Below are 60,325 nucleotides of genomic sequence, written 5' to 3'. Positions count from 1 at the left end.
AACAAAATAATTTACATTAATTTGTATTGTTTTCATTGTGTTGTCCCTTCATTTATTAATCAATTTTTAGTTATGAAGAAACTATTTTCTTTAAATTACGGGCTTATCTTGCAGATCACAATTGTTCATACGGTTTGCTTCAGCTATTGAATGAGTTGATCTTTTGATTGGATTTGAAATGTAAAAAAATAGTGGAAAATTCACGTATGAAAAAATAAAAGAAAAACAAATTCGTTTACATTCGTTTGATATGATAATGTATGAGGTAATATTACGAACATGGGAAAGATTGTTATGGTTTCATTTAATTTAAAAAATTAACCGCTTTTGGGAGGTGCCATAACGAGACAACACGTGCTTTGCACATTACACTACCATTTTTGTGAAAGCATATTGTATATTTCTATCGTGAAACTAATTTAACTGGGTAATACAAACGAATAGCTAATGTCGGCGTTGGACAGTGAGTAGTCGAAGAACTTTTACTGCAGACCTGGAATTTGTAATTAAAATATTTGAAGATCAAAATCAACTGAGATTATATTGTGGTCTGGGTTATGCATATTATTATTCACAAGAAATAGCTAGAGAGTGTTAATTTTTTAAAATGATTTTTAGAATCATAGATAAGTTATTTGTCGATTGTTTTCTCTATTTCCCAATTTTGTTTTGGTAAAAAAATATGCGTTTCCGAACTTAATGTACTGCAATGCAATTTTGTGTTGAAAGTGTGATAAATTCGAACCGTCAAAGAATGATAAAACATTGCTTGAATATATTAGTTGTTATAAAATAAATTTCATGAAACTCAAAATCTTGAACTTAAGTAAACTTTTAAACAATAATAAAAAAAAAATACTGTAGAACGTAAATTGCGAAATTTTATCTTATTTAGCAGGCATTCCGTATAATGTTCTAATTTGCAAAAGTCATATAGCTTTGTAAAGGATTACCGTGCCATTACATCCTAATCGGAAATCAATATATTCGCAATATGTCTTCAAATAAATAAACGCTATGCCGCATGAACTCATCCTCCATTTGATACTTTTATATAGCAACATAATCAATCGGTCGTTTTGTCCATTGACGAGATTTGATTTCCCCAGCGAAACGTTAAATGCCCACAAATAAAACAGGAAATGCGTTCGCGTTTTACAGTGGCCATTAAAAGAAATCTTCCGAGTGCTACAAACCTTCAAGAAAACCAAGTGACCAGTGCGTGACCCATTGGTGCTGTCTTCAGACCACCCCTATACGTCCGGTGCATAAAAATTGCACCACAGCGGCCACACATTTGTTTGCACGCTGGATTTGCGGGTGGAGGTATTAATCATAAAAATGGGTTGCATGACGCTACGCTTGCCCGTGACAATGAAACTGTGGCCCATGTGTCGCACTAATTTCAAATTAACGCTGTCGACTTGTTGCCTGTCACGAAGCTGCGATAAGATACGCTAAATGCTTGAAGCATTCGGACTCGCCCGGATAGTGTAGGAGGAGATGTACACATGTACCTTTGGACAGGAATTGCTGAGAAAGCGGGTGAAAAATGAATGTTAATTGCGTACGATGCTAACACGTCATACGCTTGATCGTGCGACCCGTAGCGAGAGCTTCGTAGTGTTCGAGGGTGATCGTGCACGGGACACTTTTCGACAACGAGCGAAACAACCAAAACATTCTTTTTATGCTTTACAATTCATGCAAAGCATACCACAAAGAAAGGGAATAAAAAGTCAGCATTAATGTTTCCATCGAGCAGCGCTCGTCACCAACGCACGGCGAACACGAGCGCTCGAACGTCGGCAACTGAACTCGGGCTCCAGAGCATGCGGATGGTTCACACGTCGACACACGGCGGTCGGCGAAGTGGTCCCGTGCTCGAACACCGCCGGATCCAGCGTTGGCGGAGCGACGGAAGGGACGACAAGGCTATGCTTATGCTGCGCTGTGCGTTTGGTGCTGCCTCGAGTGATTGGTGGGGCGGTACGGCACAGTACTTCTGGTCGGCCACTCATCGTCACTGCGAAGCGTAGCGTGGAAGGCTGAGCATCGTATAAAAGCGTTTGCATTTCCGTGCGGTACTTCAGTTGTCGAAGAAGCCCCAGCGCACGCAGCGTACGGACAGAACGGTGTGCCCGATTAACAGGTGGTTGTTCAGAAGCAGTTCAGAGCCAGTGAGTGTGTGGTTTTGTTGGAGTTGATTTTGCGCGGGGGGAAAAAGGCGCAGCAGCAAAATCGTTCTCAAGTCTTGGCGAGAAAAGTGGAGACAGTTAGTTTTGCTAATTTCCAATCGATACAACGCTGGTTGTGGTTAAGGTAAAACGGGAACCCGAAACTTAGGACAAAACACGATCGGTTGTTGGATCATTTGCAACAAAGGTAAGTGTAGGCAAGGCTTAAGTTTATTATGAAAATAAAGCTTAGTAAAAAAAAAAGGATCATAATCATGTTCAACTGAAGAAAAAGGGACAAGCAATCATAACAAAACGCCAAGTGGAACAGTTTTCAGTTGAAACAGAGCAAATAGCTCGGCAATTACGCTACGTTGCGTGCAGATATGGTTGTGTTTTCTGCGGTCGAATCGAACAAGGATGGTTATAAATATATACAAAAAGGTGCCCGGAATGCTACCGCTACCGTACCTAATGTGTGAACACTGTACTGGCGAGTGGTTAGCGTAAGGAAAATAGCAAAAAAAAACCCCGTTCTAAATGACATTTTTACTTACCACACTGCGGGAAGATTGTGGGAAAACAATGTTTAAATTATAAAATAATATAGCTAGGTCACAATTTTTTCTTTCGTTGGGCTTTTCTAGTTAGATTATAAAAAAGTTTCTGCTAGCAGTTGTTTAATTACTTCGAAAAAAAAAACTTTGCTTTAAGCTGTGTTTTATGTATAAATTTTACACAAAAAAAGTAACAAACGAACGCATAATGTAACGGGCTGTGCAGCATATTGATTATATGAAATGCTTTGAAGTGTAAAACCTTCGGGATGTGCATGTGTAGATGCATCTCACCTACCACCATCACACACCACACGGCCCTTTCCCACGGTACACAACCTACCGTTGGAATTAATAGTATTAAAATTGTTACTGCAACCTCGGCCTCCCATCGATTATGGTGCGGCTGGTGCTGCTGCTGCTGCTGCTTGCTTGTGCTTGGTGTGCCGTTTTTAAAAATGGCCACTAAACGCTTTAAAAGCTTTCAACCTACCCTAGAACTGGGCCGCCAACTAGATCACCCCCCCACTAATGCATCACCGGTGCATCAAAGCATTGATGCACAATTAAAGGCTATCGAAAGACTTTTGATGTGATGATCCAAAAAATTGGATCCTCCCACCGCACCAGAGCATTCTGATGGACTGAGAGAGATTTCAATAGGAGTTCCATTAAGGTTTGGGTTTTAGCGGGTAGTTGGCTTTTTGTAATACATAAATTCAGTCTCACTTTACTCGAAAAACAGGTGCGCTTCGAGGTAAATTGATTTCGTTAGAGTCCTTCCTTTTGGTTCCCTCCACTGTGGGGGACAATAACAACTAATCATCCGCGAGAAGTAGTCACTGACTCACGGCAGATAAAGGAAAGTGTCGCTGTGTCATACTTCACACGATTTCACGGCCATTTACATTGCCAACGGAACGGTGAACACTGGCTGATGTGCGGTGTATTACGTGTCCTGCCATCGGAAGGAATTGAAATTTTCGTGGTTTAGGGAAGGTTTGAAGTGGTTTGGCGCTTGAAACAGCTCCAATAAAACGATTATCATAAATTCTGCCAACGTGGCTGAGAGTTGTGATAGGATTTTCCGAAATCAAAACATGTTTTTTTGTTTGTTGAATGCCAAGTCCTGCTTTGTAATTTAAAAAAAGGTTTTCAAACGATTCTAAATTTCAAACGTATGCCCACACGCGTTCTGTGAGGTGTGCTTCACTCACGCCAACACATAGTTCCCATAGCATCGTGGCTTCCAGCTTTCCTGTTTACGACTCTCATAAGATTTCCATCGTAAATGATACAACAAACCAAAGCAGCAGCATAGAAAACCGGGGGGGAAAAAACACCTCACTAAGCTTCGATTCTACAGCACTTTCTCGGTTATGCATATGTCGTGGACGCTAACTGACGGTACGGGGCCCTGTCTCAACTCGCATGGCCATGACCAAAGAGAAGCTGTACCGAGGGTTGTTTTTCTTTATCTCCGCGGGCACGTATTTGAGTTTATTAGGGGGAAAAAAAGGGTGAGCTTCTTGCTAAAGTTATGCGGCAGGCGCATTTAAGCCTTCCCTGCGGTGATATGACCAAGGAAATTAAATTTTCCTCACACTACGGTAGGCAGTTTGGGCAATGGTTTGATTGAGAAGTGTGGACCTACATGTTTTGAGTTAGGCACTAGAAACATTGGTTGAGCTGTTTGCTGTTTGCCGTAAGGATCTTAAAGTAGCGAACAATCACTTTTTTATTATCAAACTATCCTTGACAAGAGACAAATTTCAAAAATAGGAAATTATTGTTAAAATAACACATTGAAAATGGTGAAAAGTGCGATGGAATAATAATTTTTTTTTACTAAAAATCACATATTGTTTATAACCCGAATATTGTACCATTTATTAAACCTTTCGCATTTGTCAGTGTAACCTTCCTAAGTAACATTATCTTAAATGATCGTTTAAATGTTATTGAATGCAGCTACGGTTTTTTAAATGTATAATTAAAAAGTATTAAAGCATGTTTTTTTGAATCTAAGAACAGTTTAGCAAGTAAGAAAAACAGAAAATAACGATCCAAAGATAAACATCGTCAGCCACGTGTCAACCACCAGGCGTCTCCATCGAGAGTGAATTTCGTTCCATATACTGAACGTATCATAGAAATTATGAAAGCTGTTAAGAACTCTGTACCGCACCGATAGGAGGAAGAAAAAAAACCTTGAAACCACATTCATATGAATCCTTAAGAAAAGCCATTTAACAGCAAAATAAGATACAATTTTTCCTACCGGAATTTCCTTCCGGTAGCGTTTGCTAACGACATGAAGTACGTAGAAGTCGCGAATTGCTAACGGGAAAGCCACCCAGCTCCGGCGGTCACACCCGATTTCATACGCGATACGGTAGGAGTGGTGACCGGCACTGTACATTATGTTATAGCGCACCCGACACTATCGCGTGCTGTAAGCATAAAAATTCAAATGACTCAAGCGAGAGTTGGTAATTTCCCACCTGTTGCTGATCGTGCCGCTATATAGCTGCTGTACAGGCTGCCGTAACGCAGTGCGTGTGCCGGATTGCATGCATGGAACAATTGTAACAGGAACAGTGTAACGAAATACCGAGCGGCTGGTTGTGGGAATTTCCCAGCGCTGCTTATATTACCGCTTAATGCGTACCGGTCATCGCCATAAGCATTGCCGCTGCTGAGTGTGGTGTTTATTGTACGCCCCGAAAGTGATTCTACGTAAAGATGGAAAAGTGCATCATCAGCACACGCTCGGGGCTAACGCTGACGAGTGCTTAGGCCTTGGACAGGCGGATGACACTTTGAACATCATTTTTGGGCGAATGTCAAATCACGCATCATCGCACACCTGGGGTAGCGTGAAGCACATTTCTCAAAGCCGTCCGGCAGCACCATAGGAACCCGGTACCGATGGAAATGCTATTTGTACAGCCACATTGCCATAGCCACAATTTACAACCTCCCACAGACTAACGCGGATAGCCTCCCTGCGGGCATCCTCACGGTGACACTATTTACTTACCTTTAAGCCCTACCTACGGATAACTTCACTCATCTTTGAGCTTGATGCAGGGATGATTCGCTTGCTGGGCCTTTTCACTGAACCACAATTTACGCTCGCCTTCCGGAGACTTTGTTTGCGCTCTTCAAACGCACGCGAACACTAAGCAACGAACCCTCTCCACTAGGAGGACCAAAGCAACAAAAAAAAAAGACTCATGGCATGCTACCGTATCGTATTTGATTTATTGTTGAGTGGTGCGCGGTTTGGGTTCGGTTTTGCCGGAAGCGATTCCGATCGGGCCCAGCACGACGTTAGCGGGAATGGTGCAGCCGTTGTGAGTGATTGATTTGAGTTTTACCACGAAGGAGATTTTGCACCACAGCAAATGAATGCGACGAATGAAACAGGGCGATCTTTTGCTGGTGGCCTACGGCACAGTGTGACGATGGTGAGGATAATGTGATAAAAAATTAATCACCTTGACCATGCGGGTGTTATCGGGTGTGAGATGCGATGTAGGAAAAGTGCAAAATCAGTATAAATTATGATGCAATAAGTACACGGCAATTCGTTGATCGGCTGTTAATAAATATTATTTAAATAAATCCTTCAAGAGAACAATATTTCGTTGTAAAATATAGCAAGTATAGACGTAATTGTTAATAGGAAGTTAAATAATTATACAAATAAATACATTTCTAATTAACCACTAGCAAAACTATCGAAATAATGCTTGTTTTAAGTTGACAAAGTTTTCATTGATTAACAAATTTTCAGGAGATTCATAAAAATAAAATTTTGTGGAAACAAATTGAAATTACAGTAGAACGTCGATTATTCGGGCAACTGCGGACAGGTTAATTGATTTCCACGGATAACAGACGCTTCAGCTTTGTACTTGCAATAATTGAAGATGAAGATGACGGTTTAACGATAAAAGTAATCATATGTTTTAAATATTACAAGTTATTGTTTATTAACAATATGGAACTTTTTACCAGCAAGTTTAATTGAATGATTACAACAAATTCACGGTTACAAATTCAAGTCTATTCTACTAACTGTCATTTTTAGCACACGGATAATCCGCCCGCCAGTTAACAAGGTCCCGGATAATCGATGTTTCATCACTTGACAGCCTATTTTGCATTTCATTTATATACAACCGTGTATGCTATATTTAGAATGTTTGCTTTGTTTTTATTACAATAAATCTCATTTTAAAGGTTGCGATGAAAAATAAGCTTACCTTATATGCCAATAAATGTCAATCAAAGCCCTTGAATAACTTCTTCCAATGAATTCCCCACGATGAGTTGAGATGAAACATGAGCACTTGTGCGCTTGTTGATTAGCTTTTATTAGAAAATTATCACCCGAAATGTCAATAAGCGTCAACTTAGCACCCGAACTAGATGGAAAAGCAAACTCCGTGACGATTCTTCCGTTTGAAAACCGATACAAAAAGCCTCTCGAAACCGTGAGACGGTTGCCGATCGCTCATCAAAGGCGGCTTCCGTCGCACACGACGCTGTCATCCGAGGCGAACACGAGGAAGAAAGAAACCGTGCTGTTGTTTTCCATTTTGTCTCGCCTGCATCGGATGAAACTAACGCACGATCGCCTCTTGGGTGGGTGAGTGAAAAATTATTACATCCGCCCATTTGACGTTTCCGTTCGGTGAGCGACCGGGACACAATCAACATGCAACAGGTGACACAGACGCGTCGCTACCGAGAGCGATTTATGGTTTGTTGTATGAATTTTTCATTTGCATCGGAGGACATAAATCATGCCACCGTCCTGGAGGGGTCGGTCGGTGCTGTGGAGGGTGAAGTTATCAAAAGCCCCTTCATGGGCTGTTTGAAATGGTGAAGCTCCTCAAATGCGCCCAGCACCATAATAATAGCTCCAAAATGCTCTAGAGATCTAGTTCCAATGTTGGTTTTTTCCCCATCAAAAGCAAGGGATCAATCCACTTTCGCGAACTAATTATTAGTTTAGCGAACAGCGCTGTTTCGTTGTCTCGCGGCGGTCTCCGAGCGTTAAATAATGTCCAGTTAATAACGGACATGCACATTCCACTGCTGGCGAAGCGACCGAGGAGGTGCACTAGCGAAACAGGGCTTCACAGTGGCCTTGTCCGTGACCAAGCCACAAATTATATTATCCACCGGGAGAGTACATTAGCCACGCCAGAGGATGTAGCTTCTCGTACGCTGGTCACCTTAGAATGTGCATCCATGCTGCTAGAAGGTAGTACACGTGACGCTCAAAGACAAAAACTATTTATGGCATTTATGGTACGGTTGGCCCATAGCTGGAGAAGAACGAAATTGGCATCTCCCATAAGGTGTAGACGGCAGGTTCAATATTCATGCGTCTAATTTCTTAGCTTCCTGTCAATTGTAATGGAGCGGAGCGGTAGCAAACCTGTTGAAAGGATAACATTTTTATTACATCCGGACAGTCCATTAGGAGAGCTCGAATAGTGATTTAAGTGATACTGTTGGAGAAATAATAATAATTTTTAACAAATTTAATAACTTTTAATACAGAGTAAAGGAAATTCAAGCATGTACGTTACGAAACATTTCATTCGTGCAACAAACCCAGATTGGGTAATTAAAGTGGTGGAGTAATATGATGAGATGGCGGTTCGGTTGTTGTTGCAGAACTATAATTAAGTTCACTCTCAACGCAGCCATTCGGTCAGTCGGTCAAGGAAGCGGATGAAACCGTATCAATAAACCTGAACCATTTCCGATTGTGCGGAAAAGTCACCCTTGGAACGATGCCTTTGGGAAATATTACCAAGTAAATGGTAATGGTTAGTATCAGTGCGTTTTTTCTTCTTTTACTTAATTGGACATTATGTATAAGGCAGCAAAATCTAGCTCCAACCAACTTACACCTAGGAAGGAAGCTTTCGGAAAGCGTCATCGTTGTGTTGAATTTGGGTTTGTACGTTAATTTACTCATGTTTTTTTTTGTTGAATTTTGATTAGTTTTACTTCAAACATAACAAAATACAGTGTTTTGATAAAGGAAAGTCATAAGTATAAATGTGCAGTTTAAAAATTTGCATTTTAATCAACCAATCTTACAACTTTGAGGGGTTTTAACGCATTTAATACGTTCTGGGTCGCATCCCGAATTTGGTCAAAATTATTCTACTAGGTGTCATTTTTGAGCTCACGGATTATCCGCCCGCCGTTTAATCAGACCCCGGATAATCGACGTTCTACTATACAGTGGAGAGCCTATTATCCGTGCTCATCGGGACTCGACGATCGCCGGATAATCCGATAACATATATAGCAATCATATCTCCTTTTTGTGTTAACAAATAGTGCATAATGTATCAGGGGTAAGGCTTTTTTAGTTCAAAATTTATTTTTCCTGAGTGTTTTATTGTTGCAAAAGAAACTGTAGTTGGTGCATTTTTTTTTTAATGTTTGCTCTTTTTGTCTATCAAAAGTGGATCTCTCATTTCTCCTGTTAACAATGTTGCATGGAATACGTCAAATTTCCTTTAGAACTGTTATTTCCGAGCTGCACGGATAATCAGACGCTCGGATAATCGGTGCACTATTGTATATATAAATTTTCATATAAATAACAAGACATCTTATATTATTTATAAAACTTGTATCATAAATTATAAATTGTATTATTATAACTGAAATGTTTATAGCTCGCCGTTAACAATGTCAAGCGGTTTTGTAATTATTTTCAAGAATAAATTCAATCGAGTAGCATTCGTTGTTTTATACTCATATCATATAAACAAAGTTTTCAAAACTATTAGGGGTTAATGTTTAAGGTACATCGAGGTGGCTCGGTTTTGTATTTGGCAGCAATGCCGGACACGACAGAAAGGGTTACAAAATCCCAGGCAGACGGGTTTCCCCGTAGAAAGAGCTGACTTTTATCCAGCTACGTTTGTAAAGTCCAGCTCAGTGCAATGAAGTCTAGTAAGTCTGACTTACAGACACGAACTGAGTAAGTCGGTATGCCAAGAACAAGGCTATAGACAACCTTAGGCTAGATATAAGTCCATTACAAGAGTTTTTCCCCTCAGTTGTGCCTTGCCAAAGGAGTGCTATTGAGGCATTTTTATTCTGTCATCATACAGCTTAATTACCCCTGAAGATGTATATCTTCTTCACAGACAAAAATGTTTTCAAGGTGTAGTAAATTTGACTGAGTAAAATTTTACTTCCTTGAGCATAAAGGACTACATCAACAACACCGTTAATATCCCCCTTTCATACGAATTAAAGCTAATGGAATAGAATGTGTTCGCATGCTTAAATGCTTCCGCTCCGCCCAAGTGTTTATTATTCTTGTTGGATGAAACTTAACGCCACACACACGGACGCCACATCGTTGGAATGGCCAAGCGATGGCACATTTAAAGTTGATTTAGCAGCACTTGAAACTGGCCAAGTGTGTGCCCGTGTGAGTCGAGGGGTTTGATCGTTCGTGCCGTGTGAATTTCGTCCCGTTCCGCGGTAGGAAAGAAGCGACAAACGGGTTGGGAAACTAATGGTACGGGTAAAGCAACAACTTCCAACGCGGCAGTGGAGGTGTACTCAGCACAAAACCACGATTAGATCGCTTAAAGGCATTTGTCACTTCGTGTCTTTCCAATTCCGTTCTCGGCACTGCAGTTCGATGTTTGTTTGACTTTTTCCTTCTCAGAACACTGTTGGCTTGTTTCGCCGAGCACGAGCACCAATGGAAAGATGTGAGATAAAACCAATTATTGGACACTAAACGTTTGTTTTAAAAGCGGATTAATGTATGACATTATAACATATAAGCCTTTGCGCTTAATTGGATTGGTGAAAGCTTCTCCCGAATGGCTGGCGCTGGAGTTCTAAGATTGAGCATAATACACGGCTAATGTGCTTAATCATTTGCAAACGCTCACCGGGCACGGAAGCACGACAACTGCTGTGGGTTGAATGTTTTCCCTTTACCAAGAATCACACATTTCTTCAACACATCCGACCAATAAACCGACCGGTTTTAAGATGCACGCACCAACGTTTTGCCAGTCTGCTCACGTCACAGCACACGGTTGTTGAGTACCAATTCCACTAATTAATGGTAAAAGCCGTGCAAAAAAGGAGGGAACCGGGAGCGTAGGTGCATTTTTGTGTTTTTTTAACTCTGGTTTTTCACCCCCCCCATTCCGTACGATGTATGACAAGGGGGAATTAGTTTAATTTGGTACATGCCTAATTGTAGCCAATGTTTGGGTTTTGGGAGGGAGGTAGCACAACATAAAGACTCGCTCTCACACTCGCGTCCTCGGTTGGTGAAAGCCATGTTACCCACTTAAGGTCGATTCCGGGTGATAAAACTTTAAACTAATCCATTTCGGCAACCGGGCAAACCGGGTTTACGATTAGTGTAATTAGTTTAGCACCGACCATTCGCAGCTAACTGGAACGCGGGCAACCATGGGCACGGACGGATCTCCCGAGATTACCCTCCGCTGTGGGGATGTCATCACCCCCGGAGGGATGCATATGGGGTGGGACATAAATTTTAAACCATATCATCAACTGGTAAGCTTGCATTTTTTGGGGCTTTTTTTTTCTTAACCCCGTCCCGATACTCGTGACATTCCAGCACACGGGTTCGAAATGGGGGGAAGGGTTTTTAACCTATCCCTTTGCAAATGTTGCTGTTTTTTTTTGCTCTTCTGAGCGGTAAATATATAACAGCATGCGTGTTGCGGTTGTGGTGTATTGTATTACCCGTTGGGCGTGCGACACCACCTACCGCAGCACGAACATTACCAAAATCCCACTATTTTACGTGCCACAACGAAGCCTGTTGCTGCCGGCCAGAGTGAGAGTGGCCAGTAGCACAATTTGTTGGCTCTACGGTACTATTTTCATTACTCTTCAGAGGTTTTATACCAGAGGGAACTCTCTCTATAAACAAAAATGTACGAAGAACTAACCGTTAGAAGAATACAACATTTTCCTCAACACTAAATTTGAACAATATTTTCTGGGGTTAAAAACCCTGTTTAATTTTATTATTAGCAGCTTTGGCATTTCCAACGCCTTTTAATCTTTATTTCAATGACCACCTGATCGGGTATGTTTTGCACTTTTGATTTTAAGTAGTTAAGAAAATAAAAAAAATTGCAATTTTTTTATATATATGATTTTAATTCAATTTTCGATTTGTATAACCACCTACACGGATAGGACATGCATTCTGTTTGTGAGTTTGCACTTTTCTGCATTGAAACGCGTATATTTTCAGTTTTATCCATTAAAATGGTTGCATATTTTCAGCAGTTACGACAGTTATAATTGAATATTTCAACATTTTAACGCATAGAATTGCAAATCCCGTACCAAATGTACGACCTACCCGGCTAGCTGGCTAGAAGTAAGGATGTATTTTCGGGCTTAGAAATAAAGCCGAATCATCGCAGATTGAGATTGAGGTGCAGGATATCAAATGAAACATTGCCGAAACAGTTGTTTTTAGGTAAGAAATAAAGCAAACCCTTGCAGGGCTAAAAAAATTGTTTAAAACAACGTGCTCCTTGAGTACTTGCCGTTTCATCTTCTAGATGTAGCCACGGGTGTAACAAAACAATAATATTGACCGTGACAGTAATTGACCGCTTCGAAATCGATAGCAACAGGTGTTTGCAGTTCGTTTCCAGGCAATGCCGGATACATGAGGTACAGTGGAAAGGTGGGTTTCAGATGATGAAATTGTTTCACACAATAAACCTAGAAGTATTTAAATCCCGCTACAATTTGAAGTGCTCCGAGATAGGTCCAAAGACACAAATAACAAGCCTATAGCAGCTGTTCGAAATCCATTAGTGCTAGAGATTTTTTATTTAAATTCATTCCAATTAGTAAAAGTATTGGCAAAAAAAAAAAATAACAGAAAATGTGTTAGATGAAACAACTGTAAAAGTCGTTCAAAGTAAAATTGTTTGAAGAAACAAAATTGAAAAACCCGGTACCGAAACCGTACTGTTTTTCCCCACGTACAACATGCACTTTGTTGTTGAATTCTGATCGTCAGAAATAGGGGAGTGCTGTTATAAAAAAAAAGTTAGTATATTGCAGATCACAGTCACGTATGTTGATGGTGAACGTAAAAGGCCATGGTGAAAATTACGGACATTGCTGTTGAGAGTCTATTTTTCTCGGCTTGAATTATTGATTAATTTACTAACCATTTTCAATTTCCACCATTTTCCACGATTCCCCTAACTTCCTAACCCTAACATAGGAGCATCACATACGAAGAGGATCTACGGCAATTGAAGTGTTTTAACCAACATTACTCAAGGCATGTTGAATGGTCCAGACGGTAAAGCTCAGGTTCAACATCATAGTCGACCCAGGTTCAAAACTCAACATGACGCGCGTGTCTCATAATTTATAGAAATTTTTCCGAAAAAAAATTCTATAAAAGATGAATTATCATACCTTAATGAAACATATGAACTATGTTGACTGAAGATTGGAAAGAATGGATGATTATTATGATTAGAAGCAACTGTTTTAAAGTATTCCTGTAAGAATATTTTTTAAAAAATTTGAATCTGAAACATATGAACTATGTTGACTGAAGATTGGAAAGAATGGATGATTATTATGATTAGAAGCAACTGTTTTAAAGTATTCCTGTAAGAATATTTTTTAAAAAATTTGAATCTGGATTTCAGCTTGATAGCTGTTTCATTAACAGTATGTAACATTAAACTTTTCCATACCGTTAAACAAAACCCACGATGAACCCAGATCATGGAATTAAAAGGTTTTCCCACATAACACCTATAAGGTTTTATTGAACATAGCTAATTAGAGTAGGAAAACACTCCTCAATCCGTAAAAGAATTCAATGAAAGATTTCAACGAATGCTAAAATTAGAACGGATCCATTTACAAAGCCTACATAAGAGCCATGTTGCTGGTGCGCTCGAATTCAATTGACACCGGTACGAACAACCCTGGTAACACTAAAGCCTAAAATGCCGATGCCGTAAAGTGCTGCACACATGAAGGTGATTATTGGTGGCGATAGAGAGAGAGAGAGAGAGGGAGAGACCTGCTAAATGAGCCCGGATAAACGACACCACAACTTCCTGGTCCCTACGGTACGATCGGGTTTAGTACGTGGAAGAATGCTAACTGTAATATGACCGCGTGTTCGTTCGGGGTTAAGGTGTTCTGTGTGTGTGTGTGGGGCTAATTATTGGGCCGAAAGGCTTCCAGCACCGATAAACCCGAACAGCATCAAATCGTATTGAAAGTGTATCACGAGTTTTTAGTTGCTTTTTTATCGTAATTGGCTTGCTCTATTATGGCCTGTACCAGGCTGTGGACTCTAATGCCTCGCGCGGGGAAATGTATCGGAACAAGTACCGGTGTCGTTCTCAACACATTATCAGCAACCGGAAGTGGGCGAATTAGTGATGATTGTTTCCATGAGATGCATTTGTCGAACACTATTTTTACACAGTGTTTGCAGTGTTTTAGAAATTGTTTTCCGTCAGTTTGAACTTTCATTTCAACGACTTTCTCTGCGCCCGCTACCAATTTGCGCGCTGAAGGATACAGTTCGATAACATGCAGCAAACAATTTTTTAAATTAATTTTCCCAATCGTAAACCCTTTGCTCCACAGTCGACCGACCGGGTCCGGTACTACCAGGCAAAGGAAGGGATTAGCATGACCTGGCGAACGATGAAACCTTTGGCCCGCGAGCAATCGTCAGCGTTCTGCATCAGCACCACCGTCGGTCTGTTCCTGTTCGGGGCGCTCGTCCTAGCGGTGGTGACCGATGCCGATCCGATGGTGGATAGTGCCAGCAGCTTGTACGGCGATAACAAACGTAAGTTCAGCTGATTGAGTTACCCATATGTGTGTGTGTGTGTGTGTGTGTGTGGGGGGTATTTGTGTAGTAAATTGAAACAGAATGCATTTTTAATTCACTTACGCGATCATATGGAAAATGAAGCATCTTTACAAAAACATCTTTTAATTTTGTTATGTTCAAAAGATTGGTTAGATTTCTTTTTAAGAAAAAAAACATACAGACATAATCCACTTCATCAATCGCTTCGGGGCTTTACCACCGACCAATCATCTATTAACAGGTCGTTTTAATAGGACAGGATCATAAGCACTGTCCATAAATCGTTTCTAATCGATGAAAGGGAGTGGATAAAAAAAAACCCAACCCCCAACTTGCCCAAAGCACTGAGCTTTTGATTTATTCGAACTAACGATAACGATAAGCCGGTTTATCACAACACATCGCTAACGATTAGTAGATGCGGTCCAGCAGTGTAGTAGCACGGTGGTATCAGCAAGTGGATATGAGTGGACACTTTAAATAGATAAAGTTTCAAAATTTAATAGCTTATTAGCATTAGAATTTCCAACAAAAATCGCCTTTTTATTGATGGTTACAACACCATTTTGTTTTAAATTCGTATTAGGACTTCATAAAATCATAAAAATTGATTTGCAAAAGGCTCGCATTATTTTCGGCCAAATTGTTTAAATCCAAGAATTAAAATGATTGAAAAGTATTAGGCCAGTCGAAATGACTGATTTACTAGCTCTAGTGATAATTTTTTTCAATCCATCAATGACCATTTTCATGAAGAAACGCAATTTTTGAATAATTTAAATTTTAATCCTTTTGGGATACGGTAAAGCAATATTTCGATAAAACAGCAAAAGCCGTCATCATTAAATAAAAAAAAAAATGTACTCTTACAGGAACTCCAAACTCAAATTCGGACTCTAAAATAACTAAACTAAATAACTACAATTTTGTGCTTTACGGGACATTTTTACTGTCGTTATCGAATTTTGACATTGATATATATAATTGATATATAAAATTGTTAAAGCATACAAACATGCTCGTTCAATAACCTTACTCTAAAGAACATTAACGTCGACTTGTTGTCGTAACTTAAAATTTAATAAAGCACACAATTTTGACCCAACACGGTACCACAGTTTTGCAACGAAAAAGTGCCTTTTTTGCTGCTCTGCCGTGGTGTTCAAAGAGATTGATTCAATACAAACAAAGGGAAACATATTTTATAGCGCGCTGTATCTACTTGATAGTGAAACATGAAGTAGAGCTAGCGTGAGCTCTGTGGATTATTATATTTCCCAACTGCATCAAAGAGTGGTGTGCATTCATTCATCGCACCGTAAAGAAAACCCTGACCTGGCATTAGATTTCTGCGCAAACATTTGCCGTTGGTTGGATTGTTTCTCGCTTTGTTTTTTTTTATACTTACCTCATTACTTTTCATCCCCAGATGCAAGCGATAAGCGCCCGTTCTTCGTTGGCAGCCGGTACGGACGATCGCACGTGTACGGTGCGAAGGATTTACGGCAGGTGAACGTGGTACCGCGTAACGATCGCTTTTTCCTCGGCTCGCGGTACGGCAAACGGTCCGACCTGACGAAGGAAATTGAATCCGACAGCAATAATGGTATTGCCGAGCTGACCTATCTCGCCTGTCTGCATACGGGCGTTTCGAACCTGTACCGATGCTACAGGTAAGTCGAGCGGATATCTCAACCACTGCACCGCACTTTGAAACATGATCCGTTCGAAATGATAATTCTTCCTTTTTTCCCCCAACCATTTTAGTCGCGATTCGTCCTCGGGTGCTTTACACCAGCAGGACACGGATCAATACGATCAGCAGCAGCAGCAGCAGCACCAATTCAACGATAATGTCGACCTGTCGGAAAAGTAATCAAAGCAAACTGGGTGCGATCGATGCAACTAGCCTACTGCTGCTACAATCGGGAGCGGAACACATCGTTACAACCGTCATGCTATTTAATCCGTTCCTTCCTAATTTATCGGGCAAACAAAAAAATGGCAAAAGATAAAATATGAAAAAAAAAAACAAACGAAAGAAAGAAACAATTCTTAATTTGCCAATGTAAAATTCCCAACTATACATAAATAATGATATCCTCTATGGTACACAACTCGTGTGCGATCCCAATCTGTACACTGCAGTAGAGGCAAATCAAGGACGATGGGCAAACATCCAAAGGGTTTCAGTTTTCGGCTGCATTTCCGTTGTGCGTTCCGACTGGATGGGAAGAGTGGGTGAAAACACGGAACATTGGAAAGAACATTGAGCAAGAACTAATGGTAGCGTCACGGTGTGCTTCCGCGTACCGCTATCAAAGGCTGGGTAGCTTTTGCTCGATGTCTTTCGTTTCGGACGATCATGTCTATTATGAAGTATTAACTAATCTACTAATTATACACTAGATAATGTACCGTTTAAGAAGCCTGTACGCTAGAACGAAGAATAATGGGACGCGGCGGATACGGTGCATAAATGCCTAACGAGTGTCAGTGTGATTGTTTGCGGTTAATCTTCGCTATGTAGGTCATGTTGTGTTCCTTTATTTTACCACAAACCACGGGATGGTACCACTAACCAGTACATCGATTTGCTAGTGAGGCGCGGGTTGCAGAAGAACGACAAATGGCAGAAACTAGAACAAAACAAACACACAACCATTCAGAACCATGTTATCTCGTCGGCACTGTTCTTGTAAAATAGCATTATACTGTAAAAAATAAATATTAGTGCTCTGGAAACAAAACTGACAGAAGACTTCGAAACGGATTGGCCGTTTTATTCATCTTTCGACGCGTAAAATATAAAGCAACGCGGTGACAGTCCATCATCCGGGAGTCGTACTAGTTTGCGACGCATTTTTAAACTAGATCGGTTGGCCACGCTCTCCATGTAGCACATCCGATCGAGCAGTATCACGTTCTCGCAGATTGACTGTAAAGGGCATTTGGGTTAGATTTAATAACAAGCCGTAAGCTGTGGTTATCCTACCTGTAAACAAGTTTGAAGGCACTCTAAATATTCCGACAGTTTCGGACCATCAGGTCCATACTTTTGCAGCAAAGCGGACATCCTATCCTTATGGTGATCCGTCCAAGGACACTCCCGCGTGCTGCCGTCCAGCTGCTTAAGTAGCTTAAACTGTTCCAACATGTTTTTTACGGTTATTTCTTCCAGCGTTGGTCCAAGCTTGCCGATCCGCACTGATTCATCTTGATCTAAAACGGCATCAATCAACCCACGGCGAAACATTATCCGGCCGTGTTGGAGATGTTGATCAACTGTGAGTGTCTTCCAGCGGGCAGACGTTTGCTGACAGCCAAGCCGTAAGAAAGATTTACAAATTATCTCCCGTTTGCCATCAAGCAGTATGGTTCGAAGCTCTTGACTAAGTGGAAAGTTTTGAAACACATTTGGAGCTTTCTCGTCCAACGGTTTCATACGATGGTAGCAACAGGGCATTATGGTGAGACTTTTGACCCATGTACACTGCAGGAAACAATTTATGGCGGTAATGGACAAATCGGCACATGCGTGCAAACCAACCACAGCAGCACGGTGCGGATGGTTATCAAAACGATCACTACACTGTTGTTCGATAAAACCGAAAGAATCATCCGTTATGTAGTGGTGACAATATTGTACAGCTTTCCTTGCATTAACAGAAGATCGGACATTACACGATTGCACAAGTGTTGCATTTCCTTCGATTCCAAGTACGTTTGCACCGCATCGTTCGTGGATAAGTTCGCTCAGATAACCCTGTGAAACATTGTTTGGTTAAGTGAGATGCTTAAGTTGAATTTCTGAGCGCTTTCTACTTACTAAACCACTACCGAAGTCGATGTACAATGTAGCGTCTTTAGGAAGTTGGTCCAACTCTATGAAGCTACAAAGATTATCTATTTCATAAGCCTTTTTGGCGTTGATTCCTTTGCGTTTTTGCTTGTGGCGATTGTTATGTTGCTCGATGTTATCGTGCGTGTCATACTGCACATGAAGCCTTTTCACTTGCCGCAAAAAGTCTCGAAACGAATCACACCATGTATCCTGGAGCGAGGAGAAAACATATTCAAATTAAACAAACGTTCAATTTGGTTGATATCACACAGTGGGTCTTACCTTGATAAATCCCAAAGGTATGTCGTTGAACTCTTCGTTCGAAGTGGTATCCAGATCGGTTATCCATTCGCGTGGTAATTGTTCAAGGACACCGCATCGTATAAACTTGGTGTTATTGTAACAGAATATCCACTGATATTTGTACAAAAATTGTGCTGCGATGGAAAAGTATTCCTCATAGTCAAATGGGTCCGTTTCGATAAACGGAACCATTGCACACGAATCAAAACATGAACGTTTGTTTACATTCGCGGCGCGGCGCAGAATTCTGCGGGTGTGAAATTCGCGCCCTCTGGTGCTGAGGGAGGTAAGCATTGTTTGACAGCGCGTTCCGTCATTTTGACAATGCAGCCAAGGTTGTAAACAAATGTGTGCTGCGAGACGGTGTTGAGTCGAAATAATATCCAGGTTCCGCGATGGATGATTTCATACTAAATATATCGGATTCGTCTGATGAAAACGATACTCAAGATCGGATGGACTATACCGAGGAGTCGGAACGAGTTCCCAAGAAATCCACAGCCAGCAGCAACTCAATAGATGATGGCGAAATAAGTGGCAATACTGGACAATCCGGCCCAAGCACCAGAAAATCTGTGAATGCAGGTAAAAACAGTGAAAACATCGAGGACACAAATGGAACTAAGAAAGGGCGCGCGAAGCGTGGTCAACGGAACAGACTGTTCGACGAGAACTCTAAATTCTTGGCGGATTTCGACCCCGGTCAATCTCAGCGCGAAAAGCGCAAGATGGAGCGCAACATACGCGTAGCAACGAAACCAATCGGGTTGTACGATTTGAAGGGTATGCTGCGTAGCAACGGTGAGGATTTGTGCGACTGTCTGGATCAGCGTTGTCCCGGCTGCCATATGCCGTGTTCCGACTGTGGCGGTGGCAAATGTGGCAAAGTGTGCCGCAAGTATCGCAAATGGATGTATGACCGGATTGAAATGGATGCGAAAAATGGTGTAATACATAATCCATTTAAAAACTAACCATGCTTTTGTTGTGTAGAATTACTTTATTGTTTCCAACTTCCATATGTCATATGTATAGTTTTACATTCAGTAATAAATTACATTAACGGCAATGAATGCCGATGAATGTACGAGGCGTCGAATCTGAACTGCTCGCATCCGTCTGGCTGTAATACTATTATAGTACATTTCGTTTAAATACTGAATAGCAGAGAAGGAGCCTTTAAGTAGATAGTTTCGTTATCTTCACCACTTCCCGACACACGATCACAAGTTTACACTGTTTCCAAATATGTACATGCATAAATAATTCAATGCCCTTTCATTGCAGTGACCATTGGATGTGGCTAGCGAATAGGTTAAGCTGCACGTATATGCGATTCTTTGGTTTTAAGGGATGCGTTTTAACGTTACAAACATTGGTACAGTGGCAGAAATATACAAGCACGAATGTGGCGACAAAATTGAACTATGGACAGAGATAGCAGAACTGACGATCCGTTCGATCGATTCATACACAATGCTACACTTAATAAACGGTGGTCTATCCGCTGCACAGGACATAATAGCACAAGAACATTATGCAGTTGTATTAGGCGGTCGTACCTCCTAAGCGAACAAAGGACGTACTGTAAGCTTCCCTATACTACTGATACATAATTCCCTACACTTCTACTAGGTACGAATTACGGTCGGTGTGTTGTGTTGGGCATGGCGCTCGAAATCGTCCCGGCATGGTACTGAATAATGGTTCGGTAGTGTAGACTATAGGATTTGAAGAAAGGGAAAAATACCTTTTAAAATATGACTGCTCCTTTTCGCGGTCCCCGGTTTTCTACGCTCATCACCTCATACACAAGATATAAGAGCGGGGTCAGGTTGTTGTGGACAGTGTTTTAATCTTTGATTTTCTAGCTGTTGCGGTGGTGTGTATACGACACACAATGAAATTACAAATATTGGGTGTAATACACATAGGTACGACGAGTATTGGGACCCCGGAAAATAATAGAACCCAGCCGGATTCTCAACAGGGTGGGTCGTGTCTTCTCCAAGTTACATGCATAATAAAAATACAATCATGGTAGTTTCTTTTTTATCATTTGTGTGCTATAGGTTGTGTTGTATGTAACTGCAATCAATATGTGCATCTGAGATACATATCGTTTCGCTCGCTTTGGTTTAAATTCTTACTAGTGCCCCGTTTGGTCCGAATGTTTGTGTGTTCTTTGCAGGCATAAGTACCATTAATTACAAGTCTTTTTTATTACTACTAACGTACTTTCTGTTCCGACGCAAAACAGACTATGATTGAAACATGTATTCTTCCGTTGATACGATGGGAAAACCGAAGAACTAAACGTGCATAAGGAGATAGACGAGGAAGCCAATTGCCATAACGTGTCATTTGTACAATGTGTTTTTAGGTTAGTTTAAAATACTATGAAACTATTATAAAATCACTGGCATAGTCGGTTACTAACCGGTTCGTAAGTAAAAGTAAAAGGTTCATAAATAATTTAACCCAGTTCAGGGATTTCACTATGTACAGCTTACGATTACTTATACGGAACAGATCTCTCGATAGAATGCTTCTTAACATATTAGGATGTACGTTTAATTTGAAGTTTTGTCTTACGCTTACTGTACAACTACAACTACACTAGCTCATCGTCAGAGCTATAGTCAGATCCGTAATAAGAGTAACACATTTTCGAATAGTTTAAAATATCCTTCACTCTCCCTATACAGCCGGCACGTGCACGGACATGGTTTCGTTATCTACTAACCGTATTGTATAAAAACAGCTTTAGGCCTCAAACTACTGCTCACCCCGGACCATTGCCTTCTGGCCAACCCGGGGACGTGGGGGACTGTGAGTTCTAGTGAGTGTTTGTATGTGTATGAAGCTGTACCGGTTCTCGCCGGTTGCCGGTCGTCCACCAGGTTGGGCACAGCAGGCGTTACCGTTGGGTCGATTGTTTAAAAAGTATGCGCACAAGGAAACGGTTCGTTTTGAAGTGACACGATTCATGAGTGAGAAATGGCCCTAATAAGCACATTCTTTCGTAACGTTTGAACATGCCAAGCACGTTCATATGTAACCATCGTGTCGTATTTCACGTAATAATTCCTTTTTTAATATCCTCTCCTTGGATGTATTGACTAGTGATGATATATATTCTTCATTATTGTTTTGCTATCTAAACACTTGAAGTAAGTTCCATTTTCCTACGGTTGGTGTCGAGATTCTGACTTCTGCCATCGTTCTATCTGACTTTTAGTAATTCCGTTTTGCTACATCTTGGTTTGATAGAACCCCGCTACATTACGATCCTAATAGTGTTCACTTAAGCTACTTTAGAATTTCAGTTGTTTATTATCATTATATCCTTAACCATATATCGTACACCTTTTGCAAACATTTTCGGGCGGTACGATTTCCATTCCTCGCACGCTTCGAACCATCGTCGAGTCATCGCCATCGGGTTTGATTTGTCTTACATCTCTCAAGTCAAGCCACCAAGTGCCTTGTCTGCCAAGTTTCTTCTTCCCGTGCCCTGTCCCCGCGTACGCAATTAAATTGGTCTCTGGGTATTATGCTCTATCATGCCGAGAAACGTGTCTCCGTTGTTTTTGATTAATATTTAATCGTAGTTTGTTAACTGCTACTGTGGTGTTTGTTTTGTTTTTCCCTTTTTTCGAAGTAAAAACAATAAACGACTCTAACTAAATTGAAAAAGAAAAAAAAAAATGTAGCGCGCATCGTGTACGCGCTGTTCAGCGTTGCGAATTGAAAGTTGTTTAATATTTTTGTATGGTTTTCTTTTGCTTTACTTTGTAATGTTTTGTCGCTAGTATACTATAAGTTACCTTTTTTATGCACACACACGTACGTTTGCATAGCATTTGATGCGTTAGAGATTCTCTATTCTAGCTCCTATGAACTAATACGTATTATTACCGTTTTGCATTTGCAGCTGCAAATAAACAATATCTTTGATTCGAGATTTCGTTCACGATAGAGCCATATATTTACAGACCCGACAGGCCGCATGGTCTAGCTTGGTTTGTAGTGTGCAGTGAGATTAAACATGATCGTTCTCACTACGGTAGTCTATTTTCGAGTAGTATGTGCAGTTGATAGAATTATGACACGCATAAATAACACATAGAGTTAGGTTATTCATTCCACCCCGAAGAGGTTGTAGAAACTATACACAGTACTCAACATTTATTAGAAATACTTTTTCCTGAATTGATCAGCTGATGGTTTAGTGGCGATCGGCAGCAAACTGCTCAATGCAGTAACTGAAGGATTTTTCGTTGGAGAAGAAAATATAATTCTTTGCAACGTTTGAATGAAAACTAACGGACATTTTAAAATTCTTCTTTCTTCCCAAGGATATGTATGTGGTTGGACAAGGTAAACTGAAGTTCGTAACGCTTGCGTTGCTGATCTACCACTTAACTACCAGCGGCCAAAACAGAACAGTAAAATATTCCATTCGTATTTAAAGCACATGAACCAGTCACATAGCAGCGATCAATTATTTCTGTCGCATTTTTTGTTGTGTGTTTACACACACATTGTTGTTTGTACGGTGGGCACACCACGACGTAATCGAGTGTGCGTGTTGCACAAATATGCTACAATATGCGTTTGGGTAAATATAGCGATAGTAAGGTGTTGTATATTCTCAACTAATACAGTACGGGAACGGTTAACAGTACCACAGATTCACAGATTCCATCGATGAGATTATGAGTACACGTGGTGATATAGTAGTAGTGCGTGCATTGTACTATAGCTAGATGTGTTCAAACATACCGTCGACAGGGATAACTCTCTTTACACGATGAACGGTGAACATATAACAGTTGGCTATCACACTATGAGTAACAACAGATTCGATGTTCGTTTAACGAACAAGATTTTAAAAAACATATCTGGACAGCGATACACATGGTACATCATTCACTGGGGCTTAGATGCTAAGGTAGATATACTAAGGATGTAACAGATCGTAGTTTCATGATGTTGCCGCTAATCGTAGGTTTAGAGCGACGGCTCTGTTTGTAGTTCTGTTCCTCACTGGGACCTTATGACTGAGGAAGAGTGAATATAGAGAGCTTTACGGTGCGATGCCATAGACGAGTAATGCGCATTATTTTAATTATCGGCATGATTCGATTAAATGAGTTCTCCACTGTAGGGGTGTTATGACGTCAGGATAGTGTTTTGATTACTTCTTCACCATTTGTACTAGATATTGGTCGCGGACGTTGAGGAAAGTGTTGTGAATTTTGTGAGTGCGTAAATCCCCAACCTGACAAACGTGGAACAAGAGATGGATGACGTGCCGGATGAAGTTCAAATACGTGACGCTTCGGTGTGTACGATTATGCTACTCCGCTACACTCTACTAGGATACGTACTGGGGTTTTAACACGGGGGTTTTGGTTCATTGGATTAAAGCTATCAGTTTACGTTCTGTCCACCTGTCCAGCTTGGGCAGGCTGGTGGCCAAGACCGCCGTGAAAATGCAGGTGGTTAAGCGTCGCGTGTAGTTATCCGTCATTAGGCCTCAATCGGGACGGTATCGCTTCTCGATTTCCTCGTGAGTCATCTCTTCAGAAAGCTAAAGAATCCGCTACCTTTCTCTGAACGGGGTGCCATTAGCATTGGCACTTGGTTTTTGTGCGTTAGCTTAATCTGGAAATGGGTGCATGATATTAGCGCCAGCGAATACTTCAGGGGATCCAACAGCTACTTACCGTGCACGGACCCTGCATCCAGGGCTCACCGTCGATCTGCATGGGGAAGGTTTTCTTGGTGGTCATTATTACCTCGCTACACTGTGCCAACCGGCGCCCGGATGCCCGCAGTCCCGTCCGCACTTGGCCCATGTGAAGACAGTTCTCCAGCCCAATCACTTCTATCTTACGATCTCCAATATCTGAAATCAATGCGTGCAGTGAGCGTAGCAATCAAACAATAGTAACTTCCCGGCACGACTTACCTTGTATGGCGATTGAAAGATCGACCGAGTTGAAACTGTTCGCCGAGAGCTCTTTGTCGGAGTTTTTAAGCTTCTTCCGAAACGGACCCTTGCGCATTCGCTTCTGGGACAGATGTTCGCCCCATAAATTGGAGCCACCGTGCGTGTAGGGGATGTTAAGTAACGCAATACCCTGCAGCTGTGGACCATTCGCTAGCTCCAGTGAAACGCCATCGCACTGTAAATCAGAGGTGCGAAAAGGAAATAGAAATGGTACGATACAAACTGAAGGATAAAAAAAACTTTGCATCTCGTACCACAATCTCCAAATTCTCGTGCAGGTTCTTGCAGGACGCGGCGAACGTTTCCGATGTGGCGTACTCAAAGTACCAAAGCTTATTCTTCATGCGGCTGTTGAATTTGTGGGGATTTTTCTCACGTTCAAGGTGAAATTTGACGCAGATGGCAGCATCCTGCGTGGGTAGGGAAGAGACGCAAAAAAGAAAACAAAAATCATGGAAAGATTTATTGAAGCAAAACGATTGCGTGATTATGCATCCGAACTGCTTCCCGCATGGGATTGTGCCCCTCGACAACAACAGTTTACTCCCAAACAGAAACGGGCAATAGTCACGCGATATCATTTTTGCTGCTCGTTATAGGATCGCACGAACGAGGCACATGAAGAAGATCGTATTTATAATTCATTGTTGTACGGCGACATTCGACTCGTTTCCATTTAAAATCCTCAATAATCTGATGATCTTACAGAACCGTAATTAGCCTTTCGCCGGTGACTGATTGCAAAAGCAAAGGAAATAGGATACTGATTTGTGTGGCAGATAACGCTCGGCAGATAATTAGCTGATAGCAGTACATCCCCATGTTATCCAATTCGTTCGTCCGGAACCCGCGGGGGGAAAACCTTTGCAGGCCGGGGTCGAATTCATTGAGCTGTTTAATCCCGCCCCGTACCAGACGGTTCGGTATTTGCGAACAGCGAACTGGTTTTTAATCGTTAAATTAATTAAATTACATTTCACGTCCCTGGACGACCGTGCTTTGTTTGCACCGGGCGAAGCACGTGGATGACACTATGCGACAAAGACACTGAACCGTGGGTAAGCATTCCGTGCAGTAAGACGTTCGAAGCAATTCCCTGGTTTTTAATTTCTACCTTGGTCCTTGTCCTCGGGGTTCGGTTGGCAAAGAAAAAAAACAAAATTGGCTCCCCCGGGGTGTAATTGCGTTACGGGAACGGTTGCACTGCCACTATAAATAGACAAGCTTTAGTTACCGGTAGAAGCCGCACGCAAACCCCCCACACAAGTCGACCCGGATTACGTTTAATAGGTGAAATGGTTAGCATTGAGGGTGGGCAATTTCGAATCACAGGTCCCAATCGTAACAACTGCACCAAAGACGCAAAACGGACACAAGCCGCCGTGGGTAAGCGTGCAGTAGCTGAAGACACTTAACAGATTTTTATCACACTCAAAAGCCACTTCGCTGTGTGGTGTGTGTGCGTTGTAGAGTCAGTGTAGAATTGGAGGCCGGAACACAGAGTGCGGAAGCAATTTCAACCAGCAAAGCATATTTTTGTCCGGTGTCAGCAGCGAATTTATAGGACGGTGTGCGCGGTTTCACTGATTTCGATCGTACTGAAAGGTGGTTGCGTGCCGTTCTTTTGGGAATTTCCTCGATAGTTGTTGGGGGACGACGAGAAGGTTTTGTTTTTTTTTGTTTTTGTTTTGCTGGAGCTCCTTTACATAATCTTTCAGGGCCAAGGCGCATAAACAAAAGTTTTTGTTAAGGGGGAAGCACCGAAAAAGGAAGATTTAAGCGAAACTAACTAACAACGGTCGAGGGAAACTGGTCCTTCCGGTAGGTGCGCTTGCTGATTGTGGTTCCGGTTGGGAAGGGGGTGTAGCATTGTTTCTATGCTAATTTCTTTTGCCATGTTGCGTTGCTTTCGTAGTTCTAAACTACCAAACACTGGAGGTTAACTTCACAACTGGGTAGATGATTGTTGGTGGTAGATTACTAAAATGACACAAAAAAACACACACCCACCCGTACATATACACAGCCGAATGTATGTCTATGGAGGTGTGTGTGTGTGTGGGTGGGTGCGGAGCGGAACAGAAGTTATTTATGAGCAGAATGTTAAATGCGCGCACACGAATTTACTACCAATCCAAAGTTTCGGTTGCTTATGCAACTTTGATTGGGCTTTGCTTTGCGTTGCTTTGCTTTGCTTACGCTCACACCGGGGAGCCCCGTGCTGGTGAAAATTATGCTTTGATGTTCCCGTACCGATGGCCACTGGCAACGGTTTCTTTCCGGGCGCTGTGCGGTGGTGAAGGTTGGATCGTGTTTTGGGACGAAATTGATGCCGGCATATACCAACAGGGGCCAGTTATTTATGACCGCACGGTTCAACACTTTTCCCGCGAATACGGAGGCGGAATATATTTTAATAATCCTGCTGCAAGCGTTGCAAAATTCCAAAAACCGTGGCAGGTTTTTGGCCACGATACTGCGGCGAAGCAAGGCGGAAGCAATAAATTTTTTCCCATCACGCCCGGGGTTTGCAAACCGCGGTCAAATAATACAAGCATAATCGGACAGACAAATTGTTTTGCGGGCTGCAACAGTTTGAAATGTGCGAATGGGGTAGTGTCGGGGTGGGTTGTGGTGGACCAAATTTAGGCATGTCGTGGGTATCTGAAATCACATAATATATTGCTTGCGCATGGCAGCGTGTGAGCTTTGCGTGACACACTGGACGCAACACGAAAGAAGAAATCATACGAAGAATAAATCTTTCCGAAAGAATCTTTTATGTGAGGGTAGATTTTGAGTGGTAAGTTAAGGGAAGTAAAGCCAGTAAGCTCTTTTTATCGCTTTTATGATCTTTCATCGCTAAATAGCATTTCACAAACTCAGCTGGATTTCAAATAGGAGTTGAAAAAAGTCTTGGAAGATACCATTTAAATGGAAATAGATCGAAACGAATCCTATTACTGGTATACATTTGATTTAAATGAGCTCCAATAATAACGGTTGCAATTTCTCGCTAGAGGAACACAAAGCGTTGCGATTTAAATCAACACAATCTACTGGCGCTTAGTTTCCGTTCGGTGCTTCTCGACACAAACCAAGCTCTAAACAAATAAGCATTTGGCTTTCCGTTTGCTTTTCCATCATTTCAAAACATTTCGGGGCAGCACCATCTTGCACGGTTTCCCATCATACAATATGCAACATAATTCTCACCATAAAGCAATTCCAGTATCGTTCGTTACATGCCTCGGGCCACTTTTACCACCCAGAAACACCGAACAAACATACTTGAAAACGTTGGAAGTACCTTGCCTGTTTGGACAGCACCACTGCTTGGCATCCTCTTTGGGGATGAGTGTGTTAAGCTAAGCTTATTGAGAACTTCCTACAAACGATACACAATTATACATATTTCTCCCGAGCTCAGCTGGGCAGAGGTGGGCCACACTACGGCACAATCCGGCGACAGAACAGCTGCATCTGGTAGCTTGAATAATTAAGTAGCGAACCGCGTAAGAAAGCAACGGGGCGAGTGTAAAAGTGTCGGAAAAGCATTAACAACGAGCAGGGTTTTAAAAAACATGGTCAAACTGTACCCGACAGCACAAGCAGCACAACAAACGGCACACTAATTACTGTTTAATTTCTACGACATTCGCGATACAAAATATACGTCCGTTCCTGGCCACGTGGGGGGAGGTTCCAGATCCAGGTCAACCGGAAAACGGAAGTGTAACTTTTATCGAAGCACTATTCACAATATGGAGAGCGTAAAACTTGAGTGTGGTGTAGCGTACACATCACAAGCAAAACTCTCAGCTCCAATGTAGAAGGTCTCGCCCTTCGGTGCAGTAAGTTTAAGGACGCTAGACAAGAATTAGCCAACTCGATAAATGGAAAGCGTTGGATCTCCTCGTCCGAGTTTGGAGTTTGTTGGCTAGTTTACACGGTCCAAGGCTAGATCAACTGGAGTGCTCCAATATGTTCTCGTTAGGGTCAATCTCTTCTCGCTGTGAAGCAGAAGAAGGCGATCCGTTGGGCACCAGGTTTAGCGATGAAAGAAGGAACGAATCGTTTGTATCGTTCGTGGTGCGTTAATAGTGTGTGCGTTTTTTTTTTTTTCGTTTCTTTTCCGTCCCTCTGTGTTCCCTCTTAAACTCGGTTCGGTTGCGGTCAGCCGTAAGTGCTTTGTAAAGAGCATACCATTTCCTGTGCCGAAAACGCTTTTCATCGGCATACTTCAAACGGTGGCGACTCTGGCAAGTTCTTTCTGCCGGGCGCTCTGCAACGGCGTAGATAATACCGTTGTGGTTCATTCCGTTTCTCATTCGCTTCTCGCAAAACCACGGTTCCACGTACGTTCTGCTGCCTAGTTTGTACTGATCATCGGTGTCTACTTACCACACCCACGGAAAAGTAGTTATTGACAATGTTGTACGGCACGGTGAATTCCGATCCGACCTGCGGTTTTATCAACTTTGGTAGGTCGATAATTTTCTTCTCCGGTCTCGGTTTGTCCGCGGTGCTGCCGTTGCTGTGCTGGTGCTGCTGTTGATAGGAACTATTCACGATATCGTCCGTTGCACGTTCTGCTGTATCGTGCGCACACACGGTACCGTTATCGACATCGGTGCTATTAGTGTTGGTGACGGTGTTAGCCGCCATGTCGACACCGGACACTACCGTTGCACCGCCGTTGGTCATCGGTGCCGGGCCCCTATTGGCATGCTCGACTATGAAACCTTCCATTACTCGCTCGGTAGGTCCGAGTGTGGCTGAGGTTGGGGTGGGCGGTGGTGTCGCGGTGGATATGCCACCCCCATCGGTGTCCTGTTCACCCCCGGCATCATTATTGTCACTCACGTGGGCACGTTCCGTCGTGCCGTTGGTTGGTGGTAGCTCGGTCGCGTTTGTACTATTTTCAACTTCATCGTTGGTTTGGATCACAGATTTTTCAGCAATTATGCGATGCGAGAGCTCTATTACCTTCTGTACGTTTTCCGACAGCGTCACCTGGGTGGGCGTGGACGGGTGGAAAGATAATAAATATGGAGGACGTTAGAAAGGAAGTCGTTTGCTGTATATCTTTATCCGCGCGAACGTTACCTTGTGACCGGGCATGGTTGTGACGGCGGTGGGCGTCTCTTCGGCGGCCAATGGATTGTTTTTAACCTCGATGCTCCACCGATCCAGCATCACCACCGAGGCACGATTGATCTTATCCAAAATCTTGGGGATGCTTTCGCCCTCGTATCCACCGCCCCATCGCAAGCAGCGGGCCAGATCGTTGCCCGTACCGAGCGGGATCACGCCAATCGATGGTTGCGACTGTAGCACAATGCTATCCATTGCCTCCAGCACCCAGCCGACTGTGCCGTCGCCACCGCAGCAAATTACCTTAAAGTTGGGCACGTCCTTAAACATCGTAAGTCCCTCGAGCGGACCACCCTTGGACAGGTCGTACACCTGGCGTGGGTTCAGCAGGTATTGAAACTTGCGCAGGATACGGTCGCCCTGCCGGCCGCCACTTTTAGGATTGATAAATACGAGCAGCGGGCACCATCCGGGATCGCTGGTAATTTGAAAGTGTATTGTCGATGGTACGCTCTGTAACAGGAGACGAAAAAGACGATATGTGTTACCCATAACCGAAGAAATGGTCTTCTTAAATGATTCTGTTGTTTAAACTGTTGGAACTCTCCCAACAATGTTGAACGAGAAATGCTTTACGTTGAACAATGTTTTTGTTCCTGTTTTTCACACTTCAGAACCCTTGATTGAATGTATAACGAAGGCAAAATAAAATAAATCTGAATAAGACTTTACCGATTTAATCAAAACACCATTACCATTAAAAAAAACAGTCTAGCTTGAAAGTTTTTTTAACGGAGTATATTGATTTGAATTGATGCGTTTCACACACACACATTGAATAAATTAATGGTAAGCAATTTATCACCACCGGAAACAGACAAATGCCCAGGCATGAAGTGATTACCAATAACGTCAGTTTGTATCGCGTTTACGCGTATATTTTTTACTTTTTGTTGTTGTTCCGTTTCATTTATCGTTCCATTTTTCCGCTTCTTGTGCATGTGTTGAGCGAGGAAATAAATGAGTTTTGCACCGGGACTTACCTTTCCCTTGTTGGTGGTGAAATTGATCGATTTCTGACGATCGAGCACGGCCGGACAGATGGAGGTCGGTGGTAGGACGAGGTTGGCAAACTCCCCCAGCGTACACTCAGCTTTCACGAGCGTGGCGCACTTGTTGTGAAGCTGCAAATGGACACGGAACAGTATGCACGATACGGTGCAGAGGTGAGAAGAAGGAAAATGTAAACGAAAACGCATTTCTCGTTCACTGTAACGCTGGCCTCTTGCCTTCATTTCTGTCTCCGCATTAATTATAAGAAAACATACAAGTGTTTGGAGAAAAAATCATTAGTGTGGAGATTATTTGATATTCTTCAGCAAAAGTAGTTTCAAATCGAATGACAATTAATGCACATATTAGATTTATTTAATTTATGTATTAATTTCCTTCTACATCTGAAGGATGTATTAAACTTTGACCTTAATTACATTGGTCATAAACTACCAGGCGTCTCCATTATAAAATGCGTAATTTAAAAATTCTTTTGAACTTTTACCATTATCATTCGCACACAGACACATTGATGATAATCACAAATAATTGAAGAATCATTTCGCAATTATAGGAACAATCATTTTGTCAAAAGTATTTAACGTTATTAACCATAAACTACCAGGCGTCTCCATTGTAAGATACAGTAGTAATGCTCTGCTTTAGCAGCAATATCTAGCAGCGGGGAGTTAATTAACCATTTCGGAACCACCGATGAGTTCTGGTTCATAAAACAGATTTAGCCAAACACGTGTAAATCAAAAGGCTGTATGCGGAGAGCAGAACATGAAAAGAGCATGTAAATTCGACATTCGGTTCCTCACACAACTCCAGCTGCGTTACATTCCATTGTAAAGCGCACGGCAGAGAATGTGCTCACCATCATGCGACACCAACGGCAGGTCAGCCCAGTAATTCCGTTGTATGCCTTGATCCGCTTACGGCATTTCGAACATCGCCCGTAGCAGTTCCCCTCGACCCAATGATGCTGCAGCGTGGCAGTGGCCTTTGACTTTTTCGACTTCACGTAGGTGGCGATGCAGGACGCGGGAGCTCGCTGGACGCAACGCTCGTGCACGGTGTATTTGCAGACTGGTGGCATGGAATGGGAATGCAATATGGATATGAATCATGCAAAAATGTAAGAATGTTTTATTCCATATGACAGTGGAAGTTGTTGGAAAATAGAGACATATCCCAACCGTAATACTTACGCACACAGCAGAGGCCCTTCTTCCCAAGCCCGACCAGCATATTGAGGCACATGTTGCAGTAGGCAGGTTTGCTGAAATGTTTCAATCGCCACACATGGTATCCGTCTTCCTTCAGCGTGTTGTCGACGCCTGGATGCGTTTGTAATAATAGTTCCAATGGAATGGGACGAGCAGGAAAAATGGGAGAAATAAGCGAGGAAAAGAAATTTAATGGGACCGTACATAGTTTTGCACAGGCGGACAAAGTAGAGCTGGCAGGATTTATGTGCCCGTCGAGATTCCCGCTCGTCGTGTGCCATCAATTACCGGGAATTAGCCATCGGAAAATCGTCCATTTCCTCGAGGGATTTCCGAGAACGCGAGCGTACCCTGATCGATCGTGATGGGTTTCGGATTGGACCGGCGTTGTTTCGCATCGAACAGCGAACAGTGCACAAATTGCACACAACGGTGCACGCCGAAGGTGAGGCGTGTCCGCACAAAAGTGCTCTAAAATGTTCCGCAGGCGTAGAGCATATCACAAAAGTGCGGCCATTATCCGTGGAGACTGGCGATCGTTTTTCGCACTGGCAGATTGATGCTAGTGGAACCGCTAAGGCTTCGGGCCAAGGCAGGAATACTAATGACCAGCTGGAGCACACCATTTCGATATGTGTTTGAGATGGCAAACAAAGCTACCGGGAAATACGAGTTGATGTGGGTTTCCATTTGCGAAACTATCTTTACACAACTGTTGTGCGAACGTTACAGACATGGAACAAACGCTTTAAGGCATTTCCAGTACATAAAGTACATAACCGATAACACGTACCGTTCCATGACGCATTCACTAGAATTCTCATTAAGCTTTTGGCCCCAAAAGGCTGTTTATCATTCATTGGACGTATTCGAACTGTGCAATTGCAAAGAACTGTTTGTTTATCATGTGCTTTGATCTATTGATTAATATTTCTTCTTTACGCGAAAAACCCACATACGTGCACTAAATCAGTCCAACATGAAAAGTTGTGAAATAAATTTCTTTCCTATTCACATTCTCCGTTATCCTCATTGATACTACTATGTACTTTCATAAGAAACATTAATGTAGGAGAGATTGATTCTCCGGAAATGTTGGCTAGAGTCAATTTCGGTGTACCTGTTCGCACTTAATGCTGTAGGTTTTTAAAAACTGACCAAACCAGACGTTGTGATTGATTAATGATCCAATGACTGATTTGACCAATAAGTTTAATCTTAAATATGACTGTTTCGACTGGGATTGTTAATGTTTCAATTAGTAATTTGTTTCACCAAATGCCTGTTTCTGTTCGCTTAGCCTTATCAGTTAATTCTATTCATTGAAAGTGGCAAGGCTAATCACTACTGTTTTAAATATTCAAATACCGTGGGTGCCATTTAACCAGCTGATTATCCGTGCAGCTCGGAAATGACATTTTCATAAGAAATTTGACATATTCCGGGCAACACTGATGACGGACGAATGATGGACCAACTTTTGTAAAGATAAAAAGATCTCAAACTTTAAAAGAAACCAATTACAATTTCTTTCGTGGTATTGGTTCGCAACTATTAAACACAAAGGATCAGTAAATTATACACTATAAAAGGCTACCCATGTTATTTATAGGCTAATATTTATCGTAAAGGAGATTCGATTATCTGATTATCCGGTAATCGTTGAGTCCCGATGAGCACGGATAATCGGCGCACCACTGCATACAAATAATGGGATAACATTTAAACCAAAAATTTCACGCTGGCTGTAGGAGGTGCTAAAAGATAGATACAAATGTGGATGTAGGGCATTGGGCAAAATTAAACCCCTTGACATTTGGATTTTAAATTCCCTCGCCTGCATAAAATGTTGTTCAACATGGACAATCAGGATTAGTTAAGTATCAATGATTATTTAGTGAATATACCTGGAACTTCATAACTGAGAACAATGAAAACCAAATCTAAATCTAACTATAACCAATGTAAAGTGGTTGATGTTTGAAAAGCAAGGACTTCTAGGTCATTAATGATATTATGTGATCTGCTATCAATGATAACCAGTCGAATAAATATCATCCATAACGATGGACATAATTTAAATATGTCCATTTTGACGGAACGATTGACCTATGCAAAAACAAAACAGAAAATCCATTTAGCTTGCGTGATCAGCATAACGATGCTAAATAAACTGCTCGTGATCCTGAGTAGACAACCCCAATAAAGGCCAGCAAGCTAACTCATGAGTATAAAATTAATTTCGATAGTACTCATCATCCCCCACCGTGCCGATAAGCGTACGAAAAGGCACCAAAATAGATTCACATCAGTCTCTGTCACTGCTCAATCGAGTGGTCGCCTGATGGGTAGCTTAGTAAGGCACTTCGTCGCATGATGGATGCGTTTCAGCTAACGCCCCTTCCCCCACTCTTTCCCTTTACCCATTGTTTGGTGTGTTCATTGACCCGGATTTTTCAGTGGAATTGCTCTTCTTCCGTTTGCGCTGAGATGTTTACGGATGTGTCTCCGACGGAGGTTTTGCACTGGTGACGGAGATGGCATTGGCAACCACTTCAGCTATCCTTTTATGCTTGATCGTATCGATTTACCAGCGCTCGAGCGGCGGTACGGGGGCCGGCTACTGCAAGCCACAATCGTATTAATCGGGTTCAAAAGCTCAGGGCAAAACAGACACACGGGATGATGACAAAGGGCTGACACGGAGAGCTCTGGCCAAACTGGCAGTCGGTTTCAGGTGACGAACGAAACGTCCTACAAAACCCAGACCCTCACCACACGGTGGAAGCGAGCGGATAAGATGACAGTGTTTGCTTTTTGCGTGCTGATTGATGACGTTACGTGGTAAAGGCGAAGAAACTGTTAGCTTTGCGGTTGTCGATTGCATTATAGCATTAGGTGGGTTCCGATTCCAGTGCAGTGGGTTGCTGGGTGGTTGGGCATTAGCGGTCGAACGGAATCGATCCCTTAGGAAATGGGAACTATCCGAGCACTTCAACACGACTTTTATCAACACCAAAACGACTTTATCCCGATAAGGGTTCGGTTTCGGTCGGTGTAGGTGCGTAGTGGATCACCCCCCGGAGGTTTGGCACCTTTAGCGCCCGGCAGTGGGGACCCAATGATGCAGAGTATCTTCGTGCACTTGGGCACGTACAGGAAGCACCATCGTGCGCTCTTGCAGCGATGTGCAACACCGCCACAACGAGAATGGAGCAATTAAGTTAAGTGTAGATTAGTATCCGTACGTCCGCACGGAGGTGTTTCGCTCGGAGCTGGTGGTGACTGGATAATTGATTGAATTATCCTCCCCCAAGGCAACGATTTACGCGCCCGAGGGTCGTTCCCGATCGGTCATAAGTGCATCCTTAACGTTGATGCCTCAACCATTTTGCACACATTGTCCGATTTTGCATCATTTGAGGATTCGGGGGGTGGGTTAATAAGTAAGTTCACAAACCACGGACTGTAAATAACAGGTACGTGAAGAGTTCTAATCTCTTGTCAGCAAAAGAGAAGGAAAGAATTATTCATCAACAATCGGTGACATACTTCTGCTGAATAGAACACTTACTTAAATAACATCTAAATAAAAAGGCTGTAGAAGGAGATAATGGTCCATTTTATTCGCTACTCGTCGTAAACAGCACAAACTTTCAAATAGTTTTACGCCACTAATGATATTCTTAAGGTATGGGACTTAAGGTACGATCTTAGTACCCCTCAACAGAACTTGCTGTGACTACAACAAACCATGAAGCCGTTTATCAGCTTCTGTTGGCGAAATAAACAGCAAAACATCGTTGCACGGAAAAACAACAACCAGTGCACCTTTGCCAAGCTTCCCATCATTAAGTTCCTCGTTCTAATAATCTCCGGTGCGAAGGCATAACAATTTTAATTGGACTCCGGTTCCGGTAAAACGGTCGGTTAGGAAATTCGCAAGCCTCATTTACAGCCCGATTTTCACCATTATCCTTGCACGCCATTAGCAACGGCCCTCTCCAACGGCCTCTCCTAAAGGGGAGGGGGGCGAAGTGTAGGCGGAAAGTGTCCCCGGACGGTTGTTTGCGCGTCAGGATATTTGATTACACGCCATGTTCTTCCTTTCACGGGGGTGGTGTTTTTGTTTATTCGTTGCTCTTTTGCTATGTCGCAACCATCGGTTTGGTCGTCGTGGAGAATCTCTGAATGTCTGAACATCTGAATGTCTGAAGCTTTGTGAAGTGTTCTGGGAAGTGCATAATATGGCCTACCGTCCCGTTGGGATGTGGCTTACCGAGAAGTACCAGCAGCGGGATCGTTGTCAGTCCACCACGTTGCCATTCCTCCAGCGAAACGCACCCATCACCGTCGTAGTCAATCTCAGTCATCATGTCCTGGAGAATCTGTTTTTAGAATTGATGCGAATTGCGTGTCGAGTGGCAGCATCCGTTTGGTGTTGTCCGGAACCGAGGGCGAAAGCAAAAAAAAAGGAAAGCAAAACAAAAAATTAATCAGCAAACTGTGTCGATAACTGAACGGCGATGCTTTTCATGGTTAAGACAAACAAAAAAACCGGCGGTTCTATTTATGATACACTTTTATGAAGCACGGTGCCCACCCCGGCAGCGTAGCCGTGACTTTGCTGGTTCGAGCAAAATGCCACGTGCACCACGAACGGTCAACATGGCGAATGCTTGCTCAACGGAAGCGCGTGCAGGTTGGGATTGATTGTAGTACTTACCGGCCGTAGTTCGGACACGTCCCAGCCGAGATATTCCGCTACCGACATCATCTGGTTGACGATTGCATCCGTTTCGGTCGTGTCGAGGACTCCGTTTCCGTCGGTGTCGTACAGCCGGAACATAACTGCGAGCAGAAAACAGCAAACATTTGTATTACGCAAACAGTGGAAATGATTCTCGGGATGGCATGAGCTAGAATAAAGCTTACTTGAAAAATAAAAATAAACTTAGTTAAATATTACTAAAAATAAATTTATATTTCGATTTAACCCTTGCATACTGCTAAGGGATGTAACCATTGCAGAGTCAATGGGTTTTTTTATTATGGCATCGTTTATAACACAGATCAATCAACAGGGCATTAAACTTTGCTGCCCAATGCATAACAATAAGAAAACAATCAGACGTCTTCCACTATCATTAGTATGATGGAAAACTTGAGCCGATTTTCCCCTTCTTGTTTCCACACGGTGACAGCAGCGAACCCCCATTCTTCGGAGAGTGTGTTTTGAAAAATTGAAACCATTTCGAAAATAGCTTATCTGCCGTAATGCTGGTCATTTTTCTTCAAAGCGCCCATCTCCCGCCGAGAAAGCCATTTGTTATTGCACCATATCCGACACAATTTGCACGGACAGCAAACAGGGCACAGCGGGGCTGCAGCCTGTCGATCCAAACCGGCCCAGAATCCCGGGGCAAAAGCGTACCCGTGTTGACCCTCCGGCGTGGTACGCCATTACTACTCCAATCTAACGCGCTGCGAGTGGATCACGCGGAGGATCCGGTGTATAACCCTCGATGAAAATACATCGGCCTTTTGTTTTTGTGTGCCGGCCTGGTTTGCTCGATGGAGAAAGTGGCGTTGGTGTGTGTTTCTTGGGAGGTGTTTTCTTTCCTGCGGTGCCGGTCGTATGTTTATTTCCCAGGCCCCGTGACGGTTGCCATTTGATATGAATCGGAAATATGTCTATAAATAAATATTATGAGAAAGCCTTTCGCCAGCAATCGGTTAGCGTCTTGACGAATGAATGTAAAGGATGCTTGTATGGGGATCGCATTTTGCGTGGGAAGGGGGCGTCGAAAAGGTGGAGGCCGGATTCAGCCTATGCTGCAATGTTTCCGGTGACCGCCTACACGACACCTTGCGGCTAACGTGAAGCCGGTTACCGGTTTATCGTAAGTCAACGGCGTTTATCCATCACCCATAGGACGGTAGGCACTTATGCGCTCAAATGGAAAGTTGATCGACCATGAGAAGCTTACCGATGGATGGAGGCGGCAAGATGGAAACCACTTGCCCCCCCCGTAAATAGTTCTTTAGCCTTCGAGCGATGTTTCCGCACATACAAACACATTCGCTCGTCAGTGCATGAGATAAAACAGAGAGCGAACATAAAACCTATCGGCAAAAATTAGTGTTGCTATAGCATTCGGCACAAATGGCTCATGAGAAGCGGCGAGGTTGGATGTGGATGAGGAAGAAACAATAATGACGACCTTTCGTTTGTTCAGAAGAAAGGAAGATACTTTGACGTTTCTTAGTGTACGAGAAAATCGACCCTTTGTCTCCGTATCGAACGTTTCGTTCCTATATCTCAAGCTACGGTCAACAAAACATGCATACCATACTCGCTTCCCAAAGGAAGGAAAAACATGTTCAAATTCTTGGTCCGAGTTTCGGTAGACTCACAAAGTATACTTAAAGAAAGATTTAATAAGAAATGCTTAATCGCTACATCCTTAAAGCAATGCTGTGATATGTTCCACCAACAAAAGACAGCTCTGAAAGACGTAGGCGTTGGGTTTTCTCTCATCCACAATATATCATTCATGTTCATTCAGATCGATAAGGCGATTTCAGTAGCAAGAGCTAGCTTCCTTTTTGTGTCCAGCTGGTAGTCCAGAGATGTAGATTGAAAATCATACAACTATAAGTTATACATGCAATCGGAACTCGCTACCACCAACGATCAAAGGGAATCAAAGAGAAAGTTGTTCCTACAGGAAGTCTGATGAAAAAATAACACAAGAAAGAGATATCAGAATGCATGAAAGTCAGTTGTCTACCTTTGATTGCTTAACGTTGGTCAAATAACTCCACGAGACTGTCCATCTTGGACATACACAGTTCTCCCGGAGTAGAAGGATCGCTACAGTAATAGAATCTTTGGGGAACAATGCCAATAAAGGTTGTGGCAGGGACCGAAAACTTTTCCTCCAAACCGCACAAACTTGTGAGGCGGTTAGTGCAGGGGTCGAAAGATTTTTCCCTATCGCACATGGTCAATCAGCATCTCCATTGCCCTTTCGCAGGAGCACACAGGCTGTCGGTTAGCTTCATTCACTGCATAATCAAACGCCTGCCAATGCGAACTTGTTCGAACAGAAAATTCTACCCTGGTGACATAAAAACACTCATCGAAAATAAACCCAAAGACGGGTGTCCTTTGCGAGAACAACATGCAACCAACGGACGTCCAAAAGCACCGGAGCCCCACCGTTCTTGGATTGTATGCAACGAAGTGTTGCGTGCGCATAAATAAAGCAGTTCTCTAATGCATGTGGAATTTCGTTATTGCAAAGCCAGTGCGACGGGCCGTACGGGTTATTGTTTCGGTCTTCCGAATGGGGCAAAGTCTTGTTTCAACCACAACCAAAACCCTAGTGGCCGGGACGGGACGTAAGCGATGATGATTGCCATTTGTATGGTAATGGGCCACCCTCACAGCCAAGTGCGCGCGCGAGTGCTTCATCGTATCAAAGGATTACTGAAGTGGCACACGCTCTTGTGTGGGTTGGCTGGCTTGGGCTAGATGCTATTTATTTTCTCATGATCCTCTGCCAGCGACGTCTGAGTGGATTGCAAGTTTAAAGAACTTTTTGACTCTGTATGTTTTGTTTTTTGTTCCCTTGTTTCAGGTTCAAAGTGGGAGCTTTCGGTGTTGTTTTTTTTTGTGGATAGTTTGAAAATCGAGTTAAGGGAGTTTGAAAGTTTGCAGCTGCTATTTTTAGCTTGCCAAATGTAGAACAATGAAAAGGAATTTAAGATTCAGCGTCTTCTTTGTTTGGCACACACAATGGATTGGAGCTCAGGCAAACTTAGCAATTTTACTCGACACTTCGGTACGCATCAGCTAGTCAAATATGTTTGGGAGGAAACGGTGGATGTTAAACTTTCGATGCATAATTACACTTTAGTTGTCAGTCGCATCAGTTCAATAAGAGCTTCAAATTTCAAATTTTGTAACACTAAAAGAAACAAACCAATATCACGATCCTTAAAAGGATATTTAACAAAATTAGACCTCCAAAAAAAAAAAAAATTATTAGCTCCGAAACAAGTCGCTCACAAGCCTACTCAAGTTACAGCGGCCCACACCGGAACATTCTCGACCCGTTTCGAAACACTACCACATCATTAAAATACACTGTTTGTATACTTACACTCCAGCTTATCCTCCGGTCGGCCAGCCTCCAGCAGCGATAGATAGCAGACAACGTCCTTGAGCGGTACCTTCAGCAGTAACGGATCCAAAAATGATTGCTTTCTCGGAATCAGCCGCACATCTGCAACGGAATGAACAGGGTTCTGGGTATTAGAAATACACGTTAGAAGCAGATAGCTGCAAAACCGTTCTCGATAACCGAGCGCTGGCGATAGGTATCGGTAGGTACCTAACCCTGAACGGTGGGAGCGAAAAAAGAGTGCAGAAGTTAAATCCCTGCCGTCACGTCATCAACTCCATCACGCTCGCCGGCCTTGTTGACCGATTCCAGGAAATTGAGAATTCACCAAAGCTCCCGGGCACGCTAAATTTGTTCATGCGAACGTGCCGTCGTTCAGTGGAGTTGAGATAATACGCAATGAAGGTGAATCACTACAGGTAACGCGTATGGGTGAGCATCATCCCGGTCGGTGGATAAGCTGAGGCTTAACGTTCCAGCACATTCCACACTCGAACACACCTCCATCCAAAAGCAGACCGGAATGGAACGGAATCGATACGTGAATTGACATGCAACAGGTAGCTTCTTCGTTACAGTGGGTGAAATCAGAGATGAATTTACAACGAAACAAAACCACCCGCTTGAAGATTGACAGATGCTTTCGCATTTTTCTGTTGAGCTGATTTTACAATCAAACCGGTGTTTGGACACCTGTCTTTGATGCGGACCGATCGGGTTCGAAATTCTTCATCCCGTTCGGACGTGGTTTGCCGCCGCACGGGTAGCGCAAAAGTAGGCCACCCGGGACGGGACGATAATATTTACCTTCAATACGACAGTTGACGGAGTTGTTGCTTTTGCGCGACGAGTTCCGGGAAATCTGCGAGTGACTGTGCGAGTGCGAATGTGAGGGACTGGAATCGGCCGAGCGACGGAACGGTGGCTGCAGGATCGGTGGTGTACAGCCCATCGGGCTCGGCGTTACCGTCAGCATCGGGTGGACGGTCCCTGGAAAGGGGTGCGAAGCAAGTAGAAGTGAAAAATGGCGCAACCGTATCCCATGATCCTGTAGCGCGTGAGAGCTTCTGGTACGTACCACATTTGCCTTTGTTGCTACTGTCGCCTCCGCTGTCGAGACCGAGATGCCCAAGCGACTGCAGCTTGTCGGTGAGCCCGTGTATCCGTTCGACGAAGCTGTTCCGCTGCGATTCCTGCGATGGCTGCGGTGTCGGAATGTCCACTACGCTGTTTAGGTTCGGGATGGAGCCTGGCGGAAGGTAGGTACGAAATTTTCATCATTTTCTCAGGAATATGAAAATCCAAGGCCGTGAGAATAATGGCCCCACAAAAGTATGCATGTGACCTTTGCATTACCTCGATTATGGGATGTTACTGGAGCACAGGCTGCATTGCTGCTAATCGCCGCCATTTGACTGAGGGCCTTCCCATGGCTGTGCTGTTGCTGCTGTGCCTGGTACAGGGCCGGCTGCAGGAATGATATGAACAGGTGCTTCGACAAGTCCTCCGGTGTTTCGCAATCCAGAAATGAGTCGAGAAACTTTCGAAACCCATCATAGTCGATGTCCTGTGCGGGAGGAAGAAAGTGGTCGGTGAGGTGTCTGATACAGATATGGTACGATCGATTCAAAGGTGAAGTACAGATTTAGAAATGGCATTTGGAATGTTTTCCACTAGGAATTGAATGTACTTGCAGGACTAGTTGCAGATGTTGAATGTGAAAGTTCAAAATTATGGCATATTGTTAGAGTGTCGTTACGACACATCGTTTTGTGACACCCTGTTGACACCCTGTAAGGCGAATACTTTAATTGGACAAAAACACATATTATCGAGCTTTCCCTGGAGGAATTACCAAACAACATAAAGCATAAACTGAATATTCAACATAATCATTCAAGCTTACTAATAAGAGCACACTTTAATTAGAAAAGGAAAACAATTTAAAATGTATTTCCTTTAATGCCTGGGTCACTTTAAAAATCTTAATCGTTTGGAGGCAATTTACTTAACTGAAGTAAAGATTTTGCCTGCTTCTCACTCATTCATTGAAACCCAAAACAAAAAAAAAAACGTTCTTTCACGTCACAGTGTTTGTTACTAGAATTTTTGCTCTCGTCCGCATCACTTTCACAGTTATTTCAATTAACTGTCCCTTTTTGTTTTCTCCTGCTTTTTCCGGACCTTTTTCTAGCTGTTCAGGGGTGTCATCTTTGCAAAAACAAGATTAACGAGTTTGAGACACGATCGTACTGACAGTAGAACGCTCTCGTTGCTGCCGCTTCTCGACACATCCGGCAGCAGCAGGGGATGAGAAAGATGAATAGTCTTACGGGGCTTCTAATGATATTAGAAAAAAAGTACTACAAGTTTGTTACACTGTCTCTGTTGCGATACTGGTTCGAAGGGTTTGTTCGATGCTCTGGGAAGGAAAAGACAATTTACTTGAGTTTACGGATGGGTACTTGTACGGTGGAAACGTAGCAACATCGTGTAGAATACTTAGCAACCTAATATTAAAGTTACATAATTTCGAATTTGTTCACTCGAAACACGTAAAACAAACTTAATAAAGTATGAAATGAACAACTAGTATGCAAACCATTCAAAGAAAATGTTAATTGTGTAACGTGGAACAGATTTCGGTAGCCAACGGGTGCACCGTTTTACTGCACAACAGCTTATCGGCGAAATCACCCGACCAGACATGGCTTTCAATAGTCTCACAAAACTTCAATCTGGGAAGTTGTTGCGGTGCAGCAATTTCAGACCTGACCCCCACCCCCCAAAAGGCATAATCATCATACACGGATTGTGCATGAATATGGGACTTGCATACGTGTCGTCGTTGGAGTGCCGTTCACGTATCCGTAAAACGTACCATTCTCATTAGAACTGTGTGCACAACCTGCTGTTTACCCTTGCCGGTCACTTTTTTGCCCACCCACGCACACACGGCTCTATCAATCAACAAACCCACGTGTGTCGGTGGCGATATTTTGGATATTGCACCGCGGGAGGGCGTACGAGACACGCCGGGACATCATTTCGTAAGTGAAAGATGCGGGGCTTTTAAGCCATAATCTCCGGACTACTCAACGTATGATTAGTATTCGTCGAACGTCGGATACCGGCGTCGGTGGTTAGCATGGCGGGTACGCCAAAGCGGATCGAGCAAAACTCCGGATGCGCGGTCCCGGCATTGGGACGGAAGGCGGAAAGCGCTTGATATTGCTCCAGAAACTGAGGAGATGAAGAAGCCGAATGTTTAAGCCTCCTTGTTAAGGCTATAATCAAAATTTATTACCATGCTGTCATATCAGTGATCGTGAGGCAAAAGTGAGGCTGCATTATGGCACACCATAAGGTTAGTGTACATTGTGCCGAGTGGTTTACCGAACGAGTGGATGGGAAGAAATTTTCTTCGGGAGCCGCGACAACCGGAGGGTTACAAAATTGGTTGCCATCATCATTTTTCGTGCAACCCCTCGGCTAGAGGCGCCACATGAAACTGGGCCGGCCCGAGCGACATTGACATTTGAGTGGATAGTGATTGGAAAAATGGCTGCCGATAAAGCGAACGCTTCCGGTATCGTCTTACACTGGCGGCTGGCATTTGCCAGAAGTCGCTTTCCATTAGGCTTACGTGGTTGCTGACGGTGCTCAACTGCTTCTTACAGTTCACTTTGCCGGAAAAAGTTAATTAGTCTGAAGTTATAATTATCAAACAACCGGGACAGGGTGTCGGATTATGGCAAACTGTGCCACAAGCACAACCGGAACAAACGGGAACGCTACATACGTTCGGATAGTGAAGCCTCTGTGGGCGGTGCGGACGGTGGGGTGTTCCACTATGGGGAAGGTGTATAAAAATGTAGGCAAGAAGATTATAAACTAACGAAATGTATTTCAAGTTACAATTAACTTTACAATGACGCAATGTGCTATGACGTAAACAGATAGTTTTTGGCGGTCGCAAGATAGCCGGAAGATTTGTAATTTTACAACTGCATACTGGTAGAAAATTTTGAAAGATTTTGTGAAAAATATCAACTACTAAAACCATGCTGTATAAATGTCCTATAAAAGAGTTTAATACTGAAGGGGAGCAATTTGTTCAGACCCCAGATTGGATTCAAGAATATTACCAGCAAAATTATAACTTTCACATTTAAATGTTGAATAAAGTTCGCCTCTTTTCATCTGAGCAGCAGTGCCCTTTAATATATTAATTTTATCGGTTGTCCATAATAATGATACTTTGATCTACAAAATAGATCACAATAAATGCCAAAACAAATACTGCGAATAAATAAGTTTGTTTTTATTTCATCAGGAACGGGCACGGCCGTTTTGTAAGATGAGTTTATTCCGCAGCGAATAAAATATTGTTACCACATAAAGCGCCCCGAACGAACCTGTGATGACCCTTCGCTAATACCCTTTATCCTTCCGGATGGTCTTCCATTCGCAACCAGCCAACCACTTGACGGACGAATCGTCGAACCGTTCACACAATTCATACGCTGCTTTCGTTGCCACCGTGTGCTGTCACGTTGCTTTTTTTCTGTGCTTTGACGCACAAAATTATTGGAAACGAACGGAACACATCACCGCATCCGCACCCATCCCCGGCCAATCGGCCTATGCGTTAGCAAACACAATCGTCCATTTGATTGTGGGTAAATTGCTCGAAGAGATGAAGCAACTTTCCTGTTCACTTTTACGCCATTTGAGTGCGTCGTATATTTGTTTCTTTCCGTTCGTATTTGTCCACCACGATGAAAGCGATAGCGCGAAAGACTTTTACTGGCTCGGGAGATGGTACGGGGTGGGGCAAAAGCTGAGAAAAATCATCAAACGTGTTCGGCAACGGTGGCAGATATTGTTCGGCGCGAACATCAGAAATATCCTCCCATTTTCGTGCATAAAACCGTGCACGGAAGTGCGAAGGTGGTGACGGTCCGAAGGGGCTTGAATGATCGTCGTGGAGGATTTCATCATTGTCAGCGCATTGAACAAGCCATGGCGTACCATACACGGAGCTATGTTTTCCAGCGCTCCCAGCAAAGCCTGGTATGCTTGTAATGGAAGGTCCTTTCAATCGTCAGCTGTTAGTGTTCGCTTCGCTTCTCCCCGCTCCCCCCCTCTCCTTCCCCCCCATTTTCTTTTCTTGCCGCAAATCTTTGCCACTGACTTTCCGGCTATTGACCTTCGCCGATTTCGATGTCACTTTGATAGGCAGGGCTTGTGACATGGGATGCGATCCGGCGAGTGAGCATAAAAGCTAGCGTCGAAACCGTGGCAAAATACTTTCCGTGTTGGCTCACGCACGGTTGATTGTTTTGCTTGTTGGTCCAGAGACGCGTGTGATGGGGAATGGGGGGGGGGGGCCGGCCGGCACATGGGAAACAACTGTCGTCTTCCGTACCGTTAAGGATAAACCGATTTACGCACCATGCGAGAAAACGAACATCCGAATATATTAGGTCCGCAAGTAAGTGTCGGCCATTTTGTATTCGATGGGGCTAGATGTATTCAAAGCGTCGTAAATCGAGCTGGAAAATGTCATAACAAAATTTTATTAACACATTTGTGATTTGGATGTTGTAAATCGTTAGTGTTGCAATTTTGGTTAGATGAAATTGTCGGATTTGACCAAAAAAGCGATTCTTGTGCGAGATTCTTTTTCTATCAAGGCAGCCTAATTAAATTGAGAATTGTTAAATGTTTACGAAGATGGTGTTCTTTGCGAAACTAAGCGACGGGCAGTAAATTTAACCCACTCAGGGCGCTGTTCACTGGAAGGACATCCAAGCACTTCACTAATGCTACTTGTGGCAAGACAAAATGTGACAAGATCCTGACAAGAACCAGGGAAGATCATAATTATATTCAGTAAAAAAATATCAAATACTTGAAGAAAACATTGTCCAAACTTTTTTGCAGACCTAATATGTGCAGGGAAAAAAGTATCCTTCAATTTCTTTCGCCCTTTTCCTCCCCCCGGGGATGGTTTGTGTTTGTGTAGCTGTAACGCACGATGGGCAATGCCGGAAGGCAACGAGCGATGCGAAGGTAGTTACGTTTGAAGTCAACACGACAACCTTTTCCGTAGCGTGTCACGAGCGCCAATGGATTGACGGCCGATTCTGGGGATGGCACCGCAGGGTCTATTTATTTTCGCAACAGTATGACAATTTGTACCATCGTCATAATGTATCAAAGCGGTTTAATAACAAAAAAAAACTTGAACTTCCAGGACATGATCTATTAGGCGACTTTGCGAAAACTGCTTCCCGTATTAGGCGTGCGTATGGACAGCGTCACCGGCAGCAATGGTTGTGCGGATTACATCCCTTGTTTGTTCGATGTTATTCGAAACAAATGTTGATTGAGTAATGCTGTGTTTATTGAACTTGTCGTACCCAAAGTTTCCACATGATTTTTTTTAAAGAATATAAGTTAATGGTTGACACACTCCATATTAAAGAGGTCAAAAGGATATGAAGTTAGGGTTTAATTGTATCAAGCTTGATAGTTATTCTAAATAATATTCTTTTGACAATTAGTTAATATTAACTATCCTATTATGTTATCTATAAAATACATTATTATGTTATCTATAAAATTCGAAAAGAAAACACAATATGGTTTGCAACATTACAATAAGGAGTGACACTTTGAAACATTATATCAACCTTACTTTCTTTCCGCATCACTATCGACCAACGACATTCCTGAGTGCCCGAAAAGCAATAAATTGTTAATGGCCTCGAAACCATAAAGCTTGCTCCCTAGACATTGTCTCCCATTTTGGACGAAACACCAGGCGACCTTAGGTTAAGTTGCAAATAATCCTTGCCTGGTGCTCACCTACGCCAAACCAGAGGACAAAACCGATCCAGCAATGATGACGTTTGCGTTCCCACTGCGAACAGATGGCAAGCGGGCTTTCGCCCATTCGTTGACGTCATACCGGCCGGATTCGGGCTGCAGTACGCCGGGATACACCGCCACGTTGACGTCATCGTTTTTGGCGACAGTCCAAAAACGGGATGCACTTGTGGCATCGTACGGTGGTAGTTTTCAAGCGTAGCGGCTCAGCTACAATATGCCGTACGCTTTCATCTGTACGATAGTGCTGATGCGAAGAATGCGAGCAAAAGTTTATGTTTTTATGGGGCTAATAAAGGACAGCAGTTGAAAATTGTTTTGCGCCTGGAAACACCGTTCGGTTCGGCGCACATAACCTTACCCCGCACGGTGCGGAGGTTTTTTACTGCCTTCATCTGCGTAGCTGTTCGGATTGAGCAGTCAGTGGATGGGAAGTTTGAGAGATTTAATCCATTTTAAGCAATCTTGTTAATGACGGCACGGAGAATTCAGTTTGAATGAGAAGTTATATGCACTGTGGAACTATTGAAGGGCGTTATCATTCATTCCTGCAGCTGAGTGACGGTAATGCAAAAATTTGAATATTTTTAATTTCGTACATGTGTACCAGAGCTGGTCAAAAGCATGTTACCGCTAACTATGCCAATGTACGCAAAAGATAGCATAACACACACACACACACGGACGCACACAAAAATCAACGAAATGTCGCATCACAACCGTGTGGGAACTACCGAAACAGCGCCCGAATGCCGATGGAAAAACTTCCAACTCCCCGAGCAATAATAATCCAATTCCCGAGAGTGGAATGTCATGACAATTTCGGAAATTTCTTTCCTCTTTGATGGTTCTCTTCGTAGTAAGTTGTGGTTCGGGTTTGGGTTTGTGACATTTTTTTTCCCGTGGAAAAATTGGGACAATCATACCAAAAAAAAAAAAAAAAAACAGAGAGAGAACGGCAGATACGACGCAATGTTGGCGCTTTGGGGTAAGGTTATTTTGGAAAGCGCTGTTCGTATTCACGCAAAATGATTGCTAACGAAATTATGGCGAAAAGGTGTACATATTTCGCGGCTATATCATATTAGTGTGTTGCCATTCAGTGAAAACATGATTTCAATTATTGTATTCATTTATAAAAAATTCGTCATCCATTTGACATTACCGAGAACACGGTTGTCAATTTTCGAAACATGACAAATGGTTAAAAAATAAATAACATTTTTGTAGGTACTTTTGATATTTTTTATTTAAGATTTTTGAAGTGAGAAATACGTAAGTCATACATTATACCAACAACTTGTACTTAGTGATCTGTGAAATTCAGCATTAAATACTGTAAAACAGGTAGCTGGCTGAACAACAGTAAATATTCACCTCAACTCAATTCAATTCCTTATCAAGCAATAGCTAAATAATTGATCTTATCCCTGTATCTCATTACCCAACAACGTTCCCTTCCCTCCACAAGATTACAGGCCATAATTCTTCGGTGGTCTTCCAATTGAGATTATCCGGAAGCATTTACTCAATTATGCTCGTTCAACCGACAAACACTCGAGGGCTTTTTTCAATATAGTTTCGGCGGACTACGCAAGCTCCGGCGCTCTGGTTCATACTACACCTCAACAAACAACAGATACGATGCAGGCCAGGTAGCTCGACACGGACCGGGGCATGATGTTTGCAGCAATACGTTTATGTTTGCATTCCACCTGACCGCATCTGCTTCGTAAATTATTTGTTATTTATGAGCTGCTACAAGAACAACCAAACAATTCGATATTACCTGCACCAGTGGGGTGTGAGCGGAGAACAAGCTGGAAAAATACAAAAAACAAGCAATCCAGATGGGTGGTCTGTTCAGTACAAACTTGTACTTGGCTTGTGCATTTTGGGATGAACTAACCTTTAAAACTCGCCCTTTTAAAAACCAAATGTTGCTTGAGCATACAATTATGTTCCAATTAACGATTATACTGTTATGGGTAACTCTATAGATGTAAATGTCCAAAGGATTTCCAAACAAATCAACTGCCAAAATTGTAAAATAATAAACTGTACACAATGTCATGATCCGTAATAGCTTTCATTTTAAATAATGGAACCCTAAATGTGCGGGTGCTAGAATAGTGTTGCACTAAAACGGTGTTAAATGGTTTTATTTATGAACTTGTACATTTATCGTTCAGTTCGTTTACGTATCTAAGCGATATTCCTGCTTTCAGTATCAATCCGTTTTGCTACATGGTGATCTTTGGACTAAAAAGGAATATGGGATGTTGTTAGCGTTGTAACGCGTGCTTGGAATATCCTTCCGAAAGGGATAACCGAATGGAACAGATTTCCCTGCAACTGGGACCTGTACACGTACGACGCATGAATCGAATCACGTACGTGTTGCTTTTCGCCGCTGTCGTCACCTTTTCTGGGTTTTGCATGCGAACCCGGGAAGGTGGACCGGTTGGACGGTGTTGAAAACAAATGGGGAAAAAATCGAATCATTGGTGGTTGCCAAACCGCCTCGGTGATGTGTTTTTGCGGGTCTGTCCGGTTATTGGACCCGGAGCTGGATCGGGTCCAAATTGAATCAAACCATCCGATAATCCAATCTTGTGTGTGTGGCTGTAATTAGAGTTCGATGAGTGAAGGAAAAGGGATAAAGAAAGTGTGTAATTCCTGAGTCCTGAGCAAATTATGTGTCAGGGCGAAGGTAATTATTTTACTACTTAATATGTGGTATGCTTTATTTAAAAGAATATTGCAGTCTTTGCGGATGGAGACTATTCAAATTAATAGGGACAATGGATTTACTAAGGGCTGTGTTTAAATTAATGATCGTTAAAGTCGATTCAACAAATTATTTAACGATGGCTCTATTGTATATTCTAACCACGAAAGAAGCATCTCAAACAAGCATTCATGGTGTAATTACGCACCTTGTCCTAACGAGCTTTCGTCAACTTTACAAAACCAATATGCGCAACTCACCGTAAGAAAGTGATCGTCGCTAAATATCGAACGAACTCGCAAACTTTTCCGTCGGTAAATGAACATCAGGAATTTGGCGGAAGCTCATTAGATTGTTTTGTAATTCGTTGTTGCTCAAGATGCTGTGAACGGATACTAGGAAAAGGTGGAAGTTCTGAAGCGAACAGGCAGTGAAGCGATGCTCTTTAATGAAGCCTTCCTCAGGTCCTCAGATGCTTCGATGCTCTGATCAGTGCTAAGATGAACGATGCAGAAACATAAATTCATTAAACTGATTATTCACTCTACATTTCTGGCATTTCCCAGCGAAAGGATTGCTTTGAAGTAAAGGGATTAAGGCGATGTTTCAACGGCACATTTGTCATTCCTCAAATAGGTTCGTGTGACTTGCCCCGGAAGGTTGGCGGTATAATATGTTGGTAGGAATGTTACCAAATGTTTCGCCTTCTGCTCGTTGGTATGTTACATGGCCGTGTGCACGGACCTGGCACAGAATTAAGTGCGCTCTGTGAACCCGAACTGCGTGCTCTAGCCCCATTGCATCGTTGGACCTAAACTTTCGTAGAACAACTTTGCCCGGGAGAATTCACTGCGGAATTCATTTGGGCACCGTTGAGTCCCGGTAAGAAGTGTAGGATAAAATGGGAAAAATATTTTCCGAACATTCTCGCCAAATCTTTGGGCTGTAGCTTGGAGCTACACTGCGTCACAAGCAGGGTGATGCTACAGCTAAGCGAGAGTGCAGTAAAGTGCTGTAAGAATGAAAGTAGTTGCACTCAAACTAGCAGAAATGGCAGACGTCATGTTTGTACATATGGTGTAAAGGAAGGTTGAAGTTTAAAGTAGCAATGCCCTTCAAAGGCAGGAAACGTAAAATGCATGTCAGTTTAATTTGGTTGTAAAGCGCACATGTTTTTCCTGATGTCAATTTGCTACGATGGTTATTCATTGTGTTTTTCTTCTACTTTTTGTGGCAAAACCTCGGAGGTCCTGGACTCTCCTTTTGGCGATCTTTGACTTTCATTTGCTCGTAGCTAGTTAGTCGATTCTGGGTGACACAGGGAAAGTTGAACAAAATTGGTGACAAGGCTGAAACAAATCTACAACATTACAATGCTACTAAACTTTTAGTTACTTGTTATCTGTATTCAATGAAATGCTTTGCTGACATTTCAGGAAAACAACTCGAATGAGAAAAGTTGCATTTAATTAGTGCACGGAAAAACTTCCGCTCATGGAGTACTATACTAAAGCTTTTTACTGCGCAGTAAACTCCTCGAGAATCAAAGAAGTGAAGTTTTTTAATCCTCCTTGTTAATCCACTGACTGAGAGAAATATTCGTCGAAAACCTTGCAAAGCTACTACGTAACAAGTGGAAATACTGCCAGGGTGGATGTAGACATAATTAGGTGTTGAAATATCGCAGCACGTGTGATCGAAATGTCTCAATAGCGAAGCATCCGCAAAGTTTTGCAATCGGCTCACTAATTTGAATAAAATATTCACGACGCCGGAATCATGTGCGAACGCACATCTTAAGTTCGCCATCTCTCGTAGCCATACCGGCATCCTCGGCAGCGAAACTTTGGCTCTCTAAACGAGCTGCTGATTATCAATATTGGACCGCAATGTCGTCTAACGTATCGAACCATTTAAGCCAGGTGGGAACGGGATGCGTAAACTTTTGCAAGAAAAAAGAAAAAAATGCATCACAAATAGAAGGAAGTGAGAACTGCTTGAAACTTTACCCACCGGAACAATGGATCCCATCGATTCGAGAGCTATTTATCGCACCTGCAGACAAGCAACCTGCCATCGTCACCGCCACCAATGGAACGTGGGGTTTTTCAATTTGCAAGATCATTTTTCCGCATTCCAGAGGGATGTTTTGTGAAAACTTCTTAAAATATGTTTGATGAAAGCGGAGCTACCAAAAATCACACAACTCCCGTGGGTTCTCTGAAGTGGAAGTTTTGCACACTTCGGCTGTCGTTTGCCTCATTTCGTTGCGATGTAAATAATATCGGTGCAAGCGCTCAGGGAGGTTAAGGTGAAAAAAAACCCCCACCGCTACCACCGACACCGGTGGTTTGAGATTTGATTTTGAGAATATTGCAACATTGTGAATTTTCACACGACTGCCATGGTGTGGTGGTGTTTCGGTTACACTCGATCGTTGTGGTTCCATTGGGGGCCGCAAGTTTGCCAGAAGCATGAATGTTTTTTTTTTTTTGGTGTCTAGAGCGACGATAAGCAACAAAAGTCTGTTTGTCTGAGGTAAAGAAGGTGTACCGCGTTCCGCTCATCAATATTCATTGCCGCGAAATTCGAAATCCTTAAGCGAAGGACACAGCTTGTTTTGGAGTTAGGACAAGATTATCCAAATTACCAACCATCGTTCGTGGTGCGGTTTAGAAAGTGCTTGAGGATGCTTCTTGAGCTTGGATTATGGAATTTACCAAAAAATATCCATTTCTGACACCTGCATATAAACAATCTATTAACGTTTTTGGATATTAAATTAAAATAGATGTTATAGAGTGATACATACGTGAAGCTTTCCTAGCATCATGATTGTGTGTACATTATTTACCAAAAATGAGTGTGTATTTTTTATTTAAAATTAACATTTTCATAGTAATTGAACATTATTTTCCTCCATTCCACTGCACAAATTAGCCCAAAAAGTCATTAATGTCATCCTGTTACTGCATAATGCGTAACAACATTTTCCAAACAAATAAGTACTCTCAGTTTACTGTTTGCTCCCCTTACATCCAGATCATTCGGTGAAAACAACGATCGAAATGACAGATTTATGCGTCGTCCCGAAACGATCGGAAGCAAAAGGACAAAACGTTCCTCAGTCAACTTTGTTTCTGTCATCTAGTTACAATTGAATTTAATCTTATTTAACTTAAAGGGAAAAAAACAAACCATCTTCCTTTAACGGTCTCACTTTGCGCTCTGGTGGGGGGCAATGTTCTGCCAAGCTGCCGAACATTAAGCCATCTCCGACCCGATCCCCACGCCACATTGCGTTGGGTGATGTCTTTTTTTTTTCGGTGACACTGGTTGGTAAGAAGATTGTTACGCATGGGTGACAGTTGGGTGGGAGTGAAAAGTCCGGGAAATCTTTTGAAAGTACCGAAAAGAACATTTGCATGCCCTTTGTCTGCAGTGAACTTTTTGGATGTTATTTTTTGTTAGATGTTGAGCATGGAGATACGTAATGGATATGGGATGACGGTTAAGCTGAGGTGCGATAGGAAAATAGTACGTGATAGTGGTGTTACCAGTTTATACGAATTTGAATTCGCCTTATTTCCGTCAATATTCGCGGTAGAAGAGGTTTTTCTTAAAATAGGGTTTCTCCTTTGAATACACAAGAACGATTATTCTCTAAAGGTTGGAGTCAGGAAATATAACCATTTTATTTTATTCGTGATTATCTAAAAACATATCCATCGCCTTAGAAATACACAAAAGGTCTTATTTTTAACGGTGCAAAAGGGACAAGTTATTACAGGCTGGTTAATAGTTTTTGCATAACACGAAACTAAAAATAAAATATGGCTTCAAAGCATTTGGTGAATTGGAATAAATTATTCCATAACTGCTCATAAATGGGTCATTTTGAGCATTAATAATACGACAATAAAATGTAGAAATGCTCCATTGTTTAAAGAGCATGGAGCCGAGAAAAATGTAAAAATAGCGATAGTGGTGTTGTAGTTCCTGCTTAAGATTACGAGTTGTGGCCTGGGGATGATTTATCGTGCATCATAAATGTTCTGCTTCGACCGTTCCGGCCGAATGACCGACCGGAAGTAAGTTCGAACAAAAACACACTCAACGTGCAGTACAATAAAAAGCATTGTTTCAACATTTCTGGCGCTTTCGGTACGTAGCCTTATTTAGCACGCCAACGGCCCATTCTGGAGTAACACAAATTAAATTACGCTTGTAGCTGCAGATCGAAATAAGTAGCAGGAAACAATATTACGTCCCGGTTCGTCGCGTATCACTGACTTGTCGACAAAAAGCTTCAGATAAATTGATAACAAAACCACGCTTGGGAAAGCGCCATTTACGTAGGTACCCGGTAGGCATGGAGATTCAGTGCAAAGGTACAGCACTGTTGCGATATGATCCGCGAAGTGACTAGCAGCGCAAAACAATAAGGAGTGAAATCTGTCGACAAATTTGTTACTAAGATGCAAAAACACTTCCGTTGCGAAAACGCTCAGGTGAGTGCTGACAGTGATTCTAGGTGATACCGTTTCCCGTGTGTGCCACTTTCACTTTTTTCCCGTTGCTCCATTCCCGCACATGCTGTGCCCGGCAAGCGTCATATCATTTTTCTTTTGCGATTGATGAAACTTCACCAAGACGGAGCTTCTTCAACGTATACCGGAACGGAACAGGTAAACAGGATTTCGCTATATTTTGCATACGGTCCTTTAGCAAGCGCCGGAAGGCTGCAAATAATGCTCTAGTTGGTATCCACTTTCGACACGTCGTTTATTTCGTTCAGCGGCGCACAAACGCATACCCTTTGTGATGGTTGTCTAGTGTTGTTTGTGCTCTTTTCTTTGCACCCATTCGCTGGGGAATGTGGAAGAACAGATTTTCGAGCGTGTTGAAGTCAAGCGAAACGAGTTTTGTCGGTGAATGCCTTTTGAGAGTTTGATGTTTTAGCCCTGTATGGTAATTGAACTCTTACATTGTGCATTTTAAAATTCGTTTCAGAACACTGTTTGTTTGTACTATTTGTTTTAAGTAATTGAAGGCTCTGTTAGTCGCACTGAAGTCGGTAAAAACTATGAAAGAAATTCGATTCAAACGAGGGTTTTCCACAAAATTTAAAATTTTCCGAACAATGGAAATATATGGTATCCTTTAAATATCGTTGCAAAGGACCAATAACTAAAATGCAAGCATTTGGACCGATTACCTATCCAGAGATTAATAGCGGGCTCATTTATTACTCCTCCACGAGTTTCCTGTGGTTCTCGTCCGTTGCACAACTGAATGGGTAACTAGACGATAGCGGATACTAATCGTTGGAAAGGTCAAACCAATTCCGTACCCATAATCCCACAACTAATCCAACGGCAGGGGACGGGAAAAACTGGCTGTGGTTACCGTGATGAACCACACGAAGCTGAAAGCCCCAACCGTAAACGAGTACGGAGAGGATCGTCATCCTTTCCGGTGGACACTTTTACCCCGATATTGATATCCGGTGCCGAATTTCATTCACCAGGCCAATCCATCCTTCTTTTAATCCCTTCATCCATTTGACGCATTTTATAGCCTGGTGATGATTGGCCATTATTATGCCGATCCAGCCCGGGCTTTAAATCCAGACCGTTCGGTTACGGGCTGAAAGTTTAAGCGCCAAGATTCATGGGAAGCCACGGCAGTTGGCAGATTTATGAGCATCCTTCGGCATCGGACACGGAAGATACCGCCGCACACATCAAACGAGTGTGTCGGATCAGTGCAAATGGAAGAGGTTCTAACATCCCGCTCACGAGTAACCACCGCCCCGTTCCAGTTTCGTGGGGGATTTGCGTCACCGGGCGTAATCGAAAGCGATTTCAGTCCGCCTGAAAATCCCAATCAATATTAATACCAAATTTGCTGCCTTGATGAAGGCGGACCAAACGGCGGACCATCTCGACGCGAGCGACGGACCCGGTCGTACCATCTGCCAGGTGCTGCCCATAACTTCCATCTGATTTAGCCCAATTCAATTACGATTCGCACCCTGGTAAAGCTATCGTTAGCACACGATAAAAGTGTTTCTCCCAAGGAAATAGGGCGGAAATAAAATTACCAACGGAGAGTATTGGGCATCAGGAGACATATGAGGAGGAGCGACACGAATGGTATAAAATCTTGATAATACTACAAAGCGAAATCAGCCGCCAGTACATACCCCATCTGGATGGAACCTTGAAGCGGACGGTGTGGCCGGTGAACAAAACTCTTGCAGTACATTCTGAAGCTTTTTCGTTGAATCTAGCGGTGGAAAGGAGAAAAAGAGACAAGACAGTAGGTGGGATATTTCAAGTCGCGTGAAGGATCCGGGCCGGGCGATAACTCACATGAGGCTAAGTCCTGCAGCTGCTGGAATTCGCTAGGTGAGAGCTTTTCCCATTTGTGTATATTAGAAGCCATTATGTATGCTGCCGGTTTGTCTTTTGCTGCAATGTTTCTGAGGCGCTACGTTTAATTCACCAGTTGCTTACGGTTGTGCGTTGGTTTTGATGTGCTCGACGGCTAAGTCATCAGCGGATAATTCTGAAAATATAAACCAAAACACAATAATATAAATAAACACTGTGGATCACGTTTTGATAGTTGGTAGCGTTTAATGTGTTTAGTGTTCAAATCTTGATTCAATAAAATCATTCAGTTCTAGATCCATAGTAAATTCAGTCAACGTACTTAGCGTGGTTATAAGATAGATGCAAGCTACTAGCACCTGGTACTTTTCGTTTACATTAATTATAGCTCGTACGGTACAATAAAAAGGGTCGGAACGAACCCATTTTACTATTCATCAAATTCGTACACCACAGCACTAGCGAACCGGTAGATAAATATTTGCCAACTCATCGGAATTGCGCGTTTCCCTGGGCGAATGCATGGTGCAACGCTACGTCTTGAATTCATCCACCAAACATCATCGACGTCATGGATGGAAAACGGAATGAAAATAAAATTCGTTTCCTTGTTCGCAACCCTACACTCTCATCCACACGCTCGTAAGAAAATTCAAACGCTTTGTGTCTCCCCCGCAAGGATGCACACGGAAATATCCCGCGCATTTTCTTCCAGTATTTCACTCCTTCTGTTCACCTTTCGTCTTTCCGAACAGCCGCGTACAATTCAGGTCAAGCGCCAGATTCCAGTTTACACTGGAATCGATTTATCTTTCCATTGCATTGATTGTGCCTTGAGTTATCCTTATTACTGTGAAACATTCCACTCGCAAAATGTTGCATAAGTGCGACGGTAGAAATGTCAGGTAGCTGGTGAGATGGACGGGTATTTTCTGATGAAATTCTCAACCAACTTAATCATACATCAGCCCTGATTGGGTAGCGGGAAATATCAATCCGGCTTATACTGGCATGATTTTCCAGTGAACCGAGCGATCCGATTCGGAAGCTGAAAAATGCCTCCAATGCAAGTCAGCGTTAAAAGCAAACATGTGAAGCAGTGCTGTACGTTGGAGAATTGGATGTTCACCGAGCAGGAATGGAATGCGATTAGCGGCGGAAAGCTGGGGATGATGGTGATAATGCCGGAAGAAACAAACTAAGTGAAGTGAAGTTCCAGGAGATAGGTTATACAATGTCGATGTTATCTGAGGTATATGATCGCACCCGAAAAACGTGCGTTGTTGGACGAAATTTTTAAACCTATTTGAATAAATTAAAGCCCAAAGGCTATTTTAATAATACATCTCTAATTGGAATTATGCGAAAATTGTTCTATAATAGTGAGTGGTGGATTTTAATAATGAGATGAATACAACACTTCATAAAATTATGCAAAATTGCTCCATATTATTTAGAGGTGGATATTAAAATAAATAAGCGAATGCAATTCTTTTGCATTATAAAACGTATTTAAAAATATGAATACAAAATTAAAGAGGATTAAATCTTATTAATTAGTTTCTATGGCCAAGGGTTCTGAGATTTTTTCCCGAGGGACTGAACTATCGCTCTTTGATACACCATTTGTACGTTCAATACAATTTAACACGTTCGGCACCCAGGGAAAAACAATTCAGTTTTTTGTGGAATGCATTGAACAAAAGAAGAAATTATTGAACAAATGAAAAAAACATTAATTTAATGAACAAATATTGGAGCTGTCTGAAACCACCACATATGTGAAGCGATTGTTTTAACATCGTGCGACAAGGCCGTAAGCCGTTATTATGTTTTGTTACAAAATATAATTCTTATGCATAGATGATTTAAGTTACTGTACTGTTTTTCATTCTTATTTTAAGCTTAAGCGCCTGTTTTATTGATTTCTTATCAAAATAGTAAAGGCAAATGTTATACTAAGTGCACAAGAGCGTCACCCATACTTGGGTGTCGGGGGCCCTTGTAAACATTTCGCGTCTACCATATTTGGGTGACGTGGTATGGAAAGAGTAAATACACAAGTTGTTATCATAACAGATTGATTTATAAATGACATGTGTTTCATTATTGTAGCAATCATTATGACAACTTAGCGCATCAACTGTTTGTTGTTGTTGTCTGAGTTAACAAAGTGGTTTAAATTAAAACTACACTACTATGCGGAAATAAAAGCATTAAAAAAACATTTAGCTATTTAGGATTTAGGATTTAGCGAGCTTAAAAAAAAATCCATTGCCATAACCGACATTTTTTTAAATTTGTTAAACTCCCTCCGTCACTCTTTCTCTCTTGCACTCTCGTGTTATTTGGAGCATGGCAAGTGTTTGGTCTAACCAGCTAAAAAGTCGCATAACATATTCAAACGACGGTACAGTAAAGAACAACGTCATCGACCAACCCGTTTTTCCATTCACTTTAACCATTTGATGTAGGGTTTACGTTCCTGTCCGTCACGCTCTTTACACCGCTCGTCAATCAGCCAGTTTCCGTTTCTGTTTCTGTCCTCACATTTGCACACAAATAATACGTACATCGGCTAGTCGACTCCGTTTTACACCTTCAAAGGATGATAAGGTTTTAAGCTGCGGCCAAAATGTACCATTCATTAGCTGACTTTCTACATTATCGCTCCAATAGATAAGGTGTAGCTGGAAGAAAACTTCACTCATCACCACAGCGTCTACGTCTATTTTAGGAAAAACATTTCCATTTGCCGATCCGCTACACCGGTTCCGGAAAATCGAATCGTAAGCAATGACTCACGATGATTTGCATTTTCTTCCTTTCCGGATGAAGATAATTCAATTTTGTAAAATGAGCCGAACCAATACCCGATGCTTCCTCCGTTTGATGCGCAAAACCTTGATTGGAACACATAGCATTTTGCTTCCCGGGGACGTCATGTTAGGCTGCTTATTGATGGTGGAAAAATCATTCGCTTTTGCTCTTTTGCTGGGCGAAAGAAGGTAACAGACGGACGAATCGAAAACTCGAGCGTATCATTTGTTGCTAAAAAAAAAGTACCGCAACCTCGTTACACATAGGACTCTGTGGATGTCTTCCGGCGGCAACTTACGTTGGAGAAGGCACGGCCAAACAACACGAGTAAAATGGGTTGCAGGCGACAAGGAACAGCAGAGGCACAGCGTGCCCGATGCTTTCGGTTTCGATAATACGATTTTTCATTAATGTTACATAATCGCTCCGGATGACGCCGAAGATTGACGAAAGCATCGAAACCATGGTGCTGCTGTTGACATTTCCGATTCCTGCGGTTTCCGCTGGGACGGTCGGGATGGTGAAAAATGATCTTCAAAATGATTGAATTTCAATACGACGGTGACGACGGTACTGGATCGCTCGTTCAGAATGGAGCTCGCGGAAACTGTGACGGCTGTTATTAGAAAACGTAAACATTTACTTAAAACTCCGTAAATTGAAATGATATTATCGATTTACGTCGTTTGTTACTGATATTTGGAAAACCCCTTTTTACATAATTTTGTTGAAATTGTTGAAGATAAATTATAAAATTTAGTTCTGGACCTTTTTTATGGACCACTGGACCACCCTAACCTTGTTTTTTATTCCGTAAAATTGTCCATTTTCGTAGGATGACAGTTCTGTTGCCAATTATCATAAAAGACATGGCTTTCATGGCAAGATATCGCACATTCTATGTAACAGCACAACAAAACATCAAACGTGACCTGCATCCAGGCGGGCATCACGTAACGTAGCTGTGGAACAGTTAAAAGTATGGGTGTCCCTTATTATAGTACGAGATACGCTTCGTTGGAACCGAACCGAACGTTTATAATGAGATTGTTTTA

General features: G+C 42.5%; 4 protein-coding genes across 4 annotated transcripts; 2 read left to right on the top strand and 2 right to left on the bottom strand.

The window, feature by feature from the left end:
• The first annotated feature begins 14,494 nt into the window (after window positions 1-14,494).
• On the top strand, window positions 14,495-16,557 carry LOC128711962 (RYamide neuropeptides). Its single transcript, XM_053806853.1, has 3 exons — window positions 14,495-14,657; window positions 16,111-16,354; window positions 16,449-16,557. The coding sequence occupies exons 1-3, from the start codon at window positions 14,495-14,497 to the stop codon at window positions 16,555-16,557; spliced, it is 516 nt and encodes a 171-aa protein (XP_053662828.1).
• A 906-nt stretch (window positions 16,558-17,463) lies between these two features.
• Window positions 17,464-19,020, bottom strand: LOC128714928 (uncharacterized). Its single transcript, XM_053809809.1, has 4 exons — window positions 18,808-19,020; window positions 18,511-18,735; window positions 17,677-18,447; window positions 17,464-17,619 (listed from the first exon to the last, which is right to left on the bottom strand). The coding sequence occupies exons 1-4, from the start codon at window positions 19,018-19,020 to the stop codon at window positions 17,464-17,466; spliced, it is 1,365 nt and encodes a 454-aa protein (XP_053665784.1).
• A 203-nt stretch (window positions 19,021-19,223) lies between these two features.
• Window positions 19,224-19,802, top strand: LOC128712905 (ARL14 effector protein). The gene has a single exon (XM_053807771.1). It carries the CDS (start codon window positions 19,224-19,226, stop codon window positions 19,800-19,802), a length of 579 nt encoding a protein of 192 aa, XP_053663746.1.
• Window positions 19,803-24,411: 4,609 nt separating this feature from the next.
• Window positions 24,412-56,502, bottom strand: LOC128715877 (diacylglycerol kinase 1). The gene is made up of 17 exons (XM_053810795.1): window positions 56,430-56,502; window positions 56,261-56,343; window positions 41,781-41,991; window positions 41,503-41,673; window positions 41,232-41,414; window positions 40,404-40,526; window positions 36,959-37,083; window positions 36,512-36,620; window positions 32,215-32,343; window positions 31,881-32,092; window positions 30,991-31,131; window positions 29,960-30,460; window positions 29,255-29,866; window positions 25,105-25,260; window positions 24,809-25,025; window positions 24,564-24,745; window positions 24,412-24,501 (listed from the first exon to the last, which is right to left on the bottom strand). Exons 1-17 carry the CDS (start codon window positions 56,500-56,502, stop codon window positions 24,412-24,414), a joined length of 3,318 nt encoding a protein of 1,105 aa, XP_053666770.1.
• Window positions 56,503-60,325: the final 3,823 nt, after the last annotated feature.

Source organism: Anopheles marshallii, chromosome 3, assembly GCF_943734725.1.
Source record: "Anopheles marshallii chromosome 3, idAnoMarsDA_429_01, whole genome shotgun sequence".
Lineage (NCBI taxonomy): Eukaryota > Metazoa > Arthropoda > Insecta > Diptera > Culicidae > Anopheles > Anopheles marshallii.
The sequence above is the reverse complement of the archived record's forward strand: the minus strand, read 5'-3'. Positions and strand labels throughout refer to the sequence as shown.

Excerpts from the sequence above, each read along its gene's own strand:
- LOC128711962 (XM_053806853.1), top strand. The coding sequence starts at position 14,495 with ATGACCTGGCGAACGATGAAACCTTTGGCCCGCGAGCAATCGTCAGCG. Across the intron at positions 14,658-16,110 it reads CTTGTACGGCGATAACAAAC|ATGCAAGCGATAAGCGCCCG; the intron begins GTAAGTTCAGCT and ends TTTCATCCCCAG. Across the intron at positions 16,355-16,448 it reads AACCTGTACCGATGCTACAG|TCGCGATTCGTCCTCGGGTG; the intron begins GTAAGTCGAGCG and ends CAACCATTTTAG.
- LOC128715877 (XM_053810795.1), bottom strand. The coding sequence starts at position 56,502 with ATGGCTTCTAATATACACAAATGGGAAAAGCTCTCACCTAGCGAATTC. Across the intron at positions 41,992-56,260 it reads CAAGGTTCCATCCAGATGGG|GACATCGACTATGATGGGTT; the intron begins GTATGTACTGGC and ends CCTCCCGCACAG. Across the intron at positions 41,415-41,502 it reads TAGCAACAAAGGCAAATGTG|GGACCGTCCACCCGATGCTG; the intron begins GTACGTACCAGA and ends ACCCCTTTCCAG.
- LOC128714928 (XM_053809809.1), bottom strand. The coding sequence starts at position 19,020 with ATGGTTCCGTTTATCGAAACGGACCCATTTGACTATGAGGAATACTTT. Across the intron at positions 18,736-18,807 it reads TACCTTTGGGATTTATCAAG|GATACATGGTGTGATTCGTT; the intron begins GTAAGACCCACT and ends TCCTCGCTCCAG. Across the intron at positions 17,620-17,676 it reads GCCTTCAAACTTGTTTACAG|TCAATCTGCGAGAACGTGAT; the intron begins GTAGGATAACCA and ends TGCCCTTTACAG.
- LOC128712905 (XM_053807771.1), top strand. The coding sequence starts at position 19,224 with ATGGATGATTTCATACTAAATATATCGGATTCGTCTGATGAAAACGAT.